The sequence below is a fragment of the Lolium rigidum genome, chromosome 4 (assembly GCF_022539505.1).
Source record: "Lolium rigidum isolate FL_2022 chromosome 4, APGP_CSIRO_Lrig_0.1, whole genome shotgun sequence".
Taxonomy (NCBI): Eukaryota; Viridiplantae; Streptophyta; class Magnoliopsida; order Poales; family Poaceae; genus Lolium; species Lolium rigidum.
Window position 1 is genome coordinate 32,863,006 of NC_061511.1, and position 71,642 is coordinate 32,934,647.

General features: G+C 46.6%; 4 protein-coding genes across 4 annotated transcripts; 2 read left to right on the forward strand and 2 right to left on the reverse strand.

Annotated features, from left to right (window-relative positions):
• Positions 1-23,812: 23,812 nt before the first annotated feature.
• LOC124646858 (histone H2A.2.2-like) lies at positions 23,813-24,343 on the reverse strand. Its single transcript, XM_047186903.1, has 2 exons — positions 24,140-24,343; positions 23,813-24,055 (listed from the first exon to the last, which is right to left on the reverse strand). Exons 1-2 carry the CDS (start codon positions 24,341-24,343, stop codon positions 23,813-23,815), a joined length of 447 nt encoding a protein of 148 aa, XP_047042859.1.
• A 6,920-nt stretch (positions 24,344-31,263) lies between these two features.
• Positions 31,264-32,532, forward strand: LOC124650092 (rho GDP-dissociation inhibitor 1-like). Its single transcript, XM_047189653.1, has 5 exons — positions 31,264-31,399; positions 31,483-31,555; positions 31,645-31,860; positions 32,078-32,202; positions 32,287-32,532. Exons 1-5 carry the CDS (start codon positions 31,280-31,282, stop codon positions 32,365-32,367), a joined length of 615 nt encoding a protein of 204 aa, XP_047045609.1. The 5' UTR covers positions 31,264-31,279; the 3' UTR covers positions 32,368-32,532.
• Positions 32,533-37,543: 5,011 nt separating this feature from the next.
• LOC124707959 lies at positions 37,544-39,428 on the forward strand. Its single transcript, XM_047239652.1, has 3 exons — positions 37,544-37,893; positions 38,680-38,948; positions 39,037-39,428. The coding sequence occupies exons 1-3, from the start codon at positions 37,579-37,581 to the stop codon at positions 39,203-39,205; spliced, it is 753 nt and encodes a 250-aa protein (XP_047095608.1). The 5' UTR covers positions 37,544-37,578; the 3' UTR covers positions 39,206-39,428.
• Positions 39,429-40,175: 747 nt separating this feature from the next.
• LOC124708199 (actin-depolymerizing factor 7) lies at positions 40,176-42,460 on the reverse strand. Its single transcript, XM_047239884.1, has 3 exons — positions 42,344-42,460; positions 40,759-41,024; positions 40,176-40,668 (listed from the first exon to the last, which is right to left on the reverse strand). The coding sequence occupies exons 1-3, from the start codon at positions 42,344-42,346 to the stop codon at positions 40,518-40,520; spliced, it is 420 nt and encodes a 139-aa protein (XP_047095840.1). The 5' UTR covers positions 42,347-42,460; the 3' UTR covers positions 40,176-40,517.
• Between the last annotated feature and the right edge of the window lie 29,182 nt (positions 42,461-71,642).

Below are 71,642 nucleotides of genomic sequence, written 5' to 3' on the forward strand. Positions count from 1 at the left end.
CGGCATGATGCCGAAAAGGAAGACGTTCGGCTATACCAAGCCGTACCCCAACGACTACGAACTGATCCCGCTACCACCCAAATATCGGCTCCCGGACTTCACAAAGTTTAGTGGATCAGATGGTTCCAGCTCCATCGAGCATGTGAGCCGATATTTGGCACAGCTGGGCACGATCTCAGCATCAGACGAGTTGCGTGTGAGGTTCTTCGCACGGTCCCTCACAGGATCGGCTTTCGGGTGGTACACATCGCTGCCACCGAACTCCATCCGGACTTGGAAGCGATTGGAAGAGCAGTTCCATGAGCAGTATCACTCGAAGCTTCCGAGGTTGGTCTTGCCGATCTAGCACAAGTACGACGAAGCGCGGCGAGACGAGTGTCGGAATACGTCCGGCGCTTCAGGACCATTAGGAACCGATGCTTTTCGGCTCATGTGAGTGAAAAAGAAGCGGTCGAGTTGGCGGTGGTGGGTCTCTCATCATCGATTAAGGACGTGGCCTCCCAAGCGGACTACCCTTCATTGGCGCACATGGTGCGAAGGCTGTCGGCATATGAGCGGCGCCACCCGGATGTCTACCAGGACAAATTCAAGCGTGCGGTGACCCCGGTTGAGGCGGACGAGGATGAAGGTGCTGCGGGAGAGCGAGAGGTAGCAGTGGCTGAATGGACTCGAGCGGCAGGCCCCGTGTCCTGCAAATGGGTGAAGCCACAAGGCCCTCCAAAAGGGTTCGACTTTGACGTGAGCAAAACCGAGCAGATTTTTGATCTCTTACTCACGGAGAAGCATATAAAGGTACCCGAAGGCCACAAGATCCCCACGGTGCAAGAGCTGAACGGAAAGCCATACTGCAAGTGGCATAATACGTTCACCCACACCACCAACGACTGCAGGGTGTGGCGGCAGCAGATCCAAATGGCGATAGAAAATGGACGGTTAATTTTCAACCAGTACGCCATGAAGGTCGACACACACCCCTTCCCCGCCGTGAACATGGTGGAGTACACTTTCCATGGAGGGTGCCAGCCGGATTTCTCGTGCAATATCAACATGGTAGGACCTGGACACCACTCTGGTAAGGACGGGGATGAGGGCAGCTGCTCTCATAGCAAAGATACAGAGGAAGCCGTGATACGTCCAATTTGCATCACTATTTTATATCATAATTTGCTGTTATTCATTGATATATTTCATATTGGGACACAATACTTATGTTATTTCATCTATTTTGCATGTTTCATCATTATTGGAGGATCAAGCACCGGAGCCGGGATTCCGCTGGAAAAGCACCGTCAGAAAGCAATATTTCGGAAGATCACCTGTGGAAGAAAATTATACCAAAAATCCTATTTTTCAAGATGACGAAGGAAGCCAGAAGGAGGAGCCAGGAGGAGCCAGGGTGGGCCCACACCATAGGGCGGCGCGGCCCAAGCCCTGGCCGCGCCGCCACGTGGTGTGGAGGGCCCACGACCCCTTTCGCCTCCTTTTCTTCGCGAAATCCTTCGTCCCGAAAACCTAAGCCACAGAGGGGTACCTCGCGAAGAGTTACGGCCGCCTCGCGGGGCGGAGAACACGAGAGAGAAAGAGCTCTCCGGCGGGCAGGAATCCGCCGGGGAAATTCCCTCCGGGAGGGGGAAATCGACGCCATCGTCACCGTCATCGAGCTGGACATCATCTCCATCACCATCATCATCATCTCCACCATCATCACCGCCATCTCCTCCGCAGCACCTCGTCACCGCCGTAGCAATTTGGGTTTGATCTTGATTGTTTGATAGGGGAAACTCTCCCGGTATCTATTCATACTTGTTGTTGATGCTATTGAGTGAAACCATTGAACCAAGTTCATGTTCAGATTGTTATTCATCATCATATCACCTCTGATCATGTTCCATATGATGTCTCGTGAGTAGTTCGTTTAGTTCTTGAGGACATGGGTGAAGTCTAAATGTTAGTAGTGAACTATGGTTGAGTAATATTCAATGGTGTGATATTTAAGTTGTGGTGTTATTCTTCTAGTGGTGTCATGTGAACGTCGACTACATGACACTTCACCATTTATGGGCCTAGGGGAATGCATCTTGTATTCGTTTGCTAATTGCGGGGTTGCCGGAGTGACGTAAACCTAAACCCCCGTTGGTATATCGATGCGGGAGGGATCGCGGGATCTCGAGTTTAAGGCTGTGGTTAGATTTATTCTTAATTACTTTCTTGTAGTTGCGGATGCTTGCAAGGGGTATAATCACAAGTATGTATTTAGTCCTAGGAAGGGCGGTACATTAGCATAGGTTCACCCACACAACACTTATCACAACAATGAAGATTAATTAGCCGTATGTAGCGAAAGCATTAGACTAAAATCCCATGTGTCCTCGAGAACGTTTGGTCATTATAAGTAAACAAACCGGCTTGTCCTTTGTGCTAAAAAGGATTGGGCCACTCGCTGCAATTGTCACTCTCGCACTTTACATACTCATACTTTATTCAATCTGTTACATCAAAACCCCCGAATACTTGTTCGTGAGCATTTACGGTGAATCCTTCATCGAACACTGCTTGTCAACACCTTCTGCTCCTCGTTGGGATCGACATTCTTACTTATCGAAGATACTACGATACACCCCCTATACTTGTGGGTCATCAAGACTATTTTCACGGCGCCGTTGCCGGGGAGTGAAGCGCTATTGGTAAGTGGGATTGGTAAGGAAAACCTTTCTCGTTGTGCTGATTTTATTTCTCTCTGCTGCTATAAGTCATTATGGAGAGATCTTCTCTTCATTTTCTATTTGGGAAATCTACTACTACTGCAACGGTAGTAGATGAGGCGCCAGGTGAGGAAGTAATACCATATAAAATACCTATGAAAATTATTGAACGTGTTATGGATAACCGCTATGAAGGGGATGGAACTGTCCACCCCGGTGATCATTTATTGTTTTTGCATGAATTATGCGGGTTATTCAAATGTGCAGGTATTGCTATGGATGAAGTGAGGAAGAAATTATTCTCCTTATCGCTGTCCGGTAAGGCGGCGCATTGGTATAAATTAATGGATAATGGGGATTCTCTTGAATGGAATGATATTGTGCCCTTAGTTTTATTCTAAGTTCTATCCTCCAAGTGAAATTCATAAGGATCGGAACCGCATATATAATTTTTGGCCTCATGATGGAGAGAGTATTGCCCAAGCGTGGGGGAGATTGAAGTCTTTAATGCTCAAATGCCCCATTCATGAGCTTCCTGGTAATGTTATTATTGATAATTTCTATGCAAGACTTTCTTTTCAAGACAAGACTTTGCTGGATACTTCATGTTCTGGATCATTTACACGCAATAAAGAAGAGTTTAAAAGGGACCTTCTTGATCGAATCCAAGAAAATACTGAAGGATGGGAGAATGACAAGGATAGAGAATCAGGTATAATTTATGATTATAAATGCATTGAAGCTTTTATGGATACTGATTTATTTCGTAATATGAGTGCTACATATGGTCTTGATTCTCAAGTCGCTGTAAATCTTTATAAAGCTTTTGCCTCTCATTATGAATTGCCTAAGAAGAATTTTGATAAGTATCATGAACCATACAAAGATAAAATTGACTCATCTATTAATAAGTGTGTTGTTATTGAAACTGCTGATCGTGTCATTCCTGAAGCTTATATTGAAAAAACTCCTTTCCCTGCTAAAATGAAGGAGTACTCTGTTATAAATAGTGCGGTTCATAAAAGTGAAAAGAAACCTAGAGAACCTGAAGAACAAATAAAAGTTGAACTTCGTTGTTGCAATAGTTAAAGATCTTGTGATCGAAAATGTGGAAGATGGTCATATTATTTTCTCGTGAAGATGCTTCTAATATTGTTTCACATCCTAATAAACCCAAACAAGCTAGTGTTCCTATGATGTCTCGTTAAAATTGGTGATCATTGCTATTATGGATTATGTGATATTGGTGCAAGTGTTAGTGCTATTCCGTATGAGCTTTACACGGAGATTATGCACGAAATTGATTCTTGTGAACTTGAAGATATTGATGTGGTCATTCAGCTGGCTAATAGAGAAACTATTTCACCAATTGGTATTGTTCGAGATGTGGAAGTCTTATGCGGTAAGATTAAATATCCTCGCTGACTTTTTGGTACTTGGTTCTGCTGCTAGTGATTATTGTCCTATTATTTTTGGTAGACCTTTTCTAAATACTTGTGGAGCTATTATAGATTGCAAGAAAGAGAAAATTTTGACTAAATTTGTCTGGTGAATCTTATGAGTTTAACTTCTCTAAATTTACTAAAACTCCTTATAAAGCTGATTTGCCTAGTAATGATTTTAAAATGGAGCAAGTGCGCATCTATTGTTCTTGTTCCTAACAATCCTTTGCAGCAACATTTGGAGGATAGCGAGAGTGAAATTTTTAGGAAAGAAAGAGATGAGCTTGAGGAAATTTTTCTTCGCCAACCTATTCTCAAGCATGATTTACCGGTGGAAGATTTGGGTACAACACCGCCACCAAAGGAAGATCCTGTTTTTGATTTAAAGCCTTTACCTGATAATCTTAAATATGCTCATATTGATGATAAGAAAATATATCCTGTTATTATTAGTTCTAAGCTTTCGGAGTTTGAAGAAGAAAGGTTATTGGGAATATTGAAGAAACACCGAGGAGCTATTGGCTACACTCTTGATGATTTGAAGGGGATTTCTCCATCTATTTGCCAACATGCTATTAATATGGAAGATGATGCAAAGCTCGTTGTTGAACCTCGGCGTCGTCTAATTCCGAAGATGAAGGAAGTGGTAAGGAATGAGGTATTACGACTTCTTGAAGTCTGGTATTATATATCCTATTGCGGATAGTAGATGGGTTAGTCCTGTACATTGCGTTCCCAAGAAAGGAGGTATGATCTGTTGTGCCTAATGATAATGATGAGCTCATTCCTCAAAGAGTAGTTGTAGGGTATAGAATGTGCATTGATTTTCGAAAAGTTAATAAAGTTACTAAGAAAGATCATTACCCTTTACCATTTATTGATCAAATGCTAGAAAGATTGTCTAAAAATACTCATTTTTGCTTTTTTGATGGATATTCTGGGTTTTCACAAATTGCTGTTAAAGCTAAAGATCAAGAGAAAACCACCTTTACTTGTCCCTATGGAACTTATGCTTATAGGCGTATGCCTTTTGGTTTATGTAATGCTCCTGCTACCTTTCAAAGATGCATGTCCTGCTATTTTTCATGGTTTTTGTGAAAGTATTGTAGAGGTATTCATGGATGATTTTTCCGTTTATGGGAATTCTTTTGATAGTTGCTTGCGAAACCTTGATAAAGTTTTGCAGAGATGTGAAGAGACTAACCTTGTTCTTAATTGGGAGAAATGCCACTTTATGGTTAATGAAGGAATTGTATTGGGACATAAAATTTCTGAGAGAGGTATTGAAGTTGATAGAGCTAAAGTTGAAGCAATTGAGAAGATGCCCTATCCGAGGGATGTTAAAGGTATTCGTAGTGTTCTTGGTCATGCTGGGTTTTATAGGAGATTTATTAAAGATTTCTCCAAGATTTCAAAGCCTCTTACTAATCTTCTTCAAAAAGATGTACCATTTGTTTTTGATGATGATTGTAAGGAAGCTTTTGAAACTCTTAAGAAAGCCTTAACAACTGCTCCTATAGTTGAACCCCCTGACTGGAATTTACCGGTCCAGCTTACCCGGAGCCGGTTTTCCGCGGTTTTTTCCCGGTTCGCCTCAGCTCTAGGCTATTTCTTAGGCAGCTTTGCTGGGCTGGGTACAGGAACCGCTGAAGCCCACCAAGAAGGCTGCATGCATGTGCGCTCTTGTCATACTGCATTTCTACATTCAGCCACTTTGGCTCTAGCTCGTTTCTTCACACCTGACAACATTAATTAGGTCCAACACCGTATGATTTGTTACTACTCTTAATTTAAGTAGTGCTAAACAATATTTTTAAATTCTGATTAAGCAAGTAATTAGCACTAATAAATTCGATGCATGCCTCCACTCGCTCTGCTTCCTTTTGTTACGTAAGGTAACATCGATATATCTTACAGAATCAACAACATAGACTCCATCGTGGATGGTGTGTTGGGCTCTCGTCTTGCTCAATGACCATGATCAAGAGATGCCGGTATTGCGCGATGATCGCCACCACTGCTCATTGCCCAGCGTTAGGATGGTGCCATCATCGTTTTGTCTTACAACGCCACACGTGTCGATGCCAACATTGTCGGTTTTGTTACTCCAGCTGGTGACAGACGGCGAGTTCTCCTCCAGTATGTCCTAGATCGTGTTCCCACCTTAGCTAGGCTCTCCAGCGTCAGCTCTGCCCACTACGGTTGCTCGGCGAACATCAAGAGTTGTTGGTGTTGGTTCGCCTCCGGCAATGTCGCGCGATGGCCACTGCGGTGTTGCCGTCCATGCCCTCAATAATATATAGTAAATTATGAGCATTCTCGATGTTCAAAATGTCCATCAATGGTCTCATCCCTATCGCAGTCCACGCCTCATCGCGCGATGGCCACTGCGGTGTTGCCGTATCATAGCTAGTATCATGCACATTGGTCCCACAAAAATACTGATGTGGCAGCTAATTAAGGAGGAGAGAGGAGATTAGAGTAACATATGTAGGTAGATACTGTATCATCGCGCATGTCACGAGAAAAATTAATGCCAAACAAATCTTGTGCACAAATTTACATTAAGATTCTAAAAAGCAATAAATGTAGCATAACTATGATACTACTTCATGATACTAACCACTATAGAAATAGTATCATACACAAGTATCATATGCATGATACTACTACATGATACTTACCACTATGACCAGCCTAAGCCCGCTCATTTGGCCCTGACCTGCCTTTTGGATGGCATGCAGCGGCTCCACTCCACGCGTAGATGTGCCGGCAGAGACACTTCTACCTTCCCAAGGGACAAGGCCTCCTCTCTCCCTCAAGTAGCATGCCATGTCCCATCTCCCCGGACAATCAGCTCATGTTACTAGAGCTGTTCATGCATGCATGGCCTTGAACACCAAGTCTTTTCATGATTCTGCTTTGGGATTAGAGCAAGTACGATAGAGCTTAGAGCTTAGTCATCTGACTCTAAGAGATTAAATATTATATTTTAGTTAAGTTGGATGAGAGGCAAAAGGAGAGAGGAGGAGTGAGCTCTAATGCAAAGCCGGCTCTAGCACGTGCTTCTAAGCATGTTGTGAGAGTGAATGGTGGGTCATGTATCCACTAAAGTACTACATTTTTGTAGCTCACTATTGTGTTGGCTACAAAATTAGCTATATGTGACATGACAATATGCTAGAGACAGCGATCGACACTACTATTGTTCTTGCTCTTAGTACTACTACTCATGCATGGTCGATGGTCAAATGCTTCGGTACACTACTTATTCCCATTTCATGGCAGCGTGTTGATATTACACTACTTTAAGATGTTGAGATCATCACAATAAAAAAATCAAACCTAATTATTAATAATCCGAGTGCAGGGTTCCGAAACATCTGTCCGGCATTGTCTCGACCAACTGTCCGAGTCTGTCACGTTGTTTCCGCTCCGGCTACTTTCTCGCCCAAACCTTGGCATGTCGTTTTCCCGTCCGAATTTCATAACACCGTTGCAATCACGATAGTTCTACGAGACCAATATTTCGCCATGCTTGGTTTTCCGCATGTTTAATGTGCCCGCATCCCACTCTCTGCATGGTCCATGCATGCCCAAATTTATTTTTCCCGCCAAAAGTTGCACCGGTCACCCGCGTGCCCTATCTTTTGCATACAGTCTCCGAAATGGCCGATTTCGGTGGTATTGGAAAGCTCTCGTTAAGTTGCGGCTTCAAAAAGTGCATAAAATACGAGTCTGCATGTGTGCCAATGAATAATAGTACAAATGGAATGATAGGAATTAATGACACTTTGGCCGAGGAAGAGATCTAGGGAAGCAGGGGTTATTGGTGGCGTCAAGAATCTAGGGTTTCCATCGGTCGTACATGAAATAATGGTTATCCCAACATGGATGTACTGTGCATTGACCGGGCGTGGGAATAAGGGTTGCTGAAGAAAGGTAGCATAAAAAAATGGACGCCACGCTTCCCAAAATGTCGTTAATTCCTCGCTCCCTACCATTATTTTCATTTGTCCTCTATTTCTTTCTTCCAATATCACATAGGTATTTTCTAAAGTTGTCAAGCGCGAAAGGAACCACTCAATTGGGAGTCCATATGATGGTTCAAAGAAATGGAGTAGTCGAGAGAACGGGGACTCTTGGTACAAGAACTCAAAATGACCCATTTAAGATCATTGGCACGGGTGTGTAGAGGACACGCCTGACGGTAGAGGACATAGTCCCTGCTTTTGCCGCAAGAGTGAAATAAACATGTGTGTATATTCCGTTGCAAGCCAAAATTGACCCATTTAAGATCTTCGGCACGGGTGTAGAGGACATGTCCAACGGTAGGGGACACAATGGATGACATAGTTCCTACTTTTGCCGCAAGATTGAGATAAAAAAAAAGTGTGTTTGTTACCCCAACTGAATATAGTCCAGATGTGTATATTCAACCGAGTTGTTTTACATGTACCTTAGTTTCTTCTTCCATTTTTCTTTCCGCAAGATGAATTTGATTTTACCAGAACTTTTGGCTAGTCTTCATTTGAGTCCTATACTTGAGATGAAAACTATTAAGAGCATCTCCAGTCGCGTCCCTCAAAAAGCGTCCGGCATAAATGATTTGGGGCACGTTTGAGACCGCGCCGGACAAAAAGAGACCAAAAATCTGTACAAAAAAGAGGCCCTTTCCAGCCGCGTCCCTCAAACAGCGTCCGAATGCATGCATTTTAATAAAGGGGACCACCCCATGTGGGAAAAGTAGGTGAGAGAAAGTGTGGGGAAAGAGACTAGCATGTGGGGACCAGGGGCTGCATGCATGCATATGGGCTCTCATTTTGTGTCCGGCGTCCCCGGTACATAGAGTCTCTACCGGGGACGCCGGACACAAAATGAGGCTCTAATTAGCTTTGGGGGACGCGACTGGACAACTTTTTTCCCCATTTCTTGTCCGCCGTCCCCCAAACACCGTTTGGGGGACGCGACTGGAGATGCTCTAAAGATGGCTTAGTAGGTACTAGTTTGATAACATCCAAACCAATTTTGTGAATTAGCTCAATCATCCAAACCAATTTACAAGTAGGTACTAGTTTGATGGCACTACGTGGTGAAACATGTACTAGCTAGACTAATAATTGTTTATTAGACATGTAAGTGGATGGACAGTAAAATATTTCACATCCCGACCCCCTCGAGTCGCTCCTCACACGACGCTAGGGGTAAACCCTAGCTCGCAAAACTGCTCACTCCCTCCGTCTCCCTCCGCCGCCTCTACGGCAGCGGCAGGCCCCACCGCCGAAGGTGGTGGAGGTTCTGTCATGCGCGGCGGTAGTGGAGGGATCTGCCGGGTGAGGCGGCAACGAACTGACCAGCACGTGGAGGCCGGGGCGGCGGCCCCGGGCGAGCCAGCGACGCTTCAGTGGCGGGTGGACGGGTGGTGACCAACATCTTCGGCCACGAGGGTGGTGTTGCTGCCGGTTGGGCCGGGGATCCTCCTACGCGGCTTATCTAGAGCTCCGGGCTCCAATCCTTCCGTCCAGCCGAGCAGGTGGTGCGGCGGCAGCAGCGTTTCCGGGTGGAGGTGCTGGCTTGGGTGGTTGTGCATGTTGCTAGCCCAGTTTCGGTCCACCTTGGTTCCGTTGGCGCTTGGCAGCAGCGGGGAGGTGGTGTTGTCGCCTTTGATTGATTGATTGCCGAGGTTTCACGCACTGCAATTGATTAGCCCACGTAGGCGAGGGAGCAAATTAAACTCAAGGATCTGGTTGTGTGGCCTGGCGGAGACCTGAGTGGACCTGTCCATGTCTCAATACATGCATGCATCCACCTGTTTCCGTTCCCGGATGGAGTGCGAATACTTTGCAATTAGGTGCGGGTGAATCTCATATGTTTTGTGACACTTTCATGTTTTCGAAAAATGTAAACTAAAATTGTAGAAGTTGGTTATGCTATATATTGTGAACCTGGAAATTTTTGTTTCAAATTATGATCATATGTGACATGTGCAAAAAACAAATGACACAGGTGAATAGTGCCATGTACTATTTACACATCATTTGGTCTTTTTGTGTAGATCACATATGATCATATTTTTGGATGAAACTTCACAGATGCACAAGATACAACACAATGTAGGTCCATAATTTTAGTTTGCATTTTTATAAACTTGGGAAGTGTCACAACAAAAATAGGTTACACCCGCAAGGCCGCAACTGGTTGTGGATTGGAGTTTCCCGGAACGGAGGCATGTTCTGCGCAATCAATATGATTGATATGCATGGGGAGAACTCGCGAGAGAGAAATAAAAGTCACGTCAACAAAGCAAAGAAAGGAACAAGAAAAATTGATGGCAAACTCCGAAGTGTAGCCTCCAACTTCAGAACATATCATGTACTTCAGGCTGAGTAGCTATCAGAGAGTGAAATGCATTCCACATCTACAGTCCGTTACCGTCTATGTCTAAAACAATCCTTAATTCATAAAATGCACTAAAGCAGTCCCCAATCTTGCTCTATATATCCATCTACGATTCAAACTACCAGCCACTACCGTATTTCGATGACATGGCACCAGATCAGATCCATATGTTGTCCCCCACTGTTAGAAATGCCTAAATCTAGCAAGTTTATAAATTAATACTGTATCGTCTTACGCCAAAGGGCAGATGGCCTGATGGCGGCGTGAACGTGAGCCTGGGGCGGTGTGTACCGACCTTTCCTCGTACAGCTGCAGGACTGCACCTTCGTGAGCGACTCGTTCAGATCACAAACATCGGCCAGAACTACTACCCGAGACCGAAGGTGTGGAGCTTCCTGTTGCCGTGGAAGCCGGTGGCTAGCATATCACCACGTCGGCCAGCACGCCGCGCTTCTTGCCGCCGCCGTTGAGCCCCAGGTCGTCATGGCAAAAGCTGAATGATTTGGGCCGCTTGGAATTGGAGACAACGATGCCATCCTTTACCATCCTTCACCACATCGTAGAGCCCGTCGGGGAGCATGGAGATGAGGCACGACGACACGCTCCATATCGTGCTCCCTCACCTTCATGTACCACGCCCCCATCATCGCTGATATGGCCAGCGCCAGCGGCGCCGACGCTGGGCCTGGAGACCATGAGCTCAGCCAAGCGGTTTCCGCACACCACCGTCCACGGCCGCCCCAAAGCTGTTGGCCTCTGCAAACTCGGCCGCTGATTTGTCCACGCTTTGCTCTAGACATGCTCGATGGTGGCCATGGCGGCTGGGTCCATGGTCCGCCGGAACGCGTCGGCAAGGAGTCCGACCACGATAAGTCGGTGTACCGCAAGGAGGCTGCGGGCGACTGAAGCCTGGTGGAGATGAGCTTGCGCGCCCATGGCATGCGTGCGCGTTCATAGATTCCATGAACCATGCCAAGGACATCGTGGCGCTATCTGCGCTTCCATCCCGGCGGACGACAGCAATGGGGTTGCCGAAGCCATGTAAGCCATGTATGCTGTGAACAAAGCCGGGGATCCCGTCGTGTATGCCATCTCTACTTCCAGGTGCCACGTAGAGGATGTTGGTTTGGGGATGCCGGCGTGCAGCCTGGCACCACATCTCCAGTTCCACAAGCCACGCCGAAGACGACGATGTCATAGGTTGCCCGTGATCCACCCGTTTCTGTCTTCCACCTCCACGGTCCATGCCCAAGAGACGACGGCGTCATCTCGACCTCCACGAGCCATGCCCACGAGGGCGGCATCTCGCGGTGGGCAGCCCAACATCATCTTCACTACCATGAGCCATGCTGACGATGATGGTGTCCAGTCTGCTGACGTGCTACCCGACGCAATTTGAATCTCCATGCACTGGAGCTGCTTGCGTGCAGCTGGTCAAATAGAGAGCTGAGGTGGCCGACGGGCTATCTCCACCACGAGATGAGGCCACAAACTGGTGGAGACGCCGTTCATCTTGATGAGTAGAAGTCTGGGTGATCATGGACCATGTGCAAAGACGGTGACCACTTGAGCATCGCAGCTCATGCACAGAAAGGAGGACGGGCACCATGGGTGTTGCTGGAGTTAGGCAGCTGGCTAGGACCTGACAAAAAGGAGAGCTGGACTTATGTTTATGCATGTACAAAGCATGGTGTTGCTCGAGTATCCTCCATGCTGCCGGTCATGGCGGCCGACGCAAGGCATGCCGTCCGACAGGCCAGCCGGTGGCCATTGTGATGTCAGCGTCTCTCCATGGATAATGGTGTTGTTGCCATTCCCTGACGGCCTCGACACCATCTGATCATATTGCATCAAAGCCCCGGACCACGTTTGTGGCGGCCAGGACATGGTCTGGTTCTCTTATGCCCCCACCCCACACACACACACACATATCCACCCACCCAGTGAGACACACAAATGTTCGAATATGGGGCCATCGGCACCGCGACAATGGTGGTATGTGGTAGTGCTCTATTGTTTTCACCGAAGTACCGCCGCGAGAACCGCGACATGTTTATCGTATCTATGAGTCATGCCACTAAGTTTGGTTAATTTACATATGATTTTCCAATCCAGGTGCACTCATACGGGGCAATGATTTTACGAGGAGTAGAGATGATTAATATTAACCAGAAAATTACGGTATGACAACGCCTTGTTGTTTATGTATGAAAAGGAAAGAATATTGTCGACACCAGTTTCGGCTTTGGAACTAATAATTATATGCTAAAACGGATTTAACATGGTTTCATGACTAAATTTTGGTGTAATAGAAAATGCATGTGTAGCCTAGGCCAAAATTTGCCTTCCTAAACTACCACCCTCTAGGGCCCTCGACTTTTACAAAATAAAAAGTGATTGGCACTCGCTTAAAATTGACATGGCACTTTACGCCGCTCACTGAGAACTAGCCATGACCACACACACACCGTGGACCGTGATGACCACACCGGCGTATGCTGATTCTATGCTATGCTATCGGTATTATTTGATATCTCATGTGCGTCTCATCGCCGCTCATTTTGGGAGCCCTTATTTCATTTATGATAAAGATATTCCATATCATTTCATGCGGCATTTCTATGTCGTGTTTTGTTAATTTATGCTAGGATATCCAAATGGAGCCAAATGTATTCGGTCGGATCATGTGACAGAGTCGAAGCTCATGGTGCATGATGTAGGCGAGTTCTCGGTCTCTTAATGCGATGGCCTCCATGGCAATCGGAAACCTACAACCGAGATTGGACACATCGGCAAATGGGGGATTCCGGTGATTGGAGTGTCTAGTGGTCGAACCGGCAAGGTACCTATTTAAATTTGCATGGCCTACTTACCGCGGGAGTGTGCGTGTTTTTTTAGAAAAAGACATCCATCTCTAGCGCTAGGCCGGTCGTAAACACTACGGATGCAGGGATACACCAATGAGGTGGATTCACAAGATATGACGCCCCCTAAGCTGTCTATGTGGCCATATACGTTGTGGCCGGCCCTGGTCCTCATCTTACCAAATGGTAATGAACATAGTAGTCATTATGTTTTTTTCCTTTCATCGAGCCAAAGTCTCGACATTTAGGAGGGCACCCACGCACAAATCTCGTCCAAAGACTCAAGCGCCGGAGAGATGCGTGAACATACCAAGATTTGTTTTTAATGAAAACATGTAATCAAACAATTGATCGAGACCAGAGAGTAGGTATTGGTTGTACGTGACTCGTGACCCGATGAATTCGTATGCAATGGACAAGTTGTGACGAATCAAGCTAAAAGTTGATTGAGCCAATTGATCTAATCTAGGTGTGATCACAATGGCGCCATCCACCACACGGGCTGTCGACATCGCCGCAACACCAATCCAGTGATTGGCTAGGATATGCACCACTAACCAACTCCCTAGGTTTTGGCTAGATCAAGCACCATACTCTAGGTTTGCCGCCCTAACTTCATTTTTCCGGTAAGTGTTGCCCTGAAAGAGCCGACCAACATTGTGATAACCCAACTTTTTGAGTTAAATTTTGTTGGGAAATTATTAATTTAGTTGGAAAATAATTATCTTATAATAAACACATTTAATTTTGCTAATCACCAGCCTTGTAACTAGATCCTAAAATTAGTGGAGGTAATCATGGTGAAGTAAAAACCTGATTTGTTGTGTATGCGTTGGTGCTAACAAACAGAAGTAACGCTAGCTGCTAATTGTGTGTATTAGTACTAGTATATACGATGCACATAGATGAGACAGGAAAAGAAACGTAGTTTTGCCTTGAACAGATCATATGTCGACCTAGTTAATGCTTGACATTGTAGTAAATGAAGTGGCGACGTGGCTTTGTTTCTAGATGATATGGAGACGTGGTGGCCAGGGCTGGTCGGCCCAAGTTCTACGTGGAGCTAGTTTTCAGCAAGTGAGTCATCGACACGTGTCACAAAGTTGACCAATAAGAGGAGATCTTTTGCTTAGAGCAAGTATAATAAGTCCTCGTCAGCTAGCTATAAGGGTTAAAATAATATATTCATGCTTAGTTGGAGGAGAGAGAGGAGGAGAGAGAAGAGGAGTGGGCTCTCATGCAAGAGCCAGATCTAGCACGTGCTCCTAGGAACTTTGTGAGAGTGAAATGTGGGTCATCCATTGATAAAATAGTACATAATTATAGCTCACTATTATACATGTTGGCTCTATGTTAGCTACAAATGACATGGCACATAGCTTATAGCCAGGAGCTGGCTATACTATTAAACTTGCTCTTATAGACTAGTCATAGTGGTGAGTAACATACTGTATATACTAGTAGTGCAAGACACTACTCTATATTAGTACCTTCATAATGCATAGTAACTCTAAAATGAACTTGCCTACTACTAGTGCTGCCTGGTTCACAGCTCGCACTCTTGCAGATGAAACATTCGGCCAGCCCAAAAAAAAGTAGGCATCCTCTGCCGACGAAAACACGCGTCGCCCTCTCTCCTATGCCTACTAGTACAAGATTTAAATATGTTGATAATAAAACATACCCAGTCGAGGCGCACGGTCGTGGAAAGGGAAAGAAGCGGCGTGACATCGGAGCATGGCCATCCTCAGCCGATCCGCGGGGAGTCTCTTTCGCGCAATCCCATTGGTGTCACGCCATGAGACGTCGCATCGGCTTTACGACCCCACCCTCTCATCGTGTGCTTTATTTGAACTGCCGCCACAACGCCACTCCGTCTCCGCCTTTGCAGGAATCACGATGCCAAAGAACGCAGAAAAAAACATTGGCGTTGTCAGCGAACATGGCGGCGCCGAAGACGTCCTCCAACGGGATGTGGGCGAAGGGGTACGGACACATGAAATCATGGGGCAAAGAAGTAGGGCGCCAAATCCCATCGAGTGCGTAGGTGCCGGAATTTGGGCGGGAAAAACTGTCGGTACGGTAAACTGAGCGAGAGAAGCCACCGGTACGCAAATTTGGGCGGGTAAAGTCCCGGAGCCTAATGGCGGCGTCGTAGCCTCCCAAAGCAGGGCGCTAGAGAGCGCGGTAAATCTCCAGACAACCTATGGTCGTGAGATGACGGGACCGATTCGGTGCTCCGTCGACTCGAAAAAGGCACGCGGGAACGCGACGAGTAGGCACCCTCGTGGATTGGCAAGGGGTGCGTGGCCCGAGGTTAGCGCATCGAATGGTTTGTACCGCTTTCTCCATGTGGTGAACACGATCTCCGAGTAAGCGTTGCGGTGAGACGATGTGGGGAACGCCAGGTTTCACCCCGCCAATCCATGCACGTGATAAAGTCGCGCGTAACAAGATGCCAACATGGAATGAGAAGTAATGCTCGAAACGACGGGACGAGAGGGCTCTTTCGGGCCAGGAGAGTTTTTCGTAGATCCTGGGGTCCAACTTCACCATAGTGCAAACGAAATCTCTCGAGGTGTTAAGTCGTAGATTTGTGGAAAATCGCAAGTCCGATGACTCGGGAGAAGCCACCTTCTCGAGATGGTTCCGACATCTCGTCACAAGCCCGATTCGGAACTCATATGCAACGAATACGGCATCACCAACGGGGGTACGGACACATGAAATAATGGGACAAAGAAGTAGGGCGCCAAGACCCATCGAGTACGTATTGGGCGGGAAAAGTTGTCGGCATGCTAAACTGAGCAGGGGAAACCGTTGGTATGCACATTTGGGCGGATTTACTTTGGGTTTTCTAGATACAGCTATTTTGGTGTAATCAAAATCACATGAACGTTTAATATTTTTGAAGTGTCCCGTACCGAATCGGTCATGCACGGTAGTCCTTCCTACCCTCGGCTCAGTCACTCTTACGATGGACTTGGCGACAAGAACAGGTAGTAGTTGTGGATGGTAGTAGTAGCTGGCGCTGACCGAATCTAGCCAAATAAAAAAACATGGCGTGTGCATGTTTGGAAAAGGAATCCGGAAAATTAGGAGGGAACCATGCTCAGCTAGCTAGGTACCGTGAAAATTTCACGGTGAAATAGATATGCTGGCATGTGCATGTTGCATCCGAGCTATGAGCCTATAACTAAAGCCATCAATAGTTATGTATTAATTAGGTCTATCGGCAGAGCTTGGTGCACGTGTGGAGCCATGCATGCCGTGTGATGAAGTCATTCCCGTATGTTGATGGTGCACGATGGGGTCAGAACGGCCAGGCGCGCAGCTGAGTCAAAGTGGACACGGAGCTGCCCTGCGCGCCGGCCGGCCGTCGCGAACAACGCTACAACCTAGTGCCAGAGGGCCTCGGCCAGCTTCGGCGGCTCGGCGCCATAGTTCCCTGCGCCTCCGCGAAGTGTCGCTCTCGCACCGACGCCGATGCCGTAATCCTACATGGACGCACGGTCCTCCTCCGACGGCGTGCTCGCAACCGACGCCTTGGCCATCCAGCTCATACATAAGCCTAGACACACTAAAGTAAAAGCAATGCATCTCCCGTTACCTCGCTTCTCGCCGGACGCTTGGCCATGATCCCTTCATCTCACGCGTTGTGCTTTTGGAAGGGAAGAGTGTTAGTCCGTCCCGGTTTATTAGGCAGACACGTAGTTGAAGAAAAAAAAAAGGAAAAAGCATAATAAAATTAGTCAAACAAGGAATACGAATTATACGTAAGGCTGGTTCGGTTAATGATGGAAACGGTGGCCAGCTATGAATCTGTCAGATGGATTGTTTTTTGGTTCTTTTATTTTTGATAGTCAATACCATATATGTATTTAAAAGTAGTAAATAGTAATACATGGTAGAGATACATGAGGTGTTTGTCTACGGTAGTAGCTATCAGAGCGGGAGAGTTGAGGAGCTAAACTCAAATGAAAATGAGAGAAGGCAGACGTGCCCCCACCTCTCTCTCTCTCTCTCATCTACAGTAGACAGAGGCGCAGCCGAGTTAAACCGGGCTGATCCCGAGCCCCTCCGGCGGCGATGCCGGCCGGAGGTGGCGGACGGGACGCGCCGGGTAGGTTCCTAGGATAGGAGTAGTCTCCGGCGGTCTGCCGGTTAGCGGTGGAGTAGGAGCCCAGGTTTCTTGGCCAGATCTTGGGCGGGCTGTGGTGGAGGTTCTCCTCTCTGCTCCGGCGGCCGGAGCCCAGGTGGCCTCCATCTCGGCTGATCTCCAAATAAGGCCTTCGGCGCCTCCCTCGAGCTCCTGATGGCGCCCCCTTTTCCGATCCTAGCCGGCCTCGGTGGCGTGGGGGATCGGGCGGACTCGCCGTCTTCGTCTCGATCTGGAGGTGGCAGGGGCTGAGTGCCCTTTTGGTGCTCTGGCGCAGCACCAGATGGCCCGTCACTATTGGTCTCCTTCCAGATCCGTGGTGGATCTGGGACTATAGCTCGTCGGCGGCAAGGCTCCTCGATAAGGCGCCTAGGAGTCAGCTTCTGAAGAAGAAGGTGGCCTCCTTGTCTCCTTGGCCGGCCATGGTGGCGAGGGAGGTGGGCCTGGAGGCGGACTGCGGCGTGTTTCTCCGACCTGACCGGCCATGGCGGCGAGGGGACGGCAGATGCGACGCAGTTCCAACTTCTTCTTCTAGTTCTGATGTTGTACAAGACGCTGCTGGCTCTCTCTCTCTCTCTCGCTTCTCAAGGCCCATGGTGGTGGCTTGAGTTCGAGTCTGCTCTGTCGGCGGTGATGGTTTCATTCAGGAGCTCATCTCCGATGCTTCATCGGCGGTTTTCCGTCTTCGCGTCAGACTCAATGGCAGTAGGGCTGTCGCTCCGCCGCTGCTTTGCTCCGGCTGTCGGTGATCCCCTGGGCCTAGTCTCCAAGTGGCTTGTTCCCCGGAGGCCTGGTCGCAGTCCGTCGCCGGAGTTCGATCTGGGGGAAGAGGAGGACGAAGGGCTTGATCGCGTTTTCAAGTTTTCTCTTTATTCATTTATGGTTAATTCCTGGACCCCTGTGTAATTCCATAGTTTATAGGGTTTGCTTGTACTCCAGTGTTTAATTAGCAGCTTTTACCGGGTTCACCTGGTGACTTGTTCAAAAAAAAAACGGAGTCGCTTTTCACGGCACACGTCGTGTGACTGTGGTCATGTAATTAAATTTGACCTCCTTTGGTTAATTGTGGGGAGCCATACACGGGCGCATGCATAGTGGAAGTAGCTAGTATTGGTGGATGATTAGTTAGCGCCCGCGAGAAAAAGAAAAGGAAAGGAGGCGCGCGTTGATATATTAATTGTATGCGTGCTTAACTTGACAATGGAAATATACGTTTTGATTGTACCGTCCAGCTCGATGGCGCGCACGATAAAAAAGAAGAAGGAAAACTCGCGATTTCTTTTTCATGCCGAGTCAAAATTGGTTGCTTGACACGCGGCTTGCTCTTGGTGAGGCACGGGTCTTTGCAAGCAGCTCCCAACGAAATCATCATCGCCTGTTTGAATTGCTCAAAGAAAAGAAAAATGATAACAGCGGCATTGTCGTTCCTCCGCATGCGCTCCCCGAAACAACTAGTACGTGTCAGATGTTAATTTCCAGCCACCAACTCCAGCTTTTAATTTCCAGTTGTTCGACCTTGTCTATTATTGTTATTATCGAGCGATACGTTTGATGCGCAACCAAACCAACAAACAATGCACTAGATTAATTGGATTGGATGTTCACATATGCAAACATGCAGTACTACTAATAAATACAACGCTAGTTTATCTTATTTTTTCTAAAATATAATCAGAATGGAGCAAGTAAATTAGTATTTATCGTACGGGAAAGGAGGAAAAAAGGCCTGCATCTCCGCCAGCGCGCGTACCAAAAGAAAGGAATCGGAAATAACTGGCTCCGCGCGCCAAGCAAAAAAGATATATTGAATTTATTATTGAACACACGGAGCAGCTGGGGCAGGCGTGAGCGCGGGAGGTGGAGCTAAGGCCTCCAAGGCCATCCTGAGTGCCTCATCCTTAGAGACGCATGCCGGCATAACCGCATTGGCGTAGCTAGGCTGTGACCAGGCCAGCTCGGGTTGTTGGGAGACTAGGAGTACGAGCCTCATCGCCTCTTCATCCTTGATGTTGTCCCGCTAGAATGGGAGTTGGTCCATAGTTCCCTCCTCCTTGGCCACCTCGGCCATGTAGCGAGGTACCCCAAGTAGTGGTATGTGTCATCATGGATTTCCTCGCCAGAGAAGAGCTCCCTATCGGCTTTTGGCGGCTCCTTCTTGGCCCATCGACCTCGGCTTGGACGAGGAAGCCCGGGCCTCGTTGTCCTGCTTTGGCTTCCTCCATGGAAATGCTCTTCTTCGCATGCCGCCTTGTGGAAGTTGCTTCTGGAAAGGAATTTATTGGGTGAATGTTGCAATATGGTGTTGTTGATGATCTGTGATTAAAAAGGACGGCCGATGGGTGACCGTCCAGTTTTCGACACGGGTCTCCATACACCGGCAGTTATTGCCGTGCCCAGCGTAGAAGGCCAGCTGGCGTTGAAGTTGAAATGCTCCTTTCGCGGACCATGTTCCACTGCCAGACGGGCCCGGGGTGGTAGGGAGCCGTCACACGCACCGTCCGTTGAGAGTCTTTCGCGGCCCAAATTTGGGTCATGAATGTGTTCCCACGGACGGCCTGGCCGTCACCATGCGTCGGGTCGCTGGGATAGGGCAGGCCCATTTTTCGACCGCGGGAACGCAAGCGGATGCTTTTGCTCTGTTTGGGTCGTGCCGCTGGAGATGCATATTCCACGGTTGGGACATCGACGATACTCCAACTTATCTAACAGCAAAGTAGTAGATACTTGGAAAATGGGAAGGCAGGTGCATGGACATGGGCACCAGCTACGTACACATGGTAGGGTGGCGGGAGAAGTACATGCTTGAAATTTGTCCTAGCCTGCGGCGGCAGAAAGCCGAGCTGATGGGTCATATGGGTACAAAAAAAAAAAAACCTAGGTTCCTAGCGTTGAGTGGGAAAAGGGCTAGGCTTGGTAACAAGTGTTGCATGTGCTTTCATGCCTATCCTAGTTTTTTGTCGTGCTTGGCCAATTAATGTATAGTAAAAGCAGAAGCTTATTACGGATTTTTTTGGATGACCTGATAAATTAATTAAGAAATAAAATCAGCAGCTAATTACGGATATTTTTTTGCATCAATGCATAAACTCAGCAGCTAATTACGGATAAAATCAGCAGCTAACGAAGAGGCCGACGCTTCAACAATACTACTATATTTACGGGCTGAGGATCGTGGGGTGACTTCGGTTTCTAATCTCACAGGATGGAAAAGATTTGCTCCAACGACCGAATTAGTCCACCTCATGTCCTAACAAAACTCGGTAATCAAGTTTGCGTAAGTGCTCCTGCTCGTACGTATTCTACACCTGCAACCGAACCGGACCAGCTAGTTGTCGCGTGAAAAAATTAAGCAGACTCTCCGTCCGTGCGCACAATTACTCCGCCTCGTCTGAGTTGTCTCCTACTAATCGAGCCATCTGTCGCACGACCCCGCAACAGCAAACGCCAAAGTTGTAAGGTTTCACCTCGGACGTACGTGCGACCTTGCATCTCACATCAACTATCCGTATATACTCACTCATTTGAAAGAGTGATAGTACGTTTCAACCTCCAGCTGCTATATGTATGCGGTTTCCCAACACACGGAGATCCCCTCGATGCTCCACGACGACGGATCGGCAGCGATCACCATCGCCATCCGGCCGGCAGTCCGACTCTGAGGCTGGCATCATCATCCTTGATGACGCGGACGATGACAACGCCAATATATTAGGATTTAATTTTCGTAATATCATGTATTAAGTTCCGTCCAAATAAATAAAGTATCCTAATTTTGAATGAAGTCCACATTTTTATAGTTTGGTTCAGATTATTTTTAATTTCCTGCGCCATAATTTCAAAATGGTAGAGCAATCGTGACGTGGCTTAATCGACTAGGGACGTGGTCTTGATTCCCTTGTAATCAAAAATTAGGGGCATTTTTTTTCCTACTTTAAAGTGCATTAGAAATAGAGAAAACACACTCGATCTTTTTCGTTGATAGATTTTAAATCTGGATATCCACTTATTTGAGAATGGAAGGAGTAGGTAAATAGCGGCCGGATGGATGGATTGTTGGTTTTACTAGTAGTATTTTGGAAGAATGAATGGATGGATGGAGAGAGAAAGCCACGGGTAGATTAGGATTTAGCTTTCGTGATATCGTGTTATAAATTGCGTTCAAATGTATATGCATAAATTGTCCTAGATTTGAATGAATGAAATCCACCTTTTTTGCATTTTGGTTCGGATTTTTTAGATTTCCCACGCGGTACCTTCATATTAAACGGCAAACCGGCCGCCGCGGCAAGATTGCGAGATCGACTAGTGAGGTGGCACTTGCAAACAGATGAATTTTGGAGAATATATGTGATTTTTTGGGGTTCAAATTCCGTCATATATGTATAGGAGCAGATTTTAGTGTAGTCTGGTCTGAATTAGATGGAGGTAGCACGCGCGCGCTAGTGGTTGGATTTGGACTGTGTACGTAGTATACGTGGATCAAAGCAATTGACGCGCGCGCACGTACGTAGGAAGGAAGGAAGGAGCGAGCTGGCTAGCTAATTTATGGATGGATGAGTACTCTAGTACATGAGCAGTTTAGCTAATTTATGGATGGATGAGTATTTGGGTCTTGATCCGTTGGTACATGCATGCGCGCCGACGTGGAGGTACGGAACGGAACAAACACATCGTGGCCGTATGGTCATGACCAAATGAAGCTAGCAACCGCCTACTCATGCTAGCTAGGTTGGTCGGTCAAATAGCAGCAAAACGCACTAGTGCATATATGGCCGTGCGTTGGCTTCGGCCTGCGACGTCAATTCGCGGCGAATGATTAAATACACCCAGATCGATTAAAAAAACACATGAAAGTTGAAATCAAATAATCAACCATTGTAGTGTGGTATTCGCAAAATGTGTTCTTACAGTCACGAGCCGCCCGCGCTGCTTCCTTCCCTTTCTGCTCTCCATCGGCCTTACTACAACCCCGCCCGCTCGTCGTATGCTTGATTTTAACTGTCACCACAGCGCCACTCCGTCTCCGCCATCGCGGGAATAATTACGACGCTAAAGAACGCAGAAAAAAAAACCATGTCATCGTTGTCGGCGTTGGTGTCAGCAGCGGACATGGCGGCGGTGAAGATGTCCTCCAACGGGATGTGGCAGGGCGACGACCCCCTCCACTTCGCGTTCCTGCCGGAGTATTAAATATGCCTGAAAACTAGAAGCTCCATTAAACACCCTCTCTTGGGGACAACTAATATGGAAAGCCTCCGAACCTGAAAAGATAAGAAAAGATCAGACAATTATAAATAATCCACAAGGAAAACTGCAAGAGAGCTGACTTTAACACCAAACCGGGAAAAAAACACACTTATGATGTTGGGCTCGCGTTTTGACTGGTTTAATAGCAAACCATATATGCACAGATTGAGGTACGCGCGTAGGTGTGGACTCAGCTGATTAATTTGATTGGACTGTGAGGAGAAACCATCGGTGGGTCGACTTTGTAACAGTGAGACACGTAGTACTCTAGCTTGTCCTCAGCGAGCGCTTAAACTTGTGTTGGTAGACGCGGGTGGGGCCGGCGTGGCACGCTCGCTCTCTGCTTTTAATCGCACATGGTAGCAGCAGCTATAGGTAGCAGGTGTGACTCACGAGAATCCTTGTTTTGGCTGACTTGACGTGTACCCAGTTACACGTACGTATACACGTACATGACGGACGTATTCAAACCCAGTGCGCAAGGAAAACAAGAACGAAAAAAGGTGAAATAAACGCACAAGGCATGTATTCGGCACCGCACGTACATGAGCAGATTAGGATTTAGCTTTCGTACATTTGGGTGTTGATCGGTTATTCTTTCGTACGCGCGGCAGGGTAATGGAAGGATTAAAGTGGATTAATTAATTGGAGCGGTCAATGGAACGACGAACCCTTGTGGCTTGTTTAACCTCCAGCAAAGCAGCAACGGGGTGCGGGGGGCTGATCCGCGCACGGACGGAGAAGGATAGGTGGGGCCGTTGGTGCGCATGACAGCCTGGATGGGTCGACGGAGCGACGACGACTTCCTTCGGTGCGCGTGCGCCGACTTGGAGGTACGGAACGGAGGCGATAATTGCGCGCGATGGGGCCTTCTCAAGTTTCCGCCGTTGGGCTCCCGGGCCTTTGGTGCGCGTGACAGCCTGGACGGGTCAACGAAGAGAAAGCAAAGCCAGGCGCCGATCCAGCCTGAACTACTCCACTAAACACAAACCAGCTAAACTACACTACAGCCTTCTTGGCCGCCTTCTTGGGCGACTTGGCGACGGCCTTCTCGGCCTTCTCGACAGACTTCTTGGGAAGAAGCACCGGGTTGATGTTGGGGAGCACGCCGCCGTGGGCGATGGTGACGCCGCCGAGCAGCCTCCCGAGCTCCTGGTCGTTGCGGATGGCGAGGAGCAGGTGCCTCGGGACTATCCGGGACTTCTTGTTGTCGCGCGCCGCGTTGCCGGCCAGCTCCAGGACCTGCAGCAGCGGGAAGAAGAGTCAGCTCGGTTGTTGGAAAGGGGTGAAGCAGATGGGAAGAGAGGGGAGATGCGTGGGGCTTGCCTCGGCTGCGAGGTACTCGAGGACGGCGGCGAGGTAGACGGGGGCGCCGGTGCCGACGCGCTTGGCGTAGCGGCCCTTCTTGAGGTAGCGCCCGATGCGGCCGACGGGGAACTGCAGCCCGGCCTTGACGGACCGGGTCACCGACTTCTTCCTCGGCCCGCCCAGCTTCTTCGCCGCGAACTTCTTGCCCTTGCTGGCGTCCATCTTCCTTGGCTCCGGCGAGAGGATTTGGGTGCAGTGGGATGGGAGAGGAGAATGCGATTTGTGTTTGAGTGAATTTGGAGCTGCCGGGTCAGGGGTTTTATAGGTGTGCGGGCTGCGGGGGCGATCCGCGTGACCTGGGGTGTGCGCCGTCGGATGGGACCGGAGGTGGACGGTGGATGCTGGCTTGGGTGGATTGATCCGTGGGAGGGGTGCACCGGCCAATCAGGAGCGCGGGATTGGGCATTAGAAGGAGCGCGCGTGAGGCGCGTCTCGTGATGATGGTGGGTCTCACCTGCAAATGGACGCCCTTTGTGATTGATTGTGAACAACACCTCAAAAGTACTTCATTCTAACCTAAAAGATGTACTCCGCAGTACACTTGTAAAATTAAAAAAAGTAGTACAACTCCTAGAGCATCTCCACTAGTTGGTGTTCCCAGACCGAAATCCAACGTGAAATAGTGTCGGATTTGAGGCAATTTTGGTTTAAAAAGCGCCCAACTTCCAATCTCCCCTAGCTAGGCCAGATTGAGATTTGAATTACAACCCAATTTCAGTCAAAACGAAGCAAATTTTGACTAAAATTTAGGCTAATTGTGGGGATTTTATTAATTCCAGGTGAGTTCGATAGATTTTCTTCAGATTCATACATATATTTGAATTCAACGTAGATTAGGCTACATAAAAATTTAAATACATATATATAGGCGTTCTACATGCCGAGCTGCTTGAATATTAGAATTCAATGTAGATTTAAATACATATTTGAATTCAATGTAGATTTTATTATCCCAACAGGATGGATAATAAAAATAGATGAATATTACACTAAGAGCACAACCATGTTCAATCTTACATATACACAAACTATGGAGAGAGATGGGGGCGTTGATGGAGATCACGGCAATGGCTAGCGCACACGGCCATGGGTCGGCGCCTGGTGGTGATGGTGGCGTGACCCTTCTCCTCCTCTTCCTCGCGTGTCCTGATGGTGGTGGTGTTGATGAAATATCAATGGAGGCGGCACATCGGCATGGCTCCACCGTGCGGAGATGTGATGGAATTGTTGATGACGACTAGGGTTTTCCCCTCCTTATGTAGTTTCACGGAGGTCGGTTTTGCGCCTGTGATAACCATTGCACCAGATATGTCCTTCGGGCCTTCTCATATATTGTTCGGTTTGACAAAGCGGTCGTACAAGTGGTCGTTAAACATCGTGGAGTCCTGCAGTAATTTGGGCATCATTTCTTCATACAAACTCCGATTGAGGTGCTCTTTGGCTCGTTGGATTCGTATGGATGATGGCAAAAATATCACGTTATTGGATATTTATTATATTGTGATGAAAATTTACTCCTTTCTGCCCTTGAAATGGCTAAGTCTTGGTGCATGTAACTCCTCCATATTGCTTCCCTTGTCTCCTTTCCTCATAGGAAATTTCTTAATAAAGAATGGAAACTTCTCGAGGATCGTTTTGAAAAAATTTTGTGCATGATGGTTAGGCAAGTTGCTCTGATATGGATATTGTCTTGTGCAAATTAATTTTGTTCTAACCTGCCTTCCAATGCTCTTATAGTATTTCTTTGAGATATCAAAATAGGTAGGAAAGTATTGGACTTTTATAGGCATCCTTTCTTCTGGAAAATTGATGAGTTGAAGAAAAAATATATACTAATAAAGTGGAACATTATTTGTGAGCTTAAAAGAGCTAGGGGGTCTAAGCATCAATGTACTTGAAATAATGAAAAAATGTTTATTTAGCAAATGGTTATTTAAGCTTCTCTCCAAAGAAGGTGCATGGCAGGAGTTGCTATATAATAAGTACCTAAATGGTAAAACACTTTCGCAAGTTCAAGCTAAACCCATAGATTATCTTTTTTGGAAGGAGCTTATGGGGGTGAAAGATGACTTCTTTTAGCGAGATTCTTTTGTTGCGGGAGATAGCATGAGAACTCGGTTCTAGAAAGACACATATCTGGGTGATTCCCGTTCAACAACTCAATACCATTCACTCATACATGTTAAAACCCCATCAGCAACGGAAAATGGGCCCATTACCATGGGCTTAAAGCTGATGTGAAGGCCTAGCTATCTGTCAACGATGCGAATACCTGTCACCGATGAGGCACCTTTTTCGGAAACAATTATTTGGAAGACTCCGTTTCCTTATAGTTGGGACCATTAGTTATGATTTTCTAGTTTAACCGTTCGCACAAAGAGAATTTTTATATTCATAACGCAACCACATATTCTTTCAGAACACAATTTATTGTGCTCCCATCGCAAGCATAACATAATCAATATCAATACAGAATAAGATCATTCGTTGCATAGAAAAACTATTAATATATTTGTAAATGTGATCAAATCAAGCATGCCTATCTATGATACTTCCACAGATCAATACACTTAGGCCAATTAACCGATTAATGAAAGAGAACTGTTACATCATATTTGACTACCTATCATACCTTGCAAGGATAAGAAAACAAAAGTAGAAATTCTCTCTAGTATTGTTCGCATGGAGACTAGATTTTTCCATTTATCCTTGGGTCACCATCTGTGTAAATAATTGCACGTTTCACACTCGAGTAGGGATGTGGCTTTTTCCAAGTGAAGAGATCCCACTCGATGTGCAGGTGCAGATGCCACAATGGTTGTTTTCTTTTATGCAATTTCACCAAAATAAAATACATATTTTCGAATAAGTTAAAATTTAGCCATGCATAAAACCTAAAACAACCTAATGGAAAACTGTAAACAAAACATGGACCATAAATGAGATTTGTAACTAAACATAACAACCTAACATAAAACTTTAAACAATACTTACAATTAACATGAACTATAATATAAATTTGTGACTACAGAAGCTAACAAAATATTTGCAGTAAGATCTTTCCTAAGTAAACAAAATGACAATACCGAGTTATGAAGAATCGACGGAAAACATTAAACAAATGAGGTCAAGACCTGTAATAAAACACATGAGTCCTACATAACTAGATTCATAACTATTCAAAAAAATTCTAGACAAAAGATTAACAATAACACCTTCCCTAAGTAAACATAATGACAATAGAGAGTTATGAAGAATACATAGAAAAATATAAAAAACGAAAGTGCAGATTTGTCGTCATGATGACCGGTCGCACAAAGATTCATATCTTTGATTATGGGGGAGTTCGTGGTTGTCGTCGCCCTTAGGGTCCGACCATTTCATCATTGGTTGCTCCGCCCATGGATGTGCCACCCACCACTAGACGAGCATGCTAGAGAGGAACCTCGTGCGTCTGATGCGGGCCAGATCCACCCTTATCCGCAGGATTGGTCTTTGACCTTTGTTGCTGGGCCACCTCCTACTCGGTGATATCAAATTGGATGAAGAGGAGAGGAGGATGTAGAGTCGCTTTGTAGCAGTGCGTCCTTATATAATATCACTAGAACTAAAAAAATATTACGGTTGCTGGTGTATTACCTTAAAAGCCATTGAATATAGAATTCACACAAGCTTTAACCGAAGACAAATGAGACTTGGATAAGCCCGGTAGGTGAAGTAATGGGGCAACTTTAAATGATGAGCCAAATAGTTTTAAATAGCGTCTAACCAGGATAACCACCATAGGTGTTTTTCGATCAAATCTATGTATGCTGATTATATGAATGTGTATATTGTTTTTCTTAAAAAATACTTTTGGCGTATTAAGTTACCTTTAAAAATTAGGATCTTTATGTGGTTCATTTACAAGAAGGTGTTGTTAACTAAGGATAATTTCGCAAGGAGACGTTATACTAAATATGTATTTTATGCTTCACATGAAACAATTGACCATCTTTTTGGTACTTACCCATTTTCCCATCTTGTCTAGGGAGTTGTGCTTTTCACATATAATATACATCCTTTTGTTTGCGAATTGGCTAAACAGAGTTGGGAAGAAAACAAAGGCTCGAATTCGTGTGGGATTTTGTTATTTAAGTTGATAAATTTAGAATTGTCAAAAGTTGTGGTTTTTAGCAGAGTTGTCAAACCGAACTTTTCATAGGTTAGTAGTCATAAGGCTACTTTGTCGATTTACATATGGTCTTACCTCCTTACTATGGAGCAACGTGTAAGTGCAATCAACTAATGATGACGATTGTACGATCTATTTTCTATTAAGACGGTTTGTTGCATTATAAACGCATACGAGATGCATAGGAGCTTTTTTGCGTTTGTTGTTTAGATGATAAATGAGTTAGGCTGGTGCCAACGCGGGCGTTACCGCCCGCCGCCGGGCGAGAGAGGGGCGGGAGTGGGGCGGGACGGGAGCGCGGGGCGCTGCGGCTGGCGCCGGGCGGTACCGCCCGCTGCCGCCCGGCTCCCGCCCGCGTTGGGGGCGACAGCGAGGCGAGAGGCGGGGCGGCGCGGTGGCGAGCCGGGGCGAGAGTGGGGCGGGCGATAGTGCGGGCGAGAGAGGGCGAGAGAGGGGCGAGAGAGGGGCGAGAGAGGGCGAGAGAGGGGCGAGAGAGGGGCGGTAGTGGCTGAGGTGGCGCGATCTGATTCGTCCACCTCAGCTAGCCGTTGGGGTAGCCGTTGGTACTTCAAAAAACCCTAAAATTTCAGCCCCCCTCTATACTCGACGCTCCTACTCGAGGCGTACTCTTGGGTTGATCATGCGTGCATGTGTCATTCTGCACAACATGATCATCGACGATGAGCGTGGTACAAATTTGGAGCACACCTATGAGACCGTTGAGTCCAATGTCGGCCCTGCAATACACCACCATGCACCACCAAACCTAGCTGCCAGGATTCAGATTGACACCGATATGAGGGCCTCACCGGTGTATACACAGCTCCAGCAAGATTTGATAGAGCATGTGTGGGCTCATAATGCCTAGATTATGTAATTTTTTCAAATTTTTATGTAATTTTTTCAAATTTTTATGTATTTTTTTTTATGATGTAATCGGTAACAATTTTAGTTCAATAAAATAATTTCCTTGCATTATTTTTAATATTGTAATCTGAAAAAGAAATGCTAATGTCGAGGAGAGGGAAAAGCTGATGTGGAGGAGAGAGAAGTGAGAGCTCTCACTATAGCCCATACATTGGCAAGGTGGGGTGAGAGTGGGGTGAGAGTGAGGGAAAAAGCTGACGTGGCGGGTGAGAGTGAGGCTATGCATTGGCACCAGCCTTATGTTGCCACTTTGTGGTCCGTGGCATGTAAAGTTTTGGTACTTAAAAATATCTTTCATTATTTCTTGCACTAAATCTGGGTTAATTTAAAAGGGTGTACGTCACTTTTGATGCAGATGGGCTGGGCCGAGCTCCCATTTCGATTTTTTTAAAAGGTTGATCAAAATAAACCCCGCGCGCGGTATGGGCCGGCCTGGTCGGCCCAGTTCGCTTCTTTTTTCTGTTTTCTCTTTTTTATTTCTTTTTTCATTTCTTTCCTTTTTCTTTTTTATTTTTGGTTTCTTTTTGGTTTCTTTTTCTTTTTTCTTTTTTTCTTTTCTGTTTATTTTTATTTTTGTTCAAATTTGAAAATAGTTTAAATTTTCAAATTTGAAAATAGTTCAAAATTTTAAAAAAAAAATTAAAATCGTTCAAATTTGAAAACCGTTCATATACAAAAATGTTCAAATTTAAAAAGCGTTCAAATTTAAAATCCGTTCAAATTAAAAAAATGTTCAAACTAAAAAAGCGTTCAAATTTGAAATCCATTCAAATACAAAAAGTATTCAAATTATAAAAGCGTTCAAATTTGAAATCCGTTCAAATATATAAAGCGTTCAAATTTGAAAAAATATTCAAATTCGAAAATTGTTCATAACTAAAAATGTTAATTTTTGGAAAAAATAAAATTTACAAATTTTAAAAAATGTTCAAATTTAAATTATGTCCATATCCGAAAATATTCAAATTTCGAAAAAATGAAATAAAAATCTGAATATTTTTAAAATTTCGGAAATTTCGAATCTGAATAGATTTTGAAATTTTATTCTCCGAATTTTTTATTTTAAAGTGAGATATTGAAAAAGAAAATTATTAACAGAAAAAAAACACCAAAAAAAGAAAACAACTTACCTCCTCTTAATGGGCCGCGGCCCAACCAACCGACCTGGTCGGTGGGGTGTGCGGTGCCCCGTACAGGCCGACCAGGTCGGTGTACAGCATCCCCAGCTTTCCGGACAGAGATTTGGTGCACATGGGCAGCAGTGATCTCGTTTTTTAAAAAAATTAAAAATAATAGTTTTGAGTTGTAAAAAATTCTGGAAAAAAATCCACACATAGTCAATGATGTATCCCACAAACGGGCAAAAAATCAATTTCAAATACTTAATATTTTGAGCTACACAAAAATAACAAAATTGTAGATCTGAGTAGTCATTTTCAAATCTCCAAAACATAGCAGAATTTGTCATTTTTGTCCAGGTCAAAATAAAAAGAATTTTGGATTGGGATTTTCCATGATTGTGGGATGTATCATTGGTAATCTACAGAATTATTTTCATAATTTTTTATAACTTGTAAAAACATTTTTTAATTTTTTTAACTGAGCGAGAGCACTGGAGCCCGTGTGCTAAAAGCACTTTTCGCAGCTTTCCTCCCTTCTCGCAGCAAAGAAAAAGAGAAGTAAATCACAGCAAAAGACAGACACACTCTGTCTTGTCTCACTCACACTCGCACACACACTAGAGAGAGAGGCGGGGCGAGCTGCATCCCCGGCTGCGAAAACAAATCGACTGCTCGCTTCCGATTTCCGAATCACGACTCAGGCGCAGCTCAGGTATTTGCCCTTCGTTTGCCCATAAATCACGCGAGTCGCTGCCTGCCCGCTGCTACTCCAAGATTTGATTTGCTTCCTTTTCTTTACTTTGACGCGACCTATGTCTGCATCTGTGTCGTCTCCCAGGAGAAATCTGGTACAGGCCAGTACTAGTAGGTAGGACCATGGATGCGGAGGAGGAAGCGTCGGCGAGCATGGCGGAGGAAGACGAGGAAGAGGAGGACGCCGGCAGCGTGGCTCTCGGCCCCCAGGTTCCCCTCAAGGACCACCTCCAGCTCCTCAAGGCATGGTTCACTCCACTCCCCCGTCTTCCCTTCTTGCTCGGTTGCTCATCACCTCACGGATCTGTACATACATACATACGCAGGAGGGGGAGGACGACAGCCTGAGGAGATGGAAGGAGCAGCTCCTCGGAGACGTCGACACCACCAAGCTCGGAGGTACTGCTACTACGACATGACAGCCTCAGGAGATGAGAATGAGATGCTTGAACTGTCTGTCTGATCGACTGTTCCCTTGCAATGTTCAGAGAGTGCAGAACCGGAGGTGACCGTCCTGAACCTGACCATCTTGGCGCCGGGGAGGCCGGACCTGCTCCTGCCGATCCCGTTCACCAACGACAGCAGCAGGGCCTTCACGCTCAAGGACGGCAGTCCCTACAGCTTCCGCTTCTCCTTCACCGTAGCCAACAACATCGTGTCCGGCCTCAAGTACTCGCACACCGTCTGGAAGGCCGGCGTAAGAGGTGACGACTCGCTACGCACTGTCTGTCTGTCTGTCAGTGAATGGTTCTTAAGCAAGGAGTGGTGCCGACAGTATGCTAAATGTTCCAGTTCCACTGGCTCACTCACTGAGTTCATTGGATAGTATGTAATCACCCATTGAGATGATGATGATGACCATGATAGTCATTGTTCACATGTTGTCTGTAAATAAATAACTTGAATCCTTCTGTTTTGTAGTGGAGAATCAGAAGGTGATGCTCGGGACCTTCGGCCCTCGGCAGGAGCTGTACACCTACGACGCCGAGGAAGACACCACCCCGAGCGGCATCTTTGCGAGGGGATCTTATTCTGCTAAACTCAAGGTAAATTATAGCTCGAGAGTTGTTCCGGCGAATCTATCTTATACCGACCGATGTGCGTGTAATTTCCTGAACTTTTTGTTGCAGTTCGTGGACGATGACGGGAAGGTGTACTTGGACATGAGGTACGGCTTTGAGATCAGGAAGGACTGGGGAGGAGTAGTCTAATTAACAAGAGTCGGTAGTAGGGAGATGTCGCTGCTTTAGTCTGCTAGGTACATGTATGACTGGATGGCGATCATTTGAAGTGATCTTGATGGCCTTGAGTGAACTGAATCTGCAGCCCCTTTGGCCTTTTGAATGGTCACTTGCTTCTCTCTGAATTTGCATGTTGACAATTAACTGGCACGTGTTAGCAGCATGACTGATACTGATTTGTTGCTGCACTCTAGTCTGCCCGATTGTTTCAGACATACTTGCAAGGTTATCGGCTACTTGTTTCTTAATGTTCTCTTCCATAGAGGCGCCGCATTGCAATTTTTATGTTCTTTGTTCTCTTCCTCATGCTCAGCCATCTCACTCTTTATGCGATAAAACACCTAACAAGAGGTCTTTGCCTGGAGTCAGTGGTTTATTTGCTATTATATTGTCGATACTATGTTTAGATTTGGAGCGCAATTTTCTACTGCATTGGCCTCCATCAAACCTTCACTTTATTAAATCTTATTGGACGACAATTGTCATGCACCCAAGCCTTCCTCACAAGGCTATTGCCCATCACCACCCGTGTTGCATGGAAGATCAGGAGAAAAACGCTCGAGTCTATTTGGCTCATGCCCTCTCTCATTCTTCTGGACATCATATTGGCTTCTGTCGACGATGTGTAGGCCATGACAAAAGAATATTACATCGCATGCATCTCATACAATCACATTGTTCAAATTTGATATACCACATCACATTACCTGCAAACACGAGTTAGAAGCCTCTATCATTCTTTCTATCATATGTGGATCTATGGCTCCATTGCAAACCATTTGGTACGTTCGTGGCCATTTAGCACGGTTCTCTGGTTGTTCTTTAACCGTTGGAATGTGTGGAATACGAGACTCGTAAATCTTAAAGTGTGAATTAGACTTCGCCAACACGTAACCACCCCGTGTAGACTAAATCTACAAGATATAAAGTTGCATATTTATCTTTCTCAACTAAACTGGGTGAAACCGTTATCCACAAATTGCATATATCGAGCAAAGTGGTCTGTGTTTGAAGACCATAATGTTGGCCAGACCACTAAACCCCACAATATTGCCGAGATCAAAATTGCAATGAGAGTGAAGCAAACAAAAAAAATCTGACCATAGATCTCATATACATCACTCACAACTCATGAGCAATGCATGGATTACACATATCCTCTAGTTGTACATGCGAGTCTGCGACTACACATAGTACGGGGAAGACTTAGGTAGGATCAGATCTTAGATAGGATCTATGAGATTAATTTTTTTTAAAAATAAAACATGTTCAAAAATTCTGAAAAAAAATGACAACACACATCTATGTTATATATGCAATGCCAAAAATTTGCAACTTCAAATTCTATATACACTTAGAGAGACAAAAAAGATAAATCTGGGTGTGAATAGTGTGAAATACTATTCAACCAGATCTGACACTATTCACATCAGAATTTGTCTTTTTTGTTTCTTCAAGTGTAGATTAGATTTTGAGCTGAATTTTTTTGGAGTTGTAGATACAACATATATGCATGTTGCTAATTATTTTCAGATTTTTTCGCATAGCAAAAGTATGATTTCTCTAAGTTGATCCTATGATCCTACCTAATGAGGAAATCCTATACAAGTCTCCCCCCACATAGTACCCCTATGGTAAAACTATTAGGACAGGGGCGTACCCACTTTGAGCTTCGAGGGTGCCTAGGACAGCGGGTCCAAGACCACTTTCTTGGCATTTTTCATCTATGATATAGTGTGTGAGACCTGTATCTAAGTGAGAAACTTGTGTTACTTACAAAGTGGGCACAAGGAAATTTTCTTCCGAGGTCCGCCCCTGTGTTAGGAAACGTTCTATAAAAAAACATGGTTAAATCAAGATCACTATCGAGGTGTAGGTAACAAGATGACGTTATCTATGAAGTTATCTATGCCTCCTAGCCGCGAGAGTTTTATCCTTGCGGAGATCTGCAGTATCAAGCGTTGAAGTAGACGAGCCTATGAGGTATCCACGCTTTCCGGCTAGTGTCATTATGTCGGCGTGTGATCCATCACCACAACGAAGCAGAAAACAAACTTGATGTATATAAAATCCTTTGGAGTCGCCCTCTAGATTAGATATAGAACGAGAGGAGAAGTTCCATCAACGGTTCCACGCACACGCAAGAGAGAAGCGGCGCCTAGGTTTGAGGCCGGTGGTGCCGCCAAGGAGGGGTATGGACTGCATCTTGGGATAAGGCCTGGGGGTGCCTGAGCCCCTCCTTTTATAGGTGTCCATGCCTAATGGGTCGGCCAAGCCAAGAAGGGAAGAGTCCCTCAACAATTCATCCAATGGGGCAATGAGTCCTCCGGGAACTCCAACTCCCTCCCCCAATCCGAATTGCCCAAGGGGGGAACACACCTTTCCTCCAAAGAAACATGGGCGGCTATACACGAGGTCTTCTAGACCCTTATTAGATATTATAGAACCTTCTGGATGTGTTTGAACTTTCTGCAACCATCTAGAATCTTCCGGTACCATCCTATACCTTCCATAACAATCCAAACACGAACACGATCATCCATGGATCCTCTAGGAACTTCTGAGATCATCCAAACACTTTCAGACCCCTCTTATCTCATTCTCCATTTAATTAGTTGCATTCCTAAATGTCACTAAACCGTTAAGTGTGGGACCCTAGATGTATGACCATATGTCCATATGTGAACATGCCTAGACCACTTTCCGGTCAATAATTGATATCGGGATATGTATACCTATAACAACTCCCACATATCGACGTAGATCTTTATCGAGCAAACCATTTGTGTTTCACGTGAACACTATTGTTTTGCTTGGGATGCTTTATACATCCCGAGGCAAAACTATTATGGTATCCTTGTTACCCGACATGTACTCTTTCTCGGATCCATATTCATGATATCCCCGTGAATAACACCTTAGTCACACATGTACAAGCGACGATGGACATATTAAATACACAGTGGGTGGGCTGAGAGTGCATCTCATGAATGTGTTCCCTCCGCTAACAAGTCCTCACCATATTGGTTTCCTATGTTTATGTATTCTACTCCAATGGTGCAAACAAAGGATTTCGCATAAGTAATGTATTTTTTGAGTGACACTAGTGATTCGAAGAGAACATAGTGAGGGCAACACACGGGTGCTTCAAGGAGGCTGATCAAACACTTCTATCTTCCGATAGATGGCTAGTGCTACCATTTGAAAAAAAATGTATCTGCTAATAGAAGGAGCCCAACCGTGTCCAGCACACATCTCAAAGCAAAGCCCATCCCTTAGATTTCCCGGTGAAGAACGTAAGCTAACGAGCCATCGCACATGGTTCAGGTACGAGACATTTTACTCGACACACGTAAACAATTCTTTTCTGTAGCACATACTGTTTAAATAACACTATAATTTTTTTCAAGAATAAATAGAAAATTTGAGATTAAGTGAACAGTTTTGTTTGCTTGGTGATACTATATACAATCCGAGGTGAAACTATTGTATTATCTTTGTTACCCAACATGTACCCTTTCTCGTTTCCATATTCCCGATGTCCGCGTGAATAACACCTTATATTAGTCACACCTGGAAAAGCGATGATGGACATATTAAATACACAGTGGGCCGAGAGTGCATCTCATGAATGTGTTCCCTTCGCTTGACCATCGTCACGAGGCAACTCATGAAGTGTATTCCCTCCCCTAACATGTCCTCACCATATTGGATCCCTATGTTTATGTATTCCACTCCAATGGCACAAACAAAGTATTTTGCATAAGTAGTGTATTTTTCGAGTGACACTAGTGATTCGAACAGAACCTAGTGAGCGCCACACACGGGTGCTTCAAGAAGGCTGATCGGGCACTTCTATCGCTCGATAGACGGCTTGTGCTCCCATTTGAAGAAAAAAAATGTCCCGGCTAATAGAAGGAGCCCAAACGAGCATGCTCCAACACCGTGTCCAACACACATCTCAAAGCAAAGCCCATCCCTCAGATTTCCCGGTGAAGAACGTAACCTGACAAGCCATCGAACATGTTTCAGGTACGCGACATTTTACTCGACACACGTATATAATTCTTTTCTGGAGCACATACTTTTTAAAAATAATACTGTAAGTTTTTTCAATAGTAAGTAGAAAATTCAAGATTAACAGAAAAAAAAACTCCACCTATATTTGGGCCGGATCTTCAGAAGGCACCTCTATTTGACTAGGCCCAGGGCAGAAGCCGACAAGCCATTCCAGTCCACGTGTCCATCCCCTTATCCACACCGCTCCACGTATATATATAAATCCCTGCTCCAACACTTGACTGACTCCGCGTCGTCTCCATCTCCATTCGCGTCGACAGAATAAAAATCCCCAATCCCTGCACCCACCCACCGCTGCTCCCTCCCCACCCAGATCTGCCGAGCCTCGCCGCCGCCGGCGTTGGACCCGGCGATGCCTAGCACGGCGCAGGGGTTATCCACCCTGCTCCGTGACGACGCCGCCCTCATCTTCCCCTCCGCCCGCTGCTGCTCCCACCGCCTCAAGCCCTGGTCTTGGCACCCCCATACCCGCTCCTCATCCTAGCGCGCGCGCGCCGGCCGGCCGTTCCTCCTCCTCCTCTCCTCCTCCCTTCCCTCCCCCCTTCCCGCCCGCCTACGTCCTTCTATCTACCCTCTCGTAGCTGGACTTTTCTGATTCTCGTTCAGGTCACTGGTCAGTGCTCTTAGTGCAAACTTGTGTGGGATTGGATCGGCTGCTCGCGGTCGGATTGTGTTCTGTTGGATCACCGGCGCTGGGACCAGAGTATGCCACCGTTGACCCCTATCTTCCATCTCGCCAAATCTGGCCTAGACACTAAGACACACACCTAGTAATATCAGTCTGCATTTTAAAAGTACTTCGTGGTTATATCAGTCCGCATTTAAAAATGGTTACGTACTACATCAGTCTGCTTGATCGACATGGACGTATGCTAAGGATTCTTTTCGTAGGCTACCATGGAATCTGTGTAGAGGCTTATATACATAGCGTTATTTTCTCTATATTGTGTACGCTGATGATGTGGGTAATCTAATCTGAGTAGGACCAAACAAGTGAGCTGTTAGTTTTTCGCGATTCGCAGCTGGCAGTGATTTTGTGGTCCAATGGGTGCAGGAGTGCAGTGCAGCCTGTTGTTACTGGTCTACGAAGCGGGTTGCTTGATGGATGGTCGTTCCTGCGATCTTGGGGGCGTGCCAGTGGTGGCATCTGACGGTACCTCTTCCACTGACGCCCGCGGCACGGAGCGATCTGCCGTTGACGGAGCTTCCCCGCAGACGCAGAATGCGGAGGATGGCTCGTCGGAGGCTGGAATGCGCGTGGGTGTCTCCAAGTCGGCCGGGTCGGGGGTGAAGAAGGACCTCCAGAAGTGCGCGACGTTTCCATCGTTTGCCGCTGAGGTCGAACAGGAGGACTCATGCTCTGATGCGGAGGATGTTAAGGATGCCCACACTTACCAGCGCTCTGTTTCATTGCCTGTAAGTACCTTGTGTTACGCCGTTTTACTGTCATTTACCAGAAGATTGACAAGTAGTGCTCTTCAGTTCAATATAATCCATTTCTTACTCTGTATACTAGAAATGGACTTCTACTGTGTACCTTGTTATCATTTTGACCATGATTTTGAGATCTAGTTTCCGACTAGTGACTAGTACGTGGTTGTTTGAAGCTATTTTTATCATTCACTGAAATACTGAAACAACTGTTCAGTCTTCTTACATTTCATCATTGTTTAGACGGTCAAGGCTCAATGTATAGGGGCAACGGAATTTCATACTACCATTAATGGGTGTCTTGTAAATTTATTAGTACTATGCTAGTACAATAATTTGAGCTTATTAATAAACCACACATTGATATTTTGTGTGTACCATATTGCTTAATGCGTATAATGCTGTGAACTGCATGTGATACATTAGCTTGGGCTGTTCTTTGCATTATGAGGAAGAAACGCAAGCATGACACTACAAAACAAATGATGCAGTGTTAACCTGCATAAATTACCGTGCTCATTTCTTCAGTTGTAGTGTTAAGGCTACTCGGGCAACCTTCTGTCCCGGTACTCTGTAGCCATGCATGCAGCGCTATGGTTGTTGGTAATAGTCATCTTGTTTGCGGATTCACGTGAACCAACTGGCTTATTATCCGAACCATATTGACCAATTGGAACCTTATATCAAATGGGAAGTAACAAATAATTTTGTGGCTATTAATATTGCTTAATGAGGAAACTAAACAATCTCTTCCTTCTCTTGTCTCTGCAGTCACCAGTGAAGCTCATCCCTGCTATTAAAGGAAGCCGCGAAAAGAATGGGGTGCCATCACCAAGAGAGAATCGCCACATCAAATGGGCGGAGGATGTGTATGACCCCCCTGTCACATCTGTTTCTCATTCTGTGAACAACAGTTACAAGAGACAGCCCAATCCCCGTAAGAAGGACAAGAGCAAACAGAAACAGAAGCAGAAGGGCAGATCCAAGAAAAAAACCAAGAACACTAACCAGAACCCAGCTGTAATCCAGACTCCTGATGGGTAAGAATTCTATCACTCTACTGTTGTTAAGTTGCCTTGCAAGTCTATTTGACGGAATTTGCTGATTTCTGCTACTTGTGCTTGCCAGACTGGAAGACCATGGCACCTCCATTGGCAGGGAAGCTCCAGCTGATCCTGGAAAGCATGAGACCGAGGTCTTGGACTATGGCATCAGCAGCCAAGATGCCAAATGTGGAAGTAGCTTCCTGCTTGAGACTGTTGCGAAAATGCATTTCTCTACTGCCGAGGCTTCCTGAAACGCCCGCGGGAGACTCAAGGCTTTGCAGACGCATCTCCATTATGTAAATACATGGCGGCTGTACATAAATAAATCACGTATGATGTTATCACCATGTACCTCCTGTTGTGCTAGAGAACTTCTACGTCCATGATTTTGTAGCAAAGCGTGATGACTTTTGGACTAGTTTTTGTATGCAACCATTTGTCCAGCTGGACAGGAACAAAAGTATCGTCAATCTATTAATTACGTTGCAGTTTTACTGTCTTCTATGAGCTAATGAGCCCTTACTGTTTGTGGCAATATAGTTCTCAATAGTAGCTGAATTTTGGATGAAGATTTGATGCACACGAGCGCCGGTGCTCTCGGTTTTTAAAATATTTAAAAATTGTATTTTTATGTTACAAAAAATCATAAAATTATTTCATGAATACATATATGTCATGAATACTCTGCGAAGTTTCGGTAAAAATTATGGCTGTGTGTAGGAACATTTTTTGTCAGAAATTTGTCATTTTAATATAGTTTATAATACAACATATTTTCTTCCAAAAAATTACAGTACATTCAAAATATTTCTATGTATATGCAGATTTAAGCTTAATTTTTTTGGAATCTCAGAAATATGTTTTTTAAAAATCGGGAGCATTGGTGCTCATGTGCCAAAGTCACTTTTCGCTGAATTTTCTGCTATTAGTTGTTAGATGGATCGACTGAAAGGCAGTGTGCTAAATCAGCGTTAATCAGAACATTATTCTACACGCTTCACCATATCCAGACGGATGCCCAGTTAACCATGTTCCAAATCATTGTATTCTGATGGTTATGCACATGAAAATGTTCCAAATCACCAAAATGATACTTTTTCCTAAAAAAACTAAATTGTATTCCTATAACTTAGGCAGTTAAAGCACTTTTTAATATTCATTTCTACCAGCCTCGGTGAACGCAAATAAATAGATAAATCAAACCAATCCTATGGATCTTAATAGTTAGAAACCTATCTCATTCAAATTCAGTGGAGATACTTCAAGCGGAGGGCAAGGATTACTGATGGTAGTATGCCGCATTCATAATAGGATCCTATAGTCGAAAACAACTGAAGTTATCAGCTAATACAGGATTCCAAGATCCACCAAACAGGCACGCAAAACCATAGATTTGATGTTGCCCTAGATATGGCTTGGATCTTCCTTAGGTGGTACAAATGGCAACTCGATCAGGATTGCCTCATGGTAACAATAAGAACTCACGACGGGTGTCAATGAGAGCGCTAGATCCTCATCGGAGGCTCATCATACTTGGTAGTAGCAGCAGCACAACCATGCCGCTCAGTTTGCACGGCCTTGGATAACATCAAAGCCGACCTCGTCAGCATCTGTGGCCTGCAGCTCCACCTGGATGCCATCAAGCTCCCTCTTGAACCTCTCCTTGGAGCTCGCGTAGATCATCTTGCTCCTCACGCGTGCTGTATCAGGAGACCTGCATCAACAGTCAAAGCGAATCAGATACGACAATATTGCATCATAGTGGAGATCGGTGAACTGAAGAAAAGATGAAGAAAGTACTAACCATGCGACGAAGAATATCTTGCTCTTCTGGCAGTTCTCCTCGGTAACGAAGTCATAGTCGAATATGGCATATCTGCATTCATTGGCAGGGAGGCTAGCGGCGAAATCGTCGTAGTTCAGGATGGGCTCGCCGACCTTCTCCACAACAACCATCTTCTTCTTATCATCTATCTTGTAGATGATGAAGCGGTGGGTTCTCTTCGCCTTCAGCTCTAGGAACCTGAGCTTGCATTCGTCGTCCACAGCCATGCCTGATGCGGCGTTCGCCTAGAGTAAAAGTGCAAGGCAGTTAGTCATCATATTATGGCAATAGACACTTTATGGACCTGTAAACAAGTACTTCCACAAGAAATGTGGTTGAGCACAATTGATTAGGAGGAGGTGATGCCGCTGCTGCAACATGGCAACTGCAGTCAGCTGCACCTTTCTGAGAATCTGAGAGTAAGATTAGATGTAGTTAGTTGCCCTGTAACTATCATCTGAACTAAACCAATTCATTGCAGATGCCTGTCAGGATAGTGGCTGTCGAACAAGCGGAATTTTACGAAATGGACCTATTCAGTGGACCTGAACCTCAGCTGGCCGAACGTCGACACACAAGCTAATAAGGCAATTCACAGGTACACATCCAACAACGATTCTGAATTGCAGATAGAAAATGTAACACCATGACCAAGGACCATGCTGGATGTCATATAAAAACAGTGCCATGAGATGTCTCGTGCGTCTTCCCCCAACTCTCTTCCATGTAATGCACCATCGGTGGCAAGCTGTTAAGCATCGGCACTCATTTTAGGAAAGCAGGAAGAATAATTATGTCTTTTCTCGAGTTGTCAAGTGGCTATTCGCATATCACAAATCCATGAAGGATCTCATCATTGGACTTTGACAGAACACACTACAGATGGAACCAATAAACTACATGACTAGTGCAATAAACTTTGCAGGGTTGGCATCTTCCATACTCGAGGTTTCCTAATCTTGAGATAACATGTGTCAAGGACTACTCATCTATACAAATTAAAGCACCGCCATTACAAATAGAGGGACTGAAATGAGCCTGAAATGAGGGTATATGTCTCAATCCATGTAAACTTTAAGCCCGTCAGTAGATTCACAGCACAGCAGTTACTCAAAACTGAATCTAAAAAAACAAGAAGAGCCTGAAACTCTCTGGCTGTACCGGATGAATCCGACGCCAAACTGAAGGCATCTTGTCAATCGCCCGGAGCCCAGTACCCAAAGTTCATGCTAAATCGCGCGCATTTAGAAAGAGATCTTACATGTCAGGGATCGATCGAAAATCCCCAATATAACTACTACTGCTACCACAAATACTACTTCCTCCAGATAATTGGAACCGTGAGGACTGAGGTCTGAGGACGACAAAGCATACAAAAGCAACTCGAGTTTCAGCAAGAAAACTGAAAAGGAGGCACCACTCTTTAGAAATAGAAATAAACCTAGCGCTTACAGTGAATACATAGATGTGTACTGTATACAACAGCAAGAATGAAGAACTGATTAAGAACTGATTTTCGCCAAAAAAGACATATAGATATTTTTTAACAGATAGAATTGCATACCATTTCGGCCGCCTCGGGGACGACCACACGGGGAAGAGACGGATGCAGAGACTTGGATATCTCCCTCGCTTCTCTCTCTCTCTCTCTGTTGCGGCTGCTGCTTGGAGAGGGGTGTGGGGATGGGCGTGGGTGGTGGGAGGAGGGCGGTGTGGTATTTGTGTGTGGGAGTCGCGTGGAATGGACGCGCGGTTCGCGGCATATTTTCTTTTTCCTCCTCGCGCCATTTCTACTTTTCGGTGACGGGCACCGACCGCGGGCCCCATGCGCCAGAGATATTCTTTTATATTTTTATGGAAAAAAAGAGAAATTCTTCGTCTGTTGCGCTTGGTCCTCGTGCACCGCCCACTCCAGTCTCCAGCCACCCGTGTCCGTGTGCTCCCTGGCCCGTTAGGCATCTCCACCGGTCGACCCAAATCCTGATCTAAATCATTCGTTTTAGGACAGTTTAGGTGGTGTTCGACGAGGCTGGACAGAAATAGCTTAGGGCATGCTCTAGCGGCAAACAAACGGGCCAGCTCGGACATGGCAGTGGGATCCTGTTGTCATACACTCAAGACAGGACACCGAGAGATGACCGCGACTTCTCCCTCTCTTCATCCACCCAATTGCCTCTCCCGCGATGCCGAATCGCCGCCGGAAGCACGGCGCTGCCGAAGACTCCCCTCTTCCTATTCTTGATGCTTCTTCTATCGGTGGTGCGGTTATCGCCGGCGATGGGGACATCAAGAAGCTGACTTTCGCCATGACCACCATCCCGGCGTCCCTCGTCGCTGCGCCTCGTCGGCGGGCGCTCCCTTCTCCTCGAGGGCGTTCTCCCCGAGGAGGACGGCGGGGGGGATGCAAAGGTGGTGTCCCTGCTCACGGCCCCCGTCGACGAGTTGCCGCCACTCCCCAAGCGCCCGCGCATCGTCGACGAGGCTGCATCCACCCCGCCGCCACAGCCGTAGCACCAACAACGCCTTTGGGTGTAGGACCGGTCGAGCGAGTGGTGGGAGCAGCCCGGCGTACCCAGACGCGGAGTTTCAACGCGACTTTTGGATGTAGCATCTCTTGACTTCTTGACTGGAAGATTGTGCCAACATTCATGTCATCCACTCCATATTGTGCCACAAAAAATCTATAAGAAATGATATGGACAACATTTCTTATTAAGAAAGTCTTTCAGATTTTGCGAAAATTGATGGTGAAATTTTGAGTCCAGAATAGTTTAGGTTTGCCAGGTGTACATGCCCCGTGGGATCGGACTCTTAGAAACATTGTTAAATAGGCTAAATCCTATGATTTGAGTTATTTGAAACAACATACCCTAAAAGTTGTGGTTGTGAAAAATATAGAGCTAATTACACCTATGGTCCATGAACTTGTATAGCATGTGATAGTTTGTTCCTAGTACTTGCAAAACGTGAGAAAGTAGTCCAGGAACTTGCAACGGATATGAAGGTTTAGTCCTCGAAGTCAGACTGAGCCACGCTGGAGTCGGCACGCTGGAGTCCGAATCGGTGGCCAGGTGGTTTTTGTCGCGTTGGTCAATTTGCAAATAACCCCCTGGAAAGAATTCTTCCGTCATTTAATTCCTCCCGCGCGGATGGCATGGTGGTTAACTAGTTATTTCTTTTTTTTTGGAGCAAAATTATCGGCGCTGCTGTTTTTCGTCGTCGCGCACGCGCTGCTCCTCCCGCCGCTGCAGCCGATGGACGCGCCAGAGATTCGGGAGAGGCTCTGGAAGGATGATTCCGCCACCCTACGGTACGTCTCGCCGTCCTCGATCTCGTCTTCTCCCTCTGGTTCTCACATCACAATTTTTTTATTTCACCAAAAACATGTACATTGATACAAAAATGGCTCACAAAAAGCCCCTGATGAACGCATAAACACAGTACAAGATCAACAACAAGCTACAACTGTCGACATTATAAACTCTCTCCTATCTCTATTTCTAAGATCTTGCTGGTGTGCCCTCTGCATTTCTTTCTTCCTAGATTTTCTTCTCTTTATCTCATTTTCCATTTCATTAATCTTTTGCACTAGCTATTTATTTTCTTCCTCAATGTCTCTGGAATTTCTGCTTCTAATCACACCATCATTCTCCAATTGATCCATTCTTTTCTACGAATTTGAAAAAATAAATTTGGTTCAAAATTGTGCACATAATTTTGGTTCAAGAAGAATTTAGGAACAGTGGAGGCACAAAAGGGGAAACAATCGGAGACGACGAAGAAGCTTATACCTTTGTCGGCGTGGCAGCACCTCTCGTCGCCGTGGGGTAGTAGACGACCGACGTCTCCTTCCATTCCTCCTCTGCCCATCTGCTTCCGCCACCGCCGCCATTGAGCTCACGGGGCAGCTCCTGTCCGCGGGGCACCTCCCTCGATCCTCTCCGCGGGGCACCTCCCTCGCTCCTCTCGTAGGGCACCCGCCGCTGCTCTCTTGCCGACCAGCTGCGCCGCTCCTCTCTCGCCGCCCACCGCTCTTATCTCAGCTCAGCTCAGCTCTCCTCTACTGACTAGGGTTGGAGATTCGTGCAGTCGACGCGCGATCGAGGATACCTGTCACGATCCAACGGGCAGTTCAGACAGGCTCGAAACAGAGAAAACGAAAAAAGCAGGGGGTTATTAGCAAAAACAACACAGGCCAGCGCGTCCAAACTGTCAGCGTGGATGGCAAGTGGCTTCTGATTGGCGAGGACCATTCTTGAACCCGAATTGCAAGTTGTTGGACTAGGTTATCACCTTTTGCAAGTAGTAGGACCAAACTATCACATGCTATACAAGTTCCTGGACATGAAGTGTAATTAGCTCAATTTTTTTTTCAGTTGTACTACCTACGAAAATATATTTGAGTAGTAGTTTTGTGAAATATTACCCCAATAAGGCAATAAGTGTGGTCGTATATCAAATTTATTATGGAAATGCTGAACCTACGGACGGATACACCTGGGCATTTCTCGGGCTGGGCCAGGCCCGAAAAACCCGAACGTGAATTCCCAAGCCCGAGCCCGGCCCAGCCTGACCTTTGGGCTTACAAATCGGGCCCGAACCCAGCCCGAACAGAGAAAATCCCGGCCCGGCCCGACGTTCATGCTCCAAAATGAGGCCCAAACCCAGCCCGACATGCAAGCCCGACCCGACCCGGCCCGGGATTTTCAGGCCGGGTCGGGCCGGGCCGTCCGGGCTGGGCTGCCCATGCCCAGCTGTAGACGGAAGGTGTGACCAAGATGGGTCCCACCCAATATTCAGGCAAAGTGCGAGAAATGCTGGGCGACTCCCCCCACCGACCACCGACCGCCGACCGCCACCGCCACCGCGTACAAGCAATTTCCGATCAGCACGGCGATGTCCCGCTTCCGCCGCTCCTCCTCTCATGATTTCCAGCCTCAGCCACCGCCCCTCCTCCTCCTCCTCCTCCTCCCCCTCCTCGCCAGTGTCCGGAATCGCCTCCCGCACTCCTACACCATGCCGATGTCCCGCCCTCGTCTCCTCCGTCCCAGCTCCACCTCCACCTCCACCTTCCCGCCCTCACTCTCCTGCTACCCCGACGCTGCCCTAGACGCAGCCACGCAGTACGGACGCGCCGGGATGCTCAGGTCAGAACACGCACATCCACTGTTCGACGAAATGCTTCGCACTCCGCAGCCTGTCCTGATCCCCGAGCGCTCCCTGAACTTGCTGCGCTCGGCCGTACTCCTGCCTAACAAGACTGCAGAAGTGAACCCTCTCTCAGTCTGCACCTACTGCATCCTCATGGACTGCTGCTGCTGCCACGGCGCGCGGCTTGCCTTTTTCGGCCTCTTCCTCAGGACAGGCGTGAAGACGCAGCAGATCATCACCAACGCCTTCCTCAAATGACTGTGCTGTGCAAATGGACAGATGTGGCAGTCAACATTTTCTGCTTCATAGGATGTCGGAATGGGAACCGTGAGCTGCGAGCATGCCCACCACCAGTAGGTCTTGCTGTGGAGAAGGTAACCTCTCTTACTTCTCCTGAATCGCCATGTTGATTCCATTTACTTAGGGAAATTATTAGTTGTTAGTTTTAAGTCATTCTACCTGGGGCAAGACTGCTGTAAATAGATTAGTTGTTACTGGCGAGTGGCGACCCACTGATTCTTAGTTGTGATCCTAAACCTGAAGACTTTGAACATTTATGTGAATATATTCATACTCTTTAGCTGTCTTTTCTGGATGTTAATATCCATACTCCCTACCTGTCATTTCTCCATGTGAACTGAATAGACATAACACACAAAAAATTTAACAGCTAGGAATCAGGACACTGTCATTTCTGCATGTGAACTGAACTGAAGCTGTGAGAGATGCAGACACCACCTAGCTTCACTTCACATGCAGAAATGATGCTATTTGAGTGTGTGCAGTACCAATTGTGTGAGTACTTCTTCTTTGAATTTGCCATGGGTTATAACATTTGCTAATGTTACTCTCAGTTAAAATCTACCTAATAATTTCCGTTTTTTTTTCTCAATTTGTTTAAACTAACTTGCCCTCCGATGTCTACTTTTTATTTTTTTCTCGAATACATGCCGGCCAGCTCTCTGTCGCTAGGCATCATCAGGAGGTCTCGAGTGCAAGGGCAGCTGACGCAACGCCTTTGCACCAGCAAGCAACCAAAGTTTAGCCTCCTCAAGGATTGAGAGCACAAGGTCTCGACGGTTTGGGGTAGCTTCTCCGAAAACAACATCATTACGAGCTTTCCAACGTCTCCATAGAGTCAGGATGATAATTGATGTTGCTCCTTTTTGAAATGCAGGTTGAGCATTGGAGGCCGCAGTTTCAAACCAGGAGGTGAAATCGTCATGAGCCCTTGGCATGCAGCCTTGCAGATTTAGCTGTCCAAGGATGTCGTGCCAAATCTGCTGCGCAAAGGAGCATTGTGTGAGCAGATGGGCAATAGTTTCAGACTCCTGGTCGCAAAAGGCACATGTATCATCGCATTCCGCGCTTAGCAGATCAAGGGTGACAAGCCAGATGAAGATTTTGCATTTGAGAGGCGCCCAACATTTCCAAATTGGAATATGAAATGGTGACCTTGTTGTTCCTTCGAAAAGAGCAGTGTAAGCAGACTTGGACGTGTATTCGCCTGAAGGGGATAGGCTCCAGGTTATCTCATCGTCAGAATTGGGGTCGAGCTGCTGTGCATCAACAATTTCAGCAAGGTGCAGGAATTGGTTTATCCCAGCAATAGAGAGAGTGCCTGATATGTCACGGATCCAGTTGTTCCCAAGGAGAGCAGGTGCGACCATTCTCTGTTTGATGGCACTGGGGCTCACAGCTGCGAAGACATCAGGCGTGAGCTCAGCAATGCTCTGACCCTCAGGTGCTATAAGAATCGTGCCATCTGGGTTCAGCAATGGAAGATGGGGGGTAGGAATTGCTTTAGGGACGAGATGCTTCTTGAGTTGACTCACATGAAAGGTGTGATGCAGAAGACACCTATCTGGAGCATTGTCTTGAAAGATGTGTTGCCCACTTTGGCCAGCACTCGAAAAGGGCCATAATATTTGGAATAGAGTTTTAGACACTTGTGAATGCTCAGAGAGGTGTGTCTGTATGGCTGCAACTTTAAATAAACCATGTCGCCCACATCCAACTGCCTTTCCTTCCTATGCTTGTCAGCTTGCAACTTCATTCGTTCTTGAGCCTTTAACAAATTCTCCTTGATCTGCTGAGCTATGTCTGTTTTAGTAGCATTAGGGATCAATGTTGGAGAGTGGTCCTCAACAGGCAACAATGATTCAGCAATCTGGGGTGGAGGGCGACCATACAGAGCCTGGAATGGAGTCACTCTTAAGGAAGTGTGAAAAGATGTGTTGTACCACCATTCTGCAAGAGCAAGCCAGTCGCGCCATTTCTTTGGCTGCAAGAATGCCATATTTCTGAGATAATTCTCAAGACATTGGTTGACTCTCTCTGTTTGACCATCTGTCTGTGGGTGATAGGAAGTACTGAAGTGTAATTTGACACCTAGAGTTTTGAATAAATCTTGCCAAAGTTTGCTCGTCAAGATTCTGTGTCTGTTTTGAATAAATCCAGAGATGTTCTTGCAGAGTCAAAGTACATTTCAATGGTTTGGATCCAACCATCCACATCTTCACCAGAAAATTCAGGAATATTCATCCTTGCTGGTTTTACTGCTGGAGTGCCCTGTCTCATATCAAGTTGCTGCTGAGGGGACCTCTTTGTCTGCTATTAATCATATTTCCTTCTCCATTTGCCTCTGGCTGTGGTCGGTTATTGACAACTGCGCCCTGTAGTTTTGTTACAACTGGCTGTCTGAGTACTGGATCATGAACAAGGGTGGTAACTTGACCAGCATTTGGGTGTCGGTATGGTATTTTTGGTGTGCCATCCAAGTTGAGCTCTTGGCCCTGCACATCCTTGAGCTTGCAAGTACCCACTGTTTTGTTCAGCTGCAAAATGTTAGTGATGGAAGCCGCAGACTTTTCTCCTTGGTGTTCTGGAGTATCTGGTGTGTGTCCTGACTATTCTGCTGCATCAGCCTTTTTAGCAGCGAATAGCTTCTCGAAGTTTGCCTGGATGCTGACAAAGTTATTTTGAATGCTGATGAAATTGTTCTGAACTGAGTTACTGAATTCCAAGAATTCCTGTTTATCCTCATCTCTGTAACGCTGCAAGAGTTGCACATCCAGTTGCAGGGACTCTAGCTGGAGCATGCCCGTGTCACCTGAAGCTGTCCCTTCTGCCATGGCCTAGCTGGCAGATCAACCCAGCAAGGAGAAAGGGATTCTTGCGAGTTACCTGAGGGGTGGAGAAGATTCGACCGCCTTCGCGCCACCAGAAGTACACGGATCAGGGTGGGAAGGAAGGTTTCTTCCTTCGCGAAGTGTTTGTCAGCAACCTCTACCAACAGCCCGATCTGTACCCGAGCAAGTACCGCCACCTCCAACTGCTCCGCTGATGATAGAGCACCACACCGCTGCCGAGATCCGCAGCAAAAAACGAGGGATTTAAGGAGAGATCCCCACCCTGCCTTGCACGAGATCTAGATCGCCGCCGAGAACCCTATGGCTCCTGATACCAAATTGACATGCCTGGAACTAATGAGTGGCTAAATCAACGAATTTAGGCATGATCATCAGTACTCTCCTTATATTGCTGGAAATTATGAGGGATTCAAGAGTACAGAGAGTAAGGGGCCAGACCACGAACAGTGGTGGCTGGGTATAAACCCTAATACAATCTAGATGATTTTTGGGGTCTCCTGGAAGAGGGATTAAAAGGGAAAGAAATTACTAAGCGACAAGAACCAGAGTGGTTGAAAAGATAAGCACAGATGTAAAGTAGGAGTTCATCAGCTGTTGTGGCGGGAAGCTTGGATAGCCGCTGGATGTTTGATCGACGGCTGAGAGTGCTTCCTGCATGTGAACAGTTAACTGAATCTGCTACACTCCGTCAGTTACAGCTTCAGGGCATGACACCACTCTATTAAGGATGTTACACTCTATCAGAGTGTCGTCGCTACCTGGGGGCCTGCAGGTCATCGTCAGCCAGGAGAGGACCTCACGCCAGGTTGCTGTGCGAAGGGGCAGTCAATGGTGAGGTGCTGCATCATCTCCGGGAGCTGATCACACAGTAGGCACCGGGGATGGTGTTGCAGGCCACATCTTGCCAGCCGGTTGGCAGTCCAGCAATGGTCCATGGAACATGTCAAGCTAGCAGGACTGGGCAGTGTATATGCCGTCCGCGGTCCATTTCCAGATCAAGCAGTCTTGGTATTCATGTCTGGAAAGGAAGCTTGCAGATTTAGTCACTGTTTTCGGATTTAGTATTGCTAGACCAGTTAATAATTCCTTAGTTATCTTCTGCACACTCGTAAGGCTAATAAGGATTTTTTTTCCCATCATGTAGCTATCAACTTGATATCAATATTGACAAATCAGCAGAAGTCAGTCCATCAGAAGGTCTTGGTGGAACCAAAGGATCCTCTGAGGTACCCTGCATTCCGTGTCTGTTTCTTGAGGGTAAAACTCGCTGTTTGGGTTGTTCTACAGGCAACTAATTAATGCTATGCGACAACTCTGGCTAGCAGATGCTTGTTGGATTCTAACTACTGTAGTTAACATTCTCTCAGCTCTCATTGGTATTACCTGGCTAAGTTAAGATGGAAAAAAATGTGATGCCATTGTCACTAGCATTATATCTCATTCTGTACCTGGCACTAGGTGTTCTGTACCTAATGAATATGAACACATAAGCAGCTTAAGCCATTATATCATAATAATATTTTATAGCTGATTTTCTTGTGGTGAAAAGTGTCATAGGACAGGTGTCAAGTGAAGTACTTACTATATTGTTGCTGTGCAGTACAGTATCTAGATAGAATGATTAGGAATAGAGAAGGTTCGTTAGCTTGTATATTTCTGTTCCTCTCTCTCTCTTCATTTTTTTTTATCTTTAACGCCACCATTAGAAATTGCAGTCGTGGAGTTGACTTTAAGTTTTGATTAAAGATTTAGGACATAGATTCAGCATATGACCCTGATGCATCTGACGAAGGGGGCGATGATGGTGATGGGCTCTCTGTAAGGTACTCATGCACTAATGTTATGTGCTGCTTTAGTTTTTAGGAACTCTAAGATGAATATAAAATTTGTGTGGGCCCTATTTCTTGTTGTCATAACTGGTAAAACAGTATCTTGTATTGTTTTCGTTAGGGCTATGGTCCTTCTGTACTGTTTGTAGATCTTAGGATATCTTTATATTCATGGACGATTGGTAAAACAACCTACAGTTGCGTTAGAGTTGAATCAGTGTGTCATCTGGATATCTTTTCTTGCGTGGAGCAAAAGGAGCTTTGCAAATATACAATCTTTGCAAAAGAAACAAGGGAAAGGAGTAGAACTATTACAAAATTAAGTTTGACAAACTGGTGTTCCTACACATAAATGTCTGTTTCCTTCGCCTTCTTTATATGTTTCGATCGTAAGGCTTGTAATTTGTAACCTTGATACACTCCCTTCGTTTCTGAATACCTTGTGGCCCTTTGTTTCATTATACAGTTGTAACCCTTGATATACTCCCTCCTTGTCTTGATATTTCACTATTCTGATCTTTTTTTTTTGTCTTAATCCTTGACACTTTTAAATATTGAGATGAACTACTGCCTTTAATAAACCATGTCCTGAGAACAAGTAGGTTCATGTTACTTTCTTATGATCAAGTGTCCGGTGCAGATCACTGTGGAGTTGTGCATGCACAGGGAGCTGGACAAGGTGTATGATAGAGGAGGCTCCTGGCCTTGACGCAGAACCAAGATCCTTGTCTGCTATTTTAATTTCCAGGTATGTAGGTAGCGGGTATTTTTTTTTTTCATGAAACCATATGGTACATTTGATGCATGTGTGCAAAGGTTCAGGTAGCATTTTGTTTTTTTTATCACTTGCTTCTCCAGAAATCTTTGGATTCACACTCGGTGATGCTTCCATGTATTTCCTGTGAATCTAAATAGTCTCATACCTATCTTTTACATTGATGAATACCCACTGTCAAAATCCTGCGCCCGCCCCTGGGTACATGCACCGATGATCAGCTTTTCTGTAATTGGTCACTGCTGTTTATTTTGATTCACAGGAAAATTGCTTGCGGCATTGGTCATTGCTGTTTATTTTGATTCACAAGCGCTGAAGGTATGTACTGTATTTTTTTCCTCGTTGTACGCTGATGTTTCTGTAGAAGATAGTATTAGTCCATACTGAACAGAGCAATCTCTGCATCCTGTCGGAAGAAATCTTTGTTTTATGTTTGATTTTAATTGCTGGCGCTCGTGTATGGCACGAGGAGATCGGGAAGTAGCGCGGCGCATGGCTGCTGCACTGGGAGGTGGACACCGGCGCGTGCGGTGGGCGCTCTACTTGGAGCAAGCAAGCTGATGCTAGTTAGTGGGGAGTGTGGGGTTTGAGGTCCTGGAATACGGAGATGGGTTACCATGTATTGGCATTTTACCCTAGCGCTGTGTGTGTGGGGTATTCTGTCAACGTGTGTAAACGGCCGTTTTAAGGATCCAGTGCGACATGCACTGTTTGGGCAAAAAAATCCAGCGCGACACGCGCTGTAGGGCATACACTTAAATTACATCGTATTTCCTTTTTTTTTATTTTTCAGAAATTTAAAATTTTGTTTTCTTTCTTCTAAAGGATTTTTTTTTGCCTCTTTTATGCAACAATTTTTTTCTTCTATAGTAGAAATAAAAAAAACTAGCAATTATATATGCTTATTTTCGTTGAGTTTTTTTTCATAAATACGCCTAGTAATTCGCTTTGATTGACCACATAAATTGAAATCCATTTATCTGGTCAATTAGAGCGAATATCTAGCCGTCGTTTTCGTGCATTCCGTTTTCTGCATGCATTATTGTAGGTAGTGTTATTATTATATCATGAATTCGCCTGCCCGTGACCGTGATGCCCTGACAGCTCGTGACCTCCTATCCTATTTTAAAGTGGCAACAAGGACGATTCGTGATCCACGCACGCGATACCCTTTTATATATGGGGAAGGCCTCCCCCTGTCGCCCCTCTTCTTCTTCCCAAAGACTCCACCTTTCTTCTCCCCACACGAACCAAACTCCGGCCATGGTGCTTCCAGCTGATGGCTGTAGAGATTCAGCGAGAAGATTTCTGACAGAAATCCCTCGATGCAGGCGAGAAACTCACCCCAAGCCATGGGGACGACGCTACGGGATCTCGATCTCCGGAGATCCGAGCCATGCTGGCGGCGATCCAGGCTCGAGCCGAAAGTATGAACAACGACTCCCCACGGAGACGCCGGTACGGTCCCGCGCCGCAACGCACCAGGGAGACGACGGTCCGGGCCCGAGCCGCACATCTCCATGAGAGACGACTGTCCGGGCCCGAGCCGCACATCTCCATGAGAGACGACGGCAGCCGGGCCTCGCCTCTCCGGCCCAGCTCGGCGCCTTTAAAAGGGGCAGGGCACCTGCCCATCCGCCGCAGAAGACCGAGGCGCCTGCTTCGCATCTACAAGGTTCCGATCTAATCCCCCTCCTTCCCAGTCCTCATCTCTCTTCCCCCGCCTCTCTCGTTTGGTTTCGGATCTGATCCTCCTCCCCCACCCCAATCTCGCAGGAGCAATCACATCGCCGAGGCGTTAGGTCTTCTCCCACGCAAGCCAAGGAGCGAGGCGGAGGCCGGATCCTCTCCATGGAGCCGAGCGGAGACGTCAGCCCGCCCAAGCCGCGCCGGAAGGTCCGTCGATCTGCCGTCAAGGACCGCGAGAGGGGCATGGAAGTGGTGAGCACCACTCTCTCCCCCTTCCCCTCCTCTTCTGGATCCGGACCCCGTCATGCAATGCGTCGTTTAGATCAGATCGATTCACCTGCTGCGTTCCTTGTACATCCGCGACGCGCTATGCTAGATGTCGTTTAGATCTGGCCGATTCACCTGCTGCGTTCCTTGTTACGAAAGCATTTGTTACATTCTCCTGCGTCCACTTGATATGTTACCCCCATCCATGAATATGTTCCCTGTTACCTACGAACTCGGCTCTAACTCTTTTGTCCTGTGGTTAGAACCGAAATATTTTTTTGGTTGCTGTTGCAATAGGTCTCTATTTAGCAATTCGGGACCTGGAAGTATGTGTTGGTTTTATGTTTTGCTCTTGACATGCAAACAAGTTCGAATCCAGTGCTTTGGATTTCTTAAACTTCAAATCAAAGTAGGCTGATCTGGTGAGGTTGTGAACTCAACTTATAGCTATATAAAATTGTAATGCATGCTAGTTTTATATGGTGATGGCTTGGCACACTTGCATTATTGCTCGTAATTTCGCGTCCTTGTGAGATCTGGACCACTCTCTGCCATTTTGACTTGCATCCTACCCACATATCAACTTAGAAACATGTGTTGGGGTTCTGTTTTGCTGGTTGCTGTTCTATTAGGTCTCTATTTACCAATTCCAAACCTATAAACATGTGTTGGGGTTCTATTTTGCTCTCGAACTGCACAGGGAGAGCCATCACACAAATTTGAAGCCACTACTTTGAATTTTTTAAACATAAAATTTACAGTAGACTTATCTTGTGAGGTGGTGATTTAGACTTACAAATATAAAACTGAATGCATGGTAGATATCGTAGATTTTCTGTGGTGGTTGTTTGGCACACTTACTGCTTCTACTATATATTGATGATTATTTCTTGCTTCCTTGTGAGATCTGGACCGCTCTCTGCCATGTTAGGGTTGCATTTTTAATTGGACTCCTAGTTGTTAAATGTCTGAGGTCACTCTATGGTAGGGCTAGTTGTTGGTTATAATTTGTCTTTTTCCCATAAGCTGTTGTAGTGTCAACTTCCCATAAGCTTTATAATTTGTATTTTTCCTCAGCTTTTCAAACATGCTTATCTGCCAGTTATGTATGCCCATATTTAGATTGGTATAGTTTTCGTGGTCCTCTGCATTTAGTTAACAATCATCAGATTTGCAATTATGTCTATCTGCGATTTGTGTACCTTCATATTTAGATTGCTACAATTTTCCATTATACTGTGCATTTAGTCAACGCTAGATGTCTGTCTTAAAAGTTAGTGTGCCTTTTTCGTTGAGGATTCTTGGCATTTAAACATATATCTTTGTATTTCTTCTTAGTTTTGCAAGCATGTCATGGTATCTGCTAGTTATGATTATTATATTTTTCACTGTCCTCTGCATTTTGTCATTACTAGATGTCTGTCTTAGAACTAACTCACAGACCCAATTATTTTGTTTAGACTACACTTGCCACTTTCATCAGATTACAGTCAAAAAACATAATTGGTTTAAAGTTTATGCAATGTGTTGTTTAGATCCGGACCGCGTCATGCAATGCGTCGTTTAGATCAGATCGATTCACCTGCTGCGTTCCTTGTTGATCCGCGACACGTTACGCAAGCTGTTGTTTAGATCGGGCTGATTCACCTGCTGCGTTCCTTGTAGATCCGCTACGTGTTACGCAAGCCATGGTTACATTCTCCTGCGTCCACTTGATATGTTACCCCCATCCATGAGTCTGTTCCCTGTTATATTAGGAACTCGGCTCTAACTCTTGTCCTGTGGTTAGAACCGAAATATTTTTGTTTGCTGTTGCAATAGGTCTCTATTTAGCAATTTGAGACCTGGAAATATATGTTGGTTTTAGTTTTGCTCTTGACATGCAAACAAGTTCGAAGCCAATGCTTTGGATTTCTTAAACTTCAATTCAAAGTTAGACTGATCTGGTGAGGTGGACTAATCTATATAAAACTGTAATGCATGCTAGTTTTCTATGGTTGGTAGCTTGGCACACTTGCATTATTACTTGTAATTTCGCTTCCTTGTGAGATCTGAACCGCTCTCTGCCATGTTAGGGTTGTATTTTTAATCGGACGAGCCTAGTTGTTAAATGTCTGAGGTCACTCTATGCTAGGGGTTGTTGTTAGTTATTGCACTTTTTCTCTTATGTAAAATGTAAAAAACATATCAAGTTTTAATTATGTCATGGTTGCAGTTTATTGCAGATTGTCGTAGGAGAAATATCTTTGTTTAATAACTGGAGTCTATGGCTCTTCCAACCATTGTTGTATTTTGGAGTTTAAGATTAGTAGATATCATTAACCCTACCATCAAATGCCATAGTTGTTTCTGTTGATGTTTTTATCAATACCACTGTCTTCTGTTTGTGCCTTTTGATTTAGTGGTATTTCTGTTGTAATGTACCATCAGCTTTCCATGAGCTTTATAATTTGTATTTTTCCTCAGCTTTTCAAACATGCTTATCTGCCAGTTATGTATGCCCATATTCAGATTGGTATAGTTTTCGTGGTCCTGTGCATGCAACACTTATCAGCTTTGCATTTTATTTTAATATGTTAGTACCTATTTCAGCATGTAACACTAATCAGCTTTGCATTTTATTTTAATATGTTAGTACCTATTTCAATGTTCTTGACACTGTCTATTTAGATTGCCAGGGGTCGCCGGTTTGTCCTTCCGACTGATGCCAAGCATGCAGGTCCAGTCGAGTACTGGCTCAACAGGATGTCTGTGGATGTCTACAATTGCTCCGCGGACCTCATGGAGACGAAGACCAATTTGAAGGCTGCAATGGCTGGAGCTGAAGAGACCGACTCAGCTATCTTGAAGTTGGTGATTACGTTTGTCAACAAGCAGATCAGGGAGCTCCGCAAGCAAGGCTTTAAACTCAGAAGATATGTTCTTGATGTTGAGAAAGGCATGTGCGTCAATGAGCCGCTTGACTGGGTCAGGCCTTGAAGGCTGAGCAAGTGGTATAATGTGGTAAGAACTTTGCCTGGAAGACTGACAATATGAATGCCCAGTTGTGAGATTTTATAATGTCTCTTCGATGTTATTCCGCTGCCTAGTTAAACAGTACTATTGCTCTGGCGTGTATGTAGCTGCGTCCGTGGAACCTAATATTTTGAACAAGTTCTATTGCTCTTGTGTGTACTTATGTTGCTGTGGATCTACTATTTGTGTATGTTATGGTATATATTTTTCGGCTTGTGTGTATGTATGTTGCTGTGGAATATATTTTTCAGCTTCCACTTCGATCAGCACTAATTTTGTTTTAGTAAAACTGAACTGCAGCTTTTCCAAAAAACTCATCCGTGCTCTTGATTACCAGTGAGCCTTCTTTCTGAAATTTTTGAAACCCACAGTTTTCAAAGTCCAAAAAATCTGCACAGCATTATGTAGTAGTATTTTACCCCTGAGATTGTACTCAGAAATTTCGTTTAAAAATAACAGGTTTTATGTTGGAAAATACAAAAAGGCAAATTTCTGACAAAAATATTCGTATACACCAAGATTGTCCCCAGAAATTTCGTTTAGCCCAAAACATTATACAATACAAAAATTTCTGATAAAAATATGTGTATATATTGTCAGATATTTTTCCTATACCCGAAATCATTACAAGTTTCCAACCAAACTTTGCGTGGATGTATATGCATTCCTGAAAATTAAATTTGAATTTCTTTATAGAACTTAAAAGTATAAATTTCATATATATATATATGTCTAATAAATAATAATAATTTTATCTTTATTTTTACTAATAAAGGAAGTAAGGTTTCTCTCCTAAAATTTTCATCCGTTTAATTTCAACCCTTGTTTTTCTTAAAAAATTCCAAACCATTGCCATCGCGTTTGTAATATTGTTCGGGCCGTCGATCACGCAAGAACAGAATATAAAATCCAATCCAACTCAGTCATTCCAAACAACGCGAGGGACCCGTCCCCGACCCCTGCGTTGTCCTCCTAGGGCGGCATGAGGGAACCCTAATGCGCCGCGCCGCCCTCCCACCCCTGCTTCCTCCCTCCACCGCCGGAGGAGTCCACCGGGCAAAGCCCGCGCTAGAGGACGGCGGCGGCGGAGGGGTTCCTCTCGCGCGCGTCAACCTCGGCTTGCAGCGGGGGCCCGCGGTGGTGGGAGGAGGCTCGTCCTCGCCGACTCGGCCGGCATGGCGGCGACCTAGCTCGGCGACCCCCTCCGCACCCCGGGTGGTCCAAAGCAGCACGACGGCAGGCGGAGCTCCGGCTCCTCCCAGATGTGGCGGCGTCGACGACGGCTTCCTTCTGCTGTCCGACGAGGGTGGGCGGGGTGGCGGCCCCCCTCCCCTGCTTCTTCCTCCTCTGCGGGTGGTGGTCGGCCGGTTGCCGGTGGTTGCTTCGTCGCGGGGGCTTCCTGAGGTGCCAGATCTGACCGTGGCGGGCTCGGTTCGATCTGGCCCATTGGCTCCTGCCGGCGGTGAGGTTGGTGGTCCTGCGTGGTGTGGCGTCTTCACCGCGCGGGAGGTGTTTGGGCTAGTGGTTCGCAGGCCAGCGGAATTATGGGTCTCCCTCATCTCCGTTCGGCAACATGGGAGTGCGGAGGTTCGACTGCTCCGAGCGAAAGTTGACGGCGCGACAGCTGCGGATGTCGCTATCCTCTTGGGGGCCGTAATGGAGCCCTCGACCTCCTCCGCTCTCGGGGCATAGTTTTCTGGTGAAAGCCTAGGCCGTGCTGCGCAGGGCCGGACGACGGTGTCGATCCACGTCGCTTCCCTCTTGGGGGCGTCGTCTTGAAGACTTTGTTTCCCCAGTGTGCTTTCCTGAGGCTGGATTTGTACGTCATCGCGGCGGGTGGCCGGCGATGTGTGAGGTCCGTGTGGTGGTTTGTGTGGCAACGATGGCGGTGTTGAGCGATGGTCTGGTAGCGCTAAGACCTTGGCTTCGGCGCGCGTCCGAGCTTCTTCGTCTTGTGCTTCGCTTGCGGTGGAGTCGGAGCTGCTATGGTTTGTCGAGAGTCTTCATTTGAGCAGCGTACGATGACCTGCATGGTGGCCCTTTGGTTATCTTCCTCGGTGCAGGTCTTGCGCTTATCCTCTTCATAGCTCGTCATCAGAGTCGGAGCTGCCTGTTGCTTCACGAGGAGTCGCTTGTTTGGCGTTGGCCGACTTGAGCTCCACGGTGCTGCTTCGGCGAGGTCTTGGTGGTTGGTACTTCAGTGAAGTCGGAGTCGCTGAAGAGTGATGACGATGACGTTGAAGGTCAACCGAGAAGTCTCGCTTCGGTGGCATGTGTATATTGTGTGGGTTGCTAGGGTGGCTCTGTGTCCCCGCGGCGGTCGTGCTCCATGACGGTCGCCGGGGCACTTGTTTCGGTTTCCGGCCGGTTTTCCGCTAATAAACTAGCCAATTTCTGTACTTCTGCTTTACTGATGAAAATGGCAAGTCTTTTGCCTTGTTTCAAAAAATATAAACGCTACAATGAAGCAAACACTTCTTCAGGTAAAGAGCGGTCCAGATGAAAGCAGAGCTACAACTCAAGATTCAATGGTCCAGATGATATCAGCTGTATTATGTGTATCTTTATTCTTATCTGTAAAACTTGATTGTAGTCGTGAACATGATATCTTTGCCGTGAAGGAAACGTGGTCATTTAGATCCGGCCGATTCACCTGCGTCCATTTGATATGTTACCCATCGACGAATATGTTCCCTGTTACATTAGGAACTCGGCTGTAACCGTTGTCCTGTGGTTAGAACCGATTTTTTTTGAGGTAATAAGGGCATCTCCAACGCGGGGACCTAAACCGTCCGCTTTTGTCCTTTTGGGTAAAAACTTGTTCCAACGCGCGGCCGCAAATGCAAAAAGGACGGCCCGTGAGTTCGGCGCGACCCAAACCTCGACCAAATTTAAGAAGAATTTGCGTGGCCACGGACAGACGAGGTCACACACGGACGTCCGTTTCTGTCCTTCCACATCCGCATATGGCCCAGTTGACAGAGACACAAAACAAAAGCATACCATCTCTCTCCTCTGTCTCTCTCTGGCTTCTTTTCCCCATCGTGGTTTCCATGGCTACCGGCGGGAGAGCTCGCCCGACGCACCGCCGCCGTCTTCCTCGCATGGAGGCTCCAGTCCATCTGTGATGGTCCTTTTTTTTCGTCCATGCCGGAGTTCGCCGCCGCCGAAACGAGCTCCGCGACGGCCGCCACTATGTCGACCTTGTCGGCCGCGAGCACGGGCGCCGCCTCTGCTCACCGCCGTGAGGAGCTCCGCCGGGAGGAAGCCGCGCCACGGCACCGGCGCCACGACCGGCCACGCATCGAGCCAGGCGGTCGAGCTGCGTCGTCAGCGCACGGGGCAGCGCCCGTGGCGGGGCCTCGGCCGCGAACAGGCCAGCACCGGCGAACCCCAACTCGCCTCTCTGGCCGCGCGCCTCGACGGGGCGAGCCGGGGCGTAGCTCGCCGCAGACGGAAGTCGCCGGGGCGGGGCAAGCCGGGCTTAGGCTCTCCGGCGCGGGGTGGAGCGGGCCGGGCTGTCCGTGCGCGCCTCGACGCCGGCCGCGGGCGGGCACGGGCGGGGGCGCCGCTCGCGACGCGAGGCACGGGCGGGGCGTTGGCCACCGGCGGTGGCGGAAGCCGGCCGTGCGCGCGCGGGCCGAGCTGTCCGTGCGCGCCTCGACGCCGGCCGCGCGGGCGGGCGGGCGCCGCCGGCGAGCCGCGAGGCACGGGCGGGAGCGCCGCCGGCCGCGCGAGGCACGGGCGCCGCCTGCAGCGCGAGGCCAGAGAGGCCACGCGCGCCTCTCTGGCCTCGCCATGGTCGCACCAGCGCTTCTGGAGGAGTCGCTCTGTCTCCGAGCTGCTCTGCACCAAGGCCGCACCAGCGCTTCTGGAGGAGGAGCTTCCTCGCCACGCAGCGCCGCCAGCCCGGCCCCAGCCTCACGCATGTCGGGCCTCTCGTTGGAGCTCCGGCCACGGCAAGGGGTCCGGCCATGTTTGCAACTAGTACTAGTATTAGTATATTTGGGTCTTATGCGCGTTGGGGAGTACTACTCCAAACCGGACTCCGCAGGACATCCGCGTGTCCGGCAGACGATCCAAACGGATAAAATGGACGTCCGTTTGGGTCTTTGGGTTGGAGATGCCCTAACACCGGACATACAGCAACTTGTACGGTGCATGCAGATTATTAGTACAACAACTTGAAAACTGAGATGAACTGGTACACAAACTTGTTGCCCATGTGTAAAACTAGTCCAAATCCCGCTGGTGGTTACACGTGAGCACTGTTATTTTGCAAATAACACCTATATGGCTTGTCAGCGTGCGCTAGGAACCGAATCTATCGTTACTTCGCCGCCGGGCCATACTGCCGTCGCAGAGCTGCCCCGCCCAGCTCAAGACACGCGATTTATCTCGCCAGGGACGACACGCATGATAGGGGAGCTCGTCCGATTTGCATGTGCCATGTACACATTGGGGAGCTCCAGGACTTGTGTAGCGGTATTAGGGCATCTCCAACCGGGCGATCTAAATGGACGCGCTGAGCCGTTCGTTTTAGGCCGTTTGGGTGGCCGCGCGAACGCGCGGACGGAGCCCCGCGTCCGCGCGTCCGTTTGGGTCGTGCCCTGCGCCCAACGCGGCAGTTTTGAGCCGCGGCGCCGTACAGTACGTTTATCTTGTAAATTTACTATAAAAACACAAAATAAATTAGAAAATATATAAAATAGTTCAAATGCTCAAAATTTATTACACATTACATTGTCCACGTAATCAAGGATAAAGTATTATTCAAATAAAATGAAAAAACGATACAAATGATCTAGGCTTCCGGATTTCCTTCATCATTGTTGTTTGCGGCATTGTTGCCTACATGCTGCCGGACGTGCTCGATCAAATCTGCTCGCGGCTCGGTTGTGTACAGCTAGATCTCGAATTTCATGGCGTGCATGAAGAATTTCCTGGAATGATGCCGGGCTATCTTGAGGAGTAACCAACTCTCCCTGGCCCTCTCAGTCATTATCATAGAGTGAATCATCCCGCTCTAACTCAACAATCATGTTATGCATGATTACACAAGCGGTCATCACCTTCCACAGAGTTTGCACATCCCAGGCTCTGGCAGGGTGTCTGACGATAGACCAACGAGCTTGGAGGATGCCAAACGCCCACTCGACATCTTTCCGGGCTGCCTCTTGCTCTTTGGCAAACCTTGCCTCCTGCTCTGAGTTGGGTTTTCGGATTGTCTTCACGACTGTAGCCCAAGGTGGATAGATACCGTCAGCAAGGTAGTACCCCTTGGTGTAGTGGTGGCCATTGATCTCAAAATCCACATCAGGGGACTGATCATACGCTAGCCTATCAAACACCGGAGAGCGCTGCAGCACATTGATGTCATTGTGCGAGCCAGCCATTCCGAAGAATGAGTGCCAAATCCATGTATCCTGTGAAGCAACAGCTTCAAGAATGACTGTGCACCCCTCAGAATGACCGCTGTATGCCCCTGCCAACCAAAGGGGCAGTTCTTCCACTCCCAGTGCATGCAGTCTATGCTACCAAGCATCCCAGGAAAACCCCTGGAAGTGTTGATTGACAACAGACGAGCTGTGTCCTCTGCATTAGGTTGCCGGAGGTACTGTTCTCCGAACGAACCGATCACTGCTCTGCAGAACCTGTACATCGCTTTCAAGCCGGTAGACGCACTCATGCGCGTGTACTCATCTACAAAATCACCGGCAACGCCATATGCGAGCATCCTAATCGCTGCCGTGCATTTCTGGTACGAAGAGAGGCCTACCTTGCCAATCGCATCCACTTTCGCGTTGAAGTAGTCGTCGTAGAGCTTGACGCCATCCATTATCCGGCGGAACAACGGTCTGGACATCCGAAAACGACGGCGAAACATGGCCGGCGTGAACAATGCCTTGGGTTGGAAGTAGTCGGTGAAGAGCTGGTCGTGGCCGCGTTCTCTTTGCGGTCCAAGGCGGCCGCGCGCCCCGGCAACGACCCCCGGTGCACGGGGATCTGCGAGACAATGTGCTCGTGGATGATCAACGCAGCATCTGTGAAAAATTCATCGTCGGAGTCCTCGTCTGACGACGTGTCGATGAAGTTCTTGAAGAAGTAGTCGTCGTCGCTGTCGACCATGATCTACAGATGAAAACGGACAAATTTTTAGTATGCCCATTTCATCAAACACCTCGCAGGCGGAGGCCATCCAATGTGTCCGTAGGGACCTGCAGGCCATGGCCGTCTAGGCCGACTTGCGGTCTGCAAACACGGTGCACGAGAGCTCACCTCCGGCGGCAATGGCGCAGCTACGAACGGCGGGACGTCTCGCGATGGTGGGAGGACAACAGCGACGGCTTCCTCCGACTCTGCTACGACGCGGCGAAAGCAGCGCGGGGCCGTGACCTATGCTTCCGCCCCGCTTGCCGGCGTCTCGACGACGGTGGCCGGCGTCGACGCCGCTCACAAATCGCCGGTCCTTGGGCTGGCGGCGGAGCGGCGGGAGATGTGTGCGAGGGTTTGTGTTTTGGGAGACGAGACGGGCGGGCCGGGGGCGGACAAGGGGAGGACGCGAGCGACCAGCATTCGGCATCCGCGGCCACGCGAACTCGTCCCAGATTTGGGCCGGGTTTGGGTCGTCCCGGACGCCGCGGCCATCCGTTTTAGGGATGGGTCCGCGCGCTGGGCCGCGTTTTTGTCCGGTTCGACCCATCCGGACGCGCGGGCGCGGTTTGGGTCGCCCGGTTGGAGATGCCCTTAGCACCTCTCACTTTAGCCAGTTGCAAAAGTGGTACGCGTAGTGTCGTGGATATGACCATGGCAAATGTTACCGGGGGTAACACTTCATTGATGCGGGGGCAAGGGAACATTGCCATCTGCGGATCGAGGTGCAAGGGACGCAAGGTTTTACCCAGGTTCAGCCCCTCCGGAGAGTAAAAGGCCTACGTCCTGCTAGATCTTATTGCTCAGTGGAGGATTACAATGGGGGGGCTCAGTCGGCACGGAGCCAAGAGCTTACAAGGGGGAGATTGGATCTCAGATGATGTGTCGTCTAGGGTTTAGCCCGGGGGTTTATATATCCACCCCCGATCTAGGGTTACATGAGGATAACTCCGAATCATATCAGTTGCTACTAATCTGGGATTCGCCACCCCTCTCGCAAGTAAACTCCTCATCCAGTCGCGCAGATCTTCGCTCCAGGATATGGCCCAGTCGCTACGGGGCCCAGTCGCATGGGCGACTGGTAGCCTGCTTGGGCCTCCTCCTTCGTGGCGAGTGGGACTGGCGACCCACCCCCTATGGGCATATCCCCATCAGTAGTCCCCGAGCGCGGTGGTGACGAGGTGTAGATTCAAGGCGAGTCTCGAAGAGGCGCGATGATGGATCGATGCAAGTCGCCGTCGGGCTCTCAGAAATAAAGTTATCGATTGGGCTCCAGTCTCCAGTCGCCAAAAGGTCCTTTGGCCAGTCGGCGTATGACAGTCGGCGTTGGCCAGTCGTCGTTTGCAAGTCGGCGTATGATAGGTGGAAGAGCGAACGGCTAGATTTCACGTTGACCAAGGCGCGAGCCGTTTGCATGCAGTTGACCGTTGGGCCCGACGTGACCGAAAATGGCTAGTTTAACGGCTATTCAGCCTAGACCGGCGCTAATCCCGACCGTTGATTACGGGGCGGCGATTCCGGAACGAATCAACGGGCAGATCTCCTCCTTGTTCTGAGCGAGTGCGGCGGTATAAAGGATTGCGTTCGGGGGTTAAGGCTTATCACTCCGCCGCATTCTTCTCTTCTTCCCTCTGCATCTCCTCCCTGCTAAGAATTCCACACGCATCCATGGCGGCGAGAGGCTGGGGCAAATCCAAGGTTACGCGAGAATCCCTCCTCCCGTATGTCGCCTCCGGGGTTATCCCTGAATTCAGACAAGAGCGATGGCGAGTTCCGGCGGCGAACGAGGTGGAGCCGCTTCCGAGGCCTGGGGAGTTCGTACTCTTCTTAAGCTTCCTCGATCGCGGTTTCGCGCTCCCCTCCTCCGATTTCCTCCGGCAACTGCTAGCCTTCTACAACATCAAAGTATCCGACCTCGGGCCGCACAACGTTCAGAAGATCTCGCTGTTCGTGGCGTTGTGCGAGTGTTACCTGGGGTGCCCGCCATACTTCCCCCTGTGGGTATCGATCTTCCATGGGCGGGCGACCCGGGCCAGCAAGAGCGACCAGGCGCTCATCCCGAACGGCGGGATCACCTTCCGAGTGAAGTCGGGGGAGAGCTTCATCGACATGGCGCTCCCCAAGAAGGCGCAATCGCAGTGGCGCCGGTTCTGGTTCTACGCCTTGGAGTACACCCCCCCAGGCGAGGTTTGTATTCCCCAGTACACTCCCGAGCCAAGTGTCCCTCGGCGCCTCAACGTGCGGTCGCTGCCGCGCGACCAGGAGGAAGTGCTGAAGGGGATGCGCCTGGCGATCCAGACGCTGAAGGACGACGGCCTGACGGCGACCAACATGTACAACTGTTGGCTCGGTCGCCGCTTGATTCCTTTGCGCTACCGAGGCCACTTCATGTGGGAGTACCGGGGGCAGAACGACTAGGTAGACGGTGAGACGATGAAGACCAGCACCGCCATCTCAGCTACCGTTAGGTCGGCGAGGTACCCACACGCACCTTGCTTGGACGGAGGAGGTAACAAGAGATAGGACAGGTCGGAGAAAAGAGAATTTGGAAACCTCTAGAACTTGCACGATTTTCTATCAAACTTGGGGGCTTTTGTGCAAAGAAAGCACTTCCACGTGTACGCGCTATGACGACTTGGACCTGCTTTGCACCGCGAGACCGAGTTAGTGTACCAGGTCACCACAAGTTTCAAGTTTATGTACTACTTTGCGCCTGCCGCACAAGTTGTTGTATGTGTGGTGCTATTGCCTCTTTATTTTTCCATCTCCCAATGATTTTCGATGAAAATTAGTTTTGTTTTCTTATGGCTGCATGTAAACAAGCCTGAGTCAAAGCTGAACAAACCCAGGAAACAATTTGGTCCTGATATGATGTTTTTCTCATGAAATGTATTGTGATTATTTTGCCAGAACTGGACCTTTCTTTCTGACCTCTAGAAAGTCTCCGATCTTTCTTTTCCTTCCTTAAACGTTCCATAAATTAGGAAGAATCTGGAAAAAAAATGTTTCCTAATCAGGACACATAATTCCAAATGAAAATTTTCTTCGTGTGCAACCAACACTACCTTCTTTCCTCTAGGATTTTTCTTTTCTATTGTTATTCTTTGTTGCACATACGCAAACGAGTCCTACTGCCGCGTTTCCGTCATGACCAGAAACATAGACGAATATGGAGATTGACTGACGTATATTTGATTTAGGGCAGCTTGAATTTTTGTGCAGACGAGGTCTTTCTGTCCTCATGAAGGTTAGCTTTTCTTCCATTTTCGATTTGGTTCAAGTATTATGTGGTACTGCTACAAGACCAATTAGTTCTGATTTGGTATAGCCAAATTTCAAGTGTTGATAATTGTATTTGTGTATAAAGAGAACATGGAATGCACAGTTATTTGACATGAGTTTTTTTCCTCATGGCTCCTATTTTTACAGCTCCGTATGTGAAGAGGGACTTCATAGCCTGTGTTGATTATTTTGATCATTAGGTTGTCTCATCTAAATTACCATCTCTATCCAGTCTTTAATTACTTCCACTGCAATATTAATTAACTAAATGTTCCCCCCGTTTTGGATTATTTGCGTGTAGTAGTAAAGAAACATGCAGTCCTCACCTGGACGGTGCTCCTTCACCTTGCGGATGGTCTGTCACCACAAGGTGATTACTCGATAACCAGCAGTGCTAGCGCCTGCTCCGGATCAGGGAGCATGGCATCGCCTGGATGCCGTCCTGCCAACACACAGGGAGCATGGCATCGTCTGGATGCCGTCCTGCCAACACCCAAACAACGGTGAGAACGTCAACGCCCCAGTCGCGAGGTGGAGCTCTGAGAACCATGGTAGCAGAGGAATCCCGTAGTAGGAGCTGGTATCTTGATTCACCCTTTTTCAGTCTGTTACAATAGGCATGGAATGGTTACAGTACATCGTAGCTTTGAGTTTTTGAGAAGCACGAGTTCCTTATTTCCTGTATAGGCTCAAGAAGCGACCCGGACGTTTGGGACCTGGCAACGCGTGAGGTTGAAATCGCGTTCTCCCATGCATGCGTTGCGATTAGTACCTAATATAGCAATTATGTTATACGTTCTTTCCCTGTGATTTGTTAAGATGTATACGGATGCTTGTACATACCGCGGCGCCCTTCATACACACGTGTTTTAATTGAAACTTCAGTCCATGGTGCAGAGACAACAAGTGGACAGAAGGGTCGAGTGTTGTACCAGGCTACCAGCCAACTTTATTGCGTTCCCCATTAAGAGCGACCTCAGCTGATCCCCGGTGCGCCTCCGCTAGATACAAGCATATGTATCTAGCGCCAGGTACTGTAGATCTTCTCCAACCTCTTGACAACAGCTGCAGGTCACCAGCGCCAGGCAAGCAGAGCATTAGCGTCGGAAATCATAGCATCCGCGGCGGAAATTAGCAACATTTGATGTACCAGGAACTAAAAGATCGATCAGTTGATGTACCAGGAAACTCTATTGCGCACCCTATTTACAACCGATCTCAGCTGACCGAAAGGAAGATCGAAATATGAGGCTAGATAAAAATGAGGCTGGATTACTGAAAGGGATTACATGCAAAACAGCAACATAATTAGAACATTACACATGTAAACAAGGGATTGTGAACTGACATCATTTTAAGAGACGGAGCCATTCAACAAAACTTAATAAAACGTCTAATACTGATGAATAGTCAAACTGAGAGCACCGAAAATAAAAGAACTAAAAAAATGTTGCTAATCTGCAGATTAATGAATATGCGCTGCTTCCTCACAACGCAATCAACATAAAAGAATAAGTTAAAATGGAGATTCCAGAAGGAAACACAATAAAAGAATAAGTTAAAATAGAGATTCCAGAAGGAAACACACATAGATCTCCCATCTGATGCAAATAAATATTACATTTATTAAAACATTGCCATAGCAAAAGCAATTGTTTTGATTATGGATAGAGGTATTATGTCAACAAATTATGGCATACGAAATATTTTGATATGATAATTTTTTTGTTTAATCCAGATATGACATAACCAACATATCCATGTTACCTAATTTAAGTCAACCCAATCAGATACGTTACAAGAATGACTTCTGATATCAAACCGAGAGAAATACACACTTCACATTTATTTGATAAAGGGTATGATAGCCATACGACCAAAAATATGATTCAATAATGCATTCAGTAACATCTCAGTTCAGGAAAAACATGACATATATTCCAGTCGTTTCGAAATTCGGTCCATACCAAACAAGATCCATTGATTTTTCAGAGTTCATTAAGCACTTGCTAAACTGCTGCTGAGAACATTACACACAAACATCCTGAGAAAGAAAAGGGATTTGCGGGAATGCAGGACATATCCTGACTGAAAAAGGAGAATCAGACTGAATAACTCACAAAGTTGCAGACAATCTCCACGTACCTGGTCGCCCAGCATTCTCCCGGCCGGCGGTCTTCGAGCCACTCCATGGTGGCAACGAGGCAGGGCTTGCTGCGGACGACGCGGAACTGCTCCTGGCCCTTGGAGATGAGGATGAAGCGGTCTTCGGCGAGGCGCTCGTGCTCGGCGACCTCCGTGACACAGCCAACTCGGACGCGCCGCTGGCACCCACAAAGAGGACGCCAAAGCGGAGATCCGTCTTGAGCACGCTGTGCGATGTGGCGGCGGAACTAGAAGATCTGCAACACGTACGGGAAGAGCACGAGCGGGAGAGGGAACAAAGAGAGTTCCACGAGCTCATCGTGGTCGACCTCGCCTGTCGCGCTGGTGCCTGTCCAACTGCGCTCGAAGGCGGAGGTCGGGTCGCCGGCGTGCGGAAGCCAAGGCGTCATGCCCGGATCTCGATGGCGGCGACGGTGCGACCCTATCGCGGTGCGGGGGTCGATCTGGGGTTGCCTAGATTTGAGATGGCGCGCGGCGACGGTATCGTAGCCAAAATCTGTGGACTCCCTCGCCGCCCCTAACCCAGCCGGTTCTGGTTGAGGAATCAGACGGGAGGGCTCCGGCCGCGCGTTCAGGCGCAACATGGCTTTACCTAGACCAGTATCAGATCATGTACCATGTCTGGTTTCAATACAATCTGCTATACCCAAGAGCAGCATCTTCCGTTTTGAGAATTATTGGATTCATCATCCAGGGTTTAAGGACACAGTGAATAATGCATGGCAACTGAAGGTGAATAAGTACAATGCAGCTGCTATCATAAATGAGAAACTCAAAAATGTCAGAAGAGCACTTATTAAATGGAGTAAATCTATCTCTAATTTGAATCTCCTTATTAGTAGGTGTGAAATGGTGCTTAAGCAGGTGGATGATATTGAACAAATAAGGACTCTCACTATTCCAGAGAGAAATTTCAGGAAAATCCTAAGGCTTCATATTACTAGGTTACTATCTTATAAGCAACAGTATTGGAAAAAAAGGTGTACTGAAAGATGGATCAAGTATGGGGATGAAAATACTAAATTTTTTCACCGAATAGCAACAGAAAGACATAGGAAAAATTCTATTGCTTCTTTAACAAATGCAGATGGCACAATACTTACAGAGCATAATGAGAAGGCTCATGCTTTATTTCATTCATATCAAGACAGGTTGGGAATATCAGCTGGCCATACAATGATGTTTAATCTGAATGAACTTTTCACTCCTTTGGAAGGTTTACAAAGCATATCAGTTCCTTTCTCCAAAGAAGAAATTGACAAAGTTATACAGAAAATTCCAATTGATAAAGCACCAGGACCAGATGGTTTTAATGGATGCTTTATCAAATCTTGTTGGGATATTATTGGCCCGGATTTTTATAAATTATGCCAGGAATTTGCTGAAGGGAGAGCTTTTTTTGGATAGCATAAACAATTCACTTATTACACTCATACCAAAGAAACAGTCTCCTTCTACTGTCAATGATTTCAGACCTATTTCACTATTAAATTCTTGTCTCAAACTGCTTACCAAATTATTGGCAGATAGACTGCAGCAATGGATTCTGAAATTAGTGAGTGCCAACAAGTATGGGTTTATCCGAGGAAGAACAATACAAGATTGCTTAGCATGGGCCTTTGAATTCATTTATCGGTGTGAAAAGTCGAAGAGAGAAATTATTGTTTTAAAGTTGGATTTCGAAAAAGCTTTCGATATGATTGAACGTGACACTATTCTGAGCATTCTGAAACACATGGGTTTTGATGATGTATGGTTAAAATGGATAAAGTGTTTGCTTGATTCTGGTCATTCCTCAATTCTACTTAATGGAGTACCAGGTAATTCTTTTCATTGCAAGAGAGGAGTGAGACAAGGCGATCCTCTCTCGCCTCTACTATTTGTTGCAGCAGCCGAATTATTACAAGTAGTAATCAACAAAGAACTTGATGAGCAGAGATTGTCATTACCAATTCCATGTGGAGGAAAGTTCCCAATAATACAATATGCCGACGACATTATTTTGGTAATGCGTGCTGATACATTGGAGCTAAGGCATCTGAAGCAGATTCTACTTGATTATGCAAAATCAACAGGCTTGAAAATCAACTTTCAAAAGTCTAATCTTATACCCATAAATATCTCGGATCATAGAGCGCAAGAATTATCAGAAATATTTGGATGTGCTATTGCTACTATGCCATTTACATATCTAGGCCTTTCAATGGGTACAACAAAGCCAAAGGCCACTGAACTGATACCCTTGGTATGCAGAATTGAGAGAAGGGTCTCTAGCTCTACACTACTGATGTCACATGCAGGAAAGTTGGCTTATGTCAATGCAATAATTACTTCCATTGCTAATTTTACTATGTGCACCATTGAGATTAATCCTAAAATTCTACAACATATTGAGAAGATAAGAAGGAGAGTTCTTTGGAGTAAACAAACAGATGATGGGGAAAAATGCCTTTCACTAGCAGCGTGGGATAAGGTATGCAAACCTAAAGATAAAGGTGGCTTGGGAGTATTGAATTTGAAAATTCAAAATCAAGCACTACTTCTCAAGTTCTTGGACAAATTTTACAACAAGAAGGATATACAATGGGTGCATCTAATTTGGCAGACGTATTATCAATATTCTATACCACATGCATCAGATATGTGTGGTTCCTTTTGGTGGAGATCTATTATGAAATTATCTCCTATTTTTAGAGGGATTACATCTTGTCAAGTCAACAATGGTAATATGGTACTCTTCTGGAAGGATGACTGGAATAATACAATATTGCAAGATAAATTTCCCTGTTTATACTCATATGCAAAAGAAGAGGACATTTCAGTGGCAGATATATGTTATTCCAATAATATTTCAGAGATATTTCATCTACCACTATCACCTGAAGCTTTTAGTCAATATCAAGAGGTACAAGTAATCATCCAAAATCTGAATATAACGCAGCAAGACAATGATATATGGACTTTTAAGTGGGGAGACAAATACTCTTCTAGAAAGTACTACAAGTTTGTTCATAGAATGATTGACCCACCGGCTCCTTTCACCTGGATTTGGAAATCTAAATTATGGCCAAAGCTAAAAGTATTCGTATGGCTTCTTCTTTCCGACAGATTGAATACTCGAAATATGTTGAAGAGAAGACACTTAAACATTGGAAATAACTTCTCATGTGCTCTATGCAACACGGGGGAGGAAGAAACGTTGGAGCATTTATTTTTTCATTGTCCATTTAGCACCCATTGCTGGTCCAGTTTGAACATTACATGGAGTGCTGATCAAGACAGGTTTGATATGTTAAGCCAAGCAAAATCAAACTTCCAGGAAAGCTTATTTTTTGAGATTTTCACTATAGGTGCTTGGGGGATCTGGAAAGAAAGAAATAACCT

Coding starts and splice junctions, on each gene's coding strand:
- LOC124646858 (XM_047186903.1), bottom strand. CDS start 24,343: ATGGACGCCAGCAAGGGCAAGAAGTTCGCGGCGAAGAAGCTGGGCGGG. Junction 24,056..24,139: donor TCGAGTACCTCGCAGCCGAG/GCAAGCCCCACG, acceptor CCGCTGCTGCAG/GTCCTGGAGCTGGCCGGCAA.
- LOC124650092 (XM_047189653.1), top strand. CDS start 31,280: ATGGATGCGGAGGAGGAAGCGTCGGCGAGCATGGCGGAGGAAGACGAG. Junction 31,556..31,644: donor CGACACCACCAAGCTCGGAG/GTACTGCTACTA, acceptor TGCAATGTTCAG/AGAGTGCAGAACCGGAGGTG. Junction 32,203..32,286: donor CTTATTCTGCTAAACTCAAG/GTAAATTATAGC, acceptor TTTTTGTTGCAG/TTCGTGGACGATGACGGGAA.
- LOC124707959 (XM_047239652.1), top strand. CDS start 37,579: ATGGATGGTCGTTCCTGCGATCTTGGGGGCGTGCCAGTGGTGGCATCT. Junction 37,894..38,679: donor AGCGCTCTGTTTCATTGCCT/GTAAGTACCTTG, acceptor TTGTCTCTGCAG/TCACCAGTGAAGCTCATCCC. Junction 38,949..39,036: donor GTAATCCAGACTCCTGATGG/GTAAGAATTCTA, acceptor TGTGCTTGCCAG/ACTGGAAGACCATGGCACCT.
- LOC124708199 (XM_047239884.1), bottom strand. Junction 40,669..40,758: donor AAGATATTCTTCGTCGCATG/GTTAGTACTTTC, acceptor CTGTTGATGCAG/GTCTCCTGATACAGCACGCG.